Source organism: Macaca thibetana, chromosome 8 (assembly GCF_024542745.1).
Source record: "Macaca thibetana thibetana isolate TM-01 chromosome 8, ASM2454274v1, whole genome shotgun sequence".
NCBI lineage: Eukaryota > Metazoa > Chordata > Mammalia > Primates > Cercopithecidae > Macaca > Macaca thibetana.
The window spans coordinates 63,562,876-63,634,964 of record NC_065585.1 but is presented as its reverse complement, the minus strand read 5'-3'; the positions used below and the strand labels follow the sequence as shown (position 1 = coordinate 63,634,964).

Here is a 72,089-nt window from a genome sequence, read left to right as displayed (position 1 = left end):
CCCAGCATTTGGCTATTTATAAAAGGAAGGGGAGGCCGGGCGCGGTGGCTCACACCTGTAATCCCAGCATTTTGGGAGGCGAGGCAGGCAGATCACGAGGTAAGGGGTTCGAGACCATCCTGGCCAACACGGTGAAACCCCATCTCTACTAAAAATACAAAAAATTAGCTGGGTGTGGTGGCGGGTGCCTGTAATCCCAGCTACTCGGGAGGCTGAAGCAGGAGGATCGCTTGAACCTGGGAGGCAGAAGTTGCAGTGAGCCAAGATCACTGCACTCCAGCCTTGGTGACAGAGTGAGACTTCGTCTCAAAAAAAAAAAAAAAAAAAAAAGAAGGGGGGAGCAGTAGTATAATAGGCAATCCAAATTAATAAATGACTTTTGAGTAATTGCAAATAAATTTAATTGTGGAAACTAATACCTAGGTTAACATATTAATGGGAACATCCATCTTGGGCAAGGCATATATGCCGGAATGTTCAGGGCCTTGCTTTCTGTCGATGAAAAGACTCAAACTCTGTAAAATACTTGAAGGGATTTATTCTGAGCCAAATATGAGTGACCAGGACCTGTGGCACAGCCTTCAGGAGACCCTGAGAACATGTGCCCCAGGTGGTCAGTGTGTAGCTTGATTCTGTACATTTTAGGGAGATACAAGACATCACGCAAATACATTTAAGATATATATTGGTTCAGTCCAGAAAGGCAGGGCAACTCAAAGTGGGGTAGAGGGCTTCCAGGGTCACAGGTAGATTGAAAATTTTTCTGACTGGAAATTGGTTGAAAGAGTCATTATCAATAGAAAGGAATGTTCCAGTTAGGATAAGAGGTTGTGGAATCCAAAGTTTTATCATGCAGATAAGCCTCCGTATAGCAGGCTTCAGAGAAAATAGATTGTAAATATTTCTTAACAGACTTAAGATCTGTGTTGATGTCAAATGCTGATCGGCTTTTTCTGAATTTCAAAAGAAAGAAGGGCATGATAAGGCATTTCCAACCCCCCTTTTCCCATCATGGCCAGAACCAGTCTTTCAGGTGCCCTGGACAAGGAGGGAGTTCATTCAGATGGCTGGTGGGGGCCTTTGAATTTTGTTTTTGTTTTACATTTCAAAGAGAGGTGACTTACATAGTTCCACCTACCACCATCTCTACAGAGTAGAAGAGAAATGCTGATAAGAGTTGCAGAAGTTCTGGAGCATACTTCAGATAGGAATAGTCTAAGCAATAATGGAATATTCAGTACTGGAGGGAAGTACATGGTAGAGCTGATAGACCTGCAATGAAAATATTTCTAGAATGAACCTCATTGAGAAATGCCAAACAGTTCAGGAACCTAAAGGAATGAGCACTTGTAATCAGTTCTAAGAGTATTATTAACAGGACTCTTTCCGTTCACGTGGCCTCATTACCACTCCTCTCCATTATTTTTGTTATTTTATTTTATTTTATTTTATTTTATTTTTGAGACAGAGTCTCGCTCTATCGCCCAGGCTGGAGTGCAGTGGCCGGATCTCAGCTCACTGCAAGCTCCGCCTCCCGGGTTTACGCCATTCTACTGCCTCAGCCTCCCAAGTAGCTGGGACTACAGGCACCCGCCACCTGGCCTGGCTAGTTTTTTTTGTATTTTTAGTAGAGACGGGGTTTCACCGTGTTAGCCAGGATGGTCTCAATCTCCTGACCTCGTGATCCGCCCGTCTCGGCCTCCCAAAGTGCTGGGATTACAGGCTTGAGCCACCGCGCCCGGCCTCCTCTCCATTATTTTTACACACACACACACACACACACACATATGCACAATTTATTTTCAACTCCATTTGATCTATATGTATCTTCTTTCTTCATTTTAGTAGCTTTCTAATTCTCACTGTTTTCTAAGAGATACGGTAATTTACTATTTTTATTTAAAAAGTTCTACATCTCTTCTCTTTGGAAATTCTGCAAATTTGTCTGATTATGAAAAATTAGGCATTTACTTTTAAAATGAATCCCAACACGCCAAATACAGTTTCAGTGTCTTCCTAGTTGTTCTAACATCACTGCAAAAAGCATTCTCAGTCTTTACTGAAGATTTTTTTTAAGATTATGTTAGTATATGGGAAATAAAAAGATATTGCTACAACAGGTCCTCTTGCTTCAGCTGTCTTGAGGACCAGTGTGGATCCATGCAGACTTGGATTGAGCTGTAGTAGATTACAGAAGTTCTTGAATGATTGTTTTCCTTCCTTCTGGATGGGAAAAATATACATGGATGAAGTTCTTCTTTCGTGTAGATCAGGAGTCCCCAACCCCTAGGCAGTGGACCAGTACCCGGGAGTGGCCTGGTTGGAACCTGGCCACATAGCAGGAGGTGAGCAGCAGGCAACTGAGCATTACTGCCTGAGTGCCATCTCACATCAGATCATTCGCTGCATTAGAGTCTCATAGGAACAGGAGCCCTATTGTGAACTGTGCATGCAAGGGATGTAGGTTGCCTACTCCTAAGAATCTAATGCTCTAATGCCTGATGATCTGAGGTGGAACAGTTTCATCCCCAAACCAACCCCCCTCCCCAACCCACTTCTCCATTCGTGGAAAGCTTGAGGATGGCTGCTGTAAATGGCATATTTCCAGATTCTTTAGAGTCTGGCTTTTAAAGGATCGTTTTAACCCCTATATATTGTGTTTTCTTCTAACCGTTTCTTCTTAAATAAGGGATCACAGAATTAGACACCTCTATGGATAAGTTTTGTGCTGGAAAAAAAAAGCAGTTCTTCCTTATCTACAATCTTTTCTCCTTCAGGCCATTGCCACTTCCTCTTCCTTGATTATCCCATTTCCCAGTTTTTCACCACTAGATGTCATAAGTATTCACACAAATGCCTGAAAGGTATAAAAATAAGCTTTCTTTTAAGATATGCCCCTGAATATCTTGACTTTCCACATCCAAATCTTGTATTGCTTGGGCTCATGTTACTAGCTCACATTGACATCCGATTCCAACTCAGAATAGAGAGTGTAGAAAAAGTCATAAAATCAAGGAAAAACAAAATGAAAATGTTTGTGGTAAATCTGTGTAGCTTTGAACTCTGCAGATTTTGTTCCTGTGAGATCATCTTCCCCACTCTGCCCCAAAAGTGTCTTTAGCCTCACTCTATGAGATTAATGGGCATTTAGTGATGGGCTGCACAAGAGTGCGTTGAAAAATCCCTTAGGAATCGTTGTATTACTTTGTAATGGGGAAACAAGTGAGACATCAGAACCCAGTCTTATTCTACTTATTTGTATTTCAGCTGAAAGGGCTGACACATTAAAAACATTATTTTCAAATGATGGATTTTTAGAGCTAGAGCTAGAAGGATCCTTAAAGTGAAGTCTAATCTTTTCGTTTTATGTGAAGGAAGTAATACCTGGAGTGGTTTGCTCCAGGCAAAACTAGACCTTGGACACACATCTCCCTACTTATAAGCATCTTGCATCCTCTCTGTACGTGTTACCATTGGGATAGATTCATGCATCTACTCTGGAATAGATTCATGTATCTATTCCAGAATTGTAAGGAAAATATAAACCATAATATTCCTTAGACTATTTTTAATATTATAAGAAAAACTTTAGCTCAGTAAGCCTCCTCAGTGGAGAGTTAATGTTAAAAAAGATTAGGCCGGGCGCGGTGGCTCAAGCCTGTAATCCCAGCACTTTGGGAGGCCGAGATGGGCGGATCACGAGGTCAGAAGATCGAGACCATCCTGGCTAACAGGGTGAAACCCCGTCTCTACTAAAAAGAACTACAAAAAACTAGCTGGGCGAGGTGGCCGGCGCCAGTAGGTAGTCCCAGCTACTCGGGAGGCTGAGGCAGGAGAATGGCGTAAACTCGGGAGGCGGAGCTTGCAGTGAGCTGAGATCCGGCCACTGCACTCCAGGCTGGGCGACAGAGCGAGACTCTGTCTCAAAAAAATAAAATAAAATAAAATAATTAAAAAAAATAAAAATAAATTAGGCTATTAGTTATTGGCACAATAATAAGAAACAATTTTAACAGATTTTGCAGATTGCGTTTTAATTCAGAATGATGGGATAACTTCCTTTTTGCTTTTCTTTGTATTGAAAAACAGTCAGATCCATACACATTTTTCACTGAAGTCTTTTTTTAAAAAGGAGATGGCCATATTTAATGAAAAGATATAGTCGATCCATTGGTATTCTAAGTAAAAAAGAATATTATTGTTCTTACCAAGATGTAAAGGAAATTACCTTACTCAGATGTAAAAGCAGTGCAAAGATTGTATTTTTAAAGTAGCTATATCATAAAATAATTAATTTTGTTCGTGTATACCCTTTATTTGTTGGGAGGAGCAGCTGTCAAAAGGCCTGGGGAGTCCCTGTCCTCTGGTGCTCATCCAATTCCCCAAAGGAAGGATAGGATCATGCAGATCTTGTAAGATCCAAATAAGCCTCTTTTCTTCATGCTGACTGAACTTTCCTTGATAAATCAAGGTGCAGAGAATGTCTTGTGTGTAAGAATTTTACCTAATTATAATACTGAATAATTCCTTTGGCAAAATTTTATTTCCCTTTTGTTTTTTAAAGATAATGAAAAACATTTTAATTGTATTTTTTCCTAGTTTTATTGAGTCATAATTGACAAACAAAGGCTAAATTTTCCTATAAAATTTTGAAACACTGAAAAACTAACTCTTTGGTCATAACTACAGTGTATGGAAATTACATAAACTGGTGATTCTGAATGGTGTTTGAGATGTTACACCAGAAAAAGGCAAGGTTAAATAACTTAGGGAGATAAGGTTGTATACTTAACACCTTTTCTTAGACATTCATAATACTGCTTAGCATATCAAATACTGAAAAATCCTGAAATTAAGAAACTTAATCAACTGTGTTTAAAGTGGCATGTTGAGTATAGTTGATCAGAAACTTCTGTTGTAAAATACCCAGTAACATCTTGTGAAAAACAGGTTGAGGCCGGGCGCGGTGGCTCAAGCCTGTAATCCCAGCACTTTGGGAGGCCGAGACGGGTGGATCACGAGGTCAGGAGATCGAGACCATCCTGGCTAACACGGTGAAACCCCGTCTCTACTAAAAAATACAAAAAATTAGCCGGGCGAGATGGCGGGCGCCTGTAGTCCCAGCTACTGGGGAGGATGAGGCAGGAGAATGGCGTAAACCCCGGAGGCGGAGCTTGCAGTGAGCTGAGATCCGGCCACTGCACTCCAGCCCGGGCGACACAGCGAGACTCCGTCTCAAAAAAAAAAAAAAAAAAAAAAAAAAAAAAAGAAAAACAGGTTGAGAAATCTTGATTGCCCAAATGACATAAGACACTTGCTTGATAAATCAACTGCTGCATATCTTGCAATATGCAACTCTTATATTTGATTTTTATCCTACTTATTGGCAATATCTGAACAGTATTCCTTTTGCCTCTATGACTACTTTTTGGTCTGCAGGAAGATTCATGGTTGCAACATCAAAGACCCAAGCCCTGCCAAGTTTATCCAGAGAATGTCACAATTATCAATGTCCTGTCAACGGATGAACTATTTAAAAATATTACCTTCAAGTGTGTTATAAAACAGTCTTTTTCGGTTGATTTCCTCTAACTCATTTGTTTTCTTTTACTTAATATAAAATTGTTCAGTGTCACAGAGTCCCAGGCTATTTACTAAGCACCAAATACGCTTGGATTAAAAATACAATGGTCATAGTCCCTGGGAGTTGATAGTATGGTTGTTACCTGGTGATAGGCTTAGCTAGTATATTTAAGATACAATACTGACCCTTCAGTATGTCATAAGAGGTTGAGTGTGTTTGTTTCTAATGTTGCATGAAAGTAGTACATCCAGATTACCACTGGTAATGGAAGTTTATCAGAAAAATCAAGATATAACAAGGTAACCTGGGCTACTGTATTGTTGCAAATTTGCGTTAGGTCTGATACTTCAATAATTGGGTATTCCATATATCTTATGGAGAATTGTAATAATATTTTTATACTATTTTGCATCTAGCTACTGCTTCAGTGATTTGTTTCCCTGTGAGTACTTTCTATTTATACATCCCAAGAGAGATGATTCCTTTTGACTACTTTGTCACTATCCCATTCAAAGAACTCTTCCTAGGCAGAGTTTTATACCAAGTGACTACAAAGGCCATTGATTACCTTCCAGTTCAGGTTAATTTGGAAGCTAGTGACTTTGAACCAACCCAATCCCTAACACCATCAATTAGGTCAAGGAGATACATATGTCATAAATACTAGCTAATATTCCAGAAAAATTAGTTGCACTTTCTGTCCTAAAAGATGGTATAATGAACGTGGTGATGGGAACCCAGATTTTCATATAAATTTTTTGGTCCAAGGCCTGTCAAGATCTGATTGCCACCTGCTCCTTCAACTGATTTCTGATTACCCTTCTCCTTCATTAGTTAAAATAAAGTAATAAAAACAAATTGCTATTCTCTAAATGTTTCATGCTTTTTTTTCCTCACATAATTTGTGCTTGCTCTTCTTTCCTACTAGAATGCCATCCTCTTCCTTTATCACCAAATTAAATTCTTCTCATATTTCTGGGTTTGATTCAGGAAGTACCTTTCCTAGGTACTTTCATGTCCATTCCTAGGCTCAAAGAAAATTTTAATACTGTGAAAAAAATTAAGGATGGACAGTTTAAGATGGCAGATAGGAGGCAGGACTAGCTTGCAGCTGTTGCTCAGATGGACAGAGCAGCGTGTGGAGACTCACATTGTGAACTTTTGCTCCAAGAACTACTGCAGGAACATACCAGGAAAGCTGAGAGAATCCATAGACTCTTTGAAGGAACTGGATCACTATTGCAGGCTCCCTGAGATGCTGAAAAACTGTGAGTCTGCTTGCTTTCTCAACAGGGAGGCTTGTGGTCTGGGGCAAGTTGTCAGCCCTGCTCACTGGCTGCCTGGAAATAGACTTGGTGCTGTTGTGGGGCCACAGTGTGAGTGAGACCGGCCTTTAGGACAGTGGGCTGTGTTGGAACGCGGTGAGGTTTGTGACTACCGACTTTCTCCCACTTCCCTAGTGACCTGTATGACTCAGCAGAGGCAGCCATAATCCCTCTGGGACTATAACTCCATTGACCTGGGAACCACACCCCCATGCCCCACAGCAGCTGCCGCAAAACCTGCCCAAGGAGAGGCTGATTTCAGACACGCCTATCTCTGTCCACACCTGGTAGTCTTTCTTTACCCTCCCTGGTAGCCAAAGACAAAGGTCTTAATTTCTTGAGGGCTCTATGGCCTGCCCACCAACTGAGAAACCTGAGTACTTAACCAGGTGTCCCTAGAGCAAGGTTGCATTCTCTCTATGGGACCACAGCTGATGTATTCTTGAAAGCACCACCTACTGGCTGGAGGCCAACCAACACAAAACCAGCACACTAAACGACACAACCAAGGACCCTCACAGAGTCCATTTCACTCCCCTGCTACCTCCATCAGAACAGGTACTGGTATCCACGGCTGAAAGACTTGAAGATGGATCACATCACAGGACTCTTTGCAGATGCTGTCCAGTTACCAGTCTGGAGTCTGGTAGCTCCACTGGGTGGCTAGACACAGAAAGGCAAAAGCAATCACTACAGTTCAGCTCCCAGGAAGCCCCATTCCCAGGAGAAGGGGGAGAACATCACACCAAGGGAGCACTCCGTTGGACAAAAGAATCTGAACAGCAGCCCTTTGACATAGCCTATCCAAAAGAGAAGGAACCAGAAAAAAATCTTGGAAATATGACAAAACGACATTCTGTAATGCCCCCAAAACGTTAAGCTAATCAAGAAGGCACCACAGAAAGGTGAAGTCCAACTTAAATAAATAAAAAAGCATGATACAGGATATGAAAGGAAAATTCTTCTGTGAAATAGCATAAATAAAGAACAATCACAATATTAGGTAATCATGACACACTCACAAAATGCACTGGAAAGTCTCAATAGAACTGAACAAGAAAGAACTTCAGAGCTCAAAGGCAAGGCTTTTGAATTAACCCAATCCATGAAAGACAAAGAAAAAAGATTAAAAAAATAAAGCATCCAAGAAATTTGGGACTATGTTAAAAACCCAAACCTAAGAATCATTGGTGTTCCTGAAGAAGGGAAATCTAAAAGTTTGGAAAACATATTTGAGGGAATAATGGAGGAAAATTTCCCCGGCCTTGCCAGAGATCTAGACAAATATAAGAGCTTAAAGAACACTAGGGAAATTCATCACAAAAAAGATCATTGCCTAGGCACATAGTCATCAAATTATCTGAAATCAAGATGAAGGAAACAATCTTAAGATCTGTGAGGCAAAAGCATCAGATAACCTATAAAGGAAAACCTATCAGATTAACAGCAGATTTCTCAGCAGAAACACTACAAGCTAGAAAGGATTGGGGTCCTATTTCTAACCTCTTTAAACAAAACAATTATCAGATAAGAATTTTATATTCAGCGAAACTAAGCTTCATGACTGAAGGAAAAATACAGTCTCTTTTGCAGATAAAGGAATGCTGAGAGAGTTTGCCACTACCAAGCCAGCACTACAAGATCTGCTTTAAAAAGCTCTAACTCTTGAAACAAATCCTCAAAATACACCAAAATAGAACCTCCTTAAAGCATAAATCTCACGTGAACTATATAACAATAACGCAATGAAAAAATCCCAAAGTATTCAGGCAGCAAATAGCATGATGAATAGAATAGTACCTCATATCTCAATACTACCATCAAGTGTAAATGGCCTAATGCTTCACTTAAAAGGCACGGAATGGTAGAATGGATAAGAATTCACCCACCAAGTTTCTGCTGTCTTCAGGAGACTCACCTAACACGTAAGGACTCACATAAGGTAAAGGGTGGGATAAAAATTTGCATGGTGTCCATGCAAATGAACACCAAAAGTGAGCAGGAGTAGCTATTCTTATATTAGACAAAACAAACTTTAAAGCAACAGCAGTTAAAAAAGACAAAAAGGGACATTATATAATGATAAAAGGACTAGTCCAACAGGAAAATATCACAGTTCTGAATATATATGCACCTAACACTGGAGCTCCTCCCAAATTTATAATACTAGACCTAACAAAAGAGATCGAAAGCAACACAATAATAGTGGGGGACTTTAACATTCCATTGACAGCACTGGACTGGTCATCAAGAGAGGAAGTCAACAAAGAAATGATGGACTTAAGCTATACCCGACAACAAATGGACTTAACAGATATTTACAGAACATTCTACCCAACAACTGCAGAATGCGCATTCTATTCGTCAGCACATTGTCCAATATAGACCATATGATAGGCTACAAAAGAAGTCTCAGTAAATTTAAGAAAATCAAAATTATGTCAAGTACTCTCTGAGACTACAGTGGAATAAAATTGGAAATCAATCCCAAAGGAACTCTCAAAATCATGAAATACATGGAAATTAAATAACCTGCTCCTGAATGATCACTGGGTCAACAATGAAATTATGATGGAAATTTAAAAATTCTTTGAATGGGCCGGGCGCGGTGGCTCAAGCCTGTAATCCCAGCACTTTGGGAGGCCGAGACGGGTGGATCACGAGGTCAGGAGATCGAGACCATCCTGGCTAACACGGTGAAACCCCATCTCTACTAAAAAAATACAAAAAACTAGCCGGGCGAGGTGGCGGGCGCCTGTAGTCCCAGCTACTCAGGAGGCTGAGGCAGGAGAATGGCGTAAACCCGGGAGGTGGAGCTTGCAGTGAGCTGAGATCCGGCCACTGCACCCCAGCCTGGGCGACAGAGCAAGACTCCGTCTCAAAAAAAAAAGAAAAAAAAAAATTCTTTGAATGATAATAGTGACACAACCTATCAAAACCTCTGTGATACAGGAAAAATGGTGCAAAGAGGAAAGTTCATAACATTAAATGCCTACATCAAAAAGTCTGAAATAGCACAAAAAGACAACATAAGATCACATCTCATGGAACTGGAGAAACAAGAACAAACCAAACCCCAAGCCAGCAGAAGAAAAGAAATAACTAACATCATAGCAGAACTAAATGAAATTAACATAAAAAAATACAAAAGATAAATGAAACAAAAGGCTGATTTTTTGAAAAGATAAATAAAATTGATAATCCATTAGTGAGATTAACCAATACATGAAGAGAGAAGATCCAAATAAGCTCAATTAGAAATGAAACGAAAGATACTAAAACCGATACTACAGAAATACAAAATATTATTCAAGGCTACTATGAACACCTTTACACACATAAACCAGAAAACCTAGAGGAGATGAATAAATTCTTAGAATTATACAGCCTTCCTAGATTAAACCAGGAAGAAACAGAAACTCTGAACAGACCAATAACAAGCAGCAAGATTGAAACAGTAATTTAAAAAATTGCTGGCAACAACAAAAAAAGCCCAGGACCAGATGGATTCACAGCTGAATTCTATTAGACATTCAAAGAAGAATTGGTACCAATCTTACTGAAACTATTCTAAAAGATAGAAGAGAGGGAATCCTCCCCTAAATCATTCTTTGAAGCCAGTATCACTCCAATAGCAAAACCAGGAAAGGATATAATAAAAAAAGAAAACTACAGATCAATATCCCTGATGAACATAGATGCAAAAATCCTCAACAAAATACTAGTGAACTGAATCCAACAGCATATCAAAAAGATAATTCACCATGATCAAGTGAGTTTCATACCGGGGATGCAGGGATGGTTTAACAGATGCAAGACAATAAATGTGATGTCTTACATAAACAGAATTAAAAACAAAAATCACATGATCATCCCAATAGATGCAGAAAAAACATTTGACAAAATCTAGCATCCCTTTATGATTAAAACCCTCAGCAAAATCAGCATAGAAGGGACATACCTCAATGTAATAAAAGCCATCTATGACAGACTTACAGTCAACATTATACTGAATGAGGAAAAGTTGAAAGCATTTCTCCTGAGAACTGGAACAAGACAAGGATGCCCACTTTCACCACTTCTATTCAATATAGTACTGGAAGTCCTAGCCAGAGCAATCAGACAAGAGAGAGAAAGGGCATTCAAATTGGTAAACAGGAAGTCAACTTTTCACTGTTTGCTGATGATATGATCATCAACTTAGAAAACCCTAAAGCTTTATTCAAAAAGCTCCTAAAACTGGTAAATGAATTCAGCAAAGTTTCAGGATACAAAATCAATGTACACAAATCAGTACCTCTGCTATCCACCAACAGTGACCAAGCTGAAAATCAAATCAAGAACTCAACCCCCTTCACAATAGCTGCAAAACAATAAAATAAAATAAAATAAAATACTTAGGAATATACCTAACCAAGGAGGTGAAAGACCTCTACACGGAAAACTACAAACAGTGCTGAAAGAAATCATAGATGACACAAACAAATGAAAACACATCCCATGGTCATGGAAGGGTGGAAACAATATTGTGAAAATGACCATACTTCCAAAAGCAATCTACAAATTCAATGCAATTCCCATCAAAATGCCACCACCGTTCTTCACAGAAGTAGAAAAAAAAATCCTAAAATTCATATGAAACCAAAAAGAGCCTGCATAGCCAAAGCAAGACTAAGCAAAAAGAAAAAATCTGGGGACCTCACATTACCTGGCTTCAAACTATACTATAGACATGAAAACAGCATGGTACTGATGTAAAAATGGGCACGTATACCAATGGAACAGAATAGAGAACCCAGAAATGAAGCCAAATACTTACAGCCAATTGATTTTCAACAAAGCAAACAAAAACATGAAGTGGAGAAAGGACACCCTCTTCAACAATTGGAAAGCCATGTGTAGAAAAGTGAAACTGTATCCTCATCTCTCACCTTATATAAAAATCAACTTAACATGGATCAAAGACTTAAATACAAGACCTGAAACTGTGAAGATTCTAGAACATCAGAAAAACCTTTCTGGATATTGGCGTAGGCAAAGACTTCATGACCAAGAACTGAAAAGCAAATCAACAACAACAACAAAAAGATGAGACTTAATGAAACTAAAAAGCTTCTGCACACCAAAAGAGTTAATCAGCAGAATTAACAGACAACCCACTGATTGGGAGAGTATCTTCACAATCTATACATACAACAAAGGACTAATATCCAGAAGCTACAAAGAACTTAAACAAATCAGCAAGAAATAAAAACAAACAATCCCATCAAAAAGTGGGTTAAGGACATGAATAGAAAATTCTCAAAAGAAGATGTGCAAATGGCCAGCAAGCATATGGAAAAATGATCAACATCACTAATTGTCAAGGAAATGCAAACCAAAACCACAATTAGATACCATCTCACTCCCGCAAGAATGGTCACAATTGAAAAAACAAAAAACAAAAAACAGATGTCGGTGTGGATGTGGTGCAAAGGGAACACTTTTACACTGTTGGTGGAAATGTAAACTAGTTCAACCACTATGGAAAACAGTGCGGAGATTCCTTAGAGAACTAAAAGTACATTCTACCGTTTGATCCAGCAATCCTACTACTAGGTATCCACCCAGAGGAAAAGAAGTTATTATATGAAAAAGATACTTGCACACCAATGTTTATAGCAGCACAATTTGCAGCTGCAAAAATATGGAACCAGCCCAAATGCCCATCAATCAATGAGTGGATAAAGAAAATATGGTGTATATGTATATGCCATGGAATACTACTCAGCCATAAAAAGGAATGAAATAATGGCATTCACAGCAACCTTGATGGAATTGGAGAATATTATTCTAAGTGAAATAACTCAGGAATGGAAAAACAAACATCATATGTTCTCACTCATATGTGGGAGCTAAGCTATGAGAATGCAAAGGCATAAGAATGATGCGTTGAACTTTGGGGACATGGCAGAAAGGGTGGGGTGTGGCAAGGGAAAAAAGACTACATATTGGGTACAGTGTACAGTGCTTGGGTGATGCGTGCACCAAAATCTCAGAAATCAACACTAAAGAACTTATTCCTGTAACCAAACACCACCTGTTCTCCCAAAACCTATTGAAATAAAAAAATGAAAAAAAGGTAATAATGATCATATTTACTGAGACAGTAAAAAACACAAAAGGATGAAAAATAAAAGAAAAAATTAAGATTAGAGATTATAATAGTGTATTACTTGGGATAGGAGTAGATGCTCTAACATATAGACTCCTAAATATATAATTGTTCAAATGTGATCAAAGTGTATTTCTCAATCGTGTAAACCCCTAAGGAGAGATTCTTTATTAGTGGGCAAATCTCCTTCAGCTTCTTATTCGGTGTTTTAGGCTCCATCTATCTTGTAGGGTCACCATCCCTAACACTGCTCATCATGTGAAGCTAGTGAAAGAATAAAGGAGAGTAAAGAAGACGCAACCGCTTCTTAACCACCTTGATCTGGTGTCTTGATCCGGATGACATCTATCCATTTCCATTAGTAAGAACAGGTCATATGACCCAACTTGAGTTTGGGAAGTGTGGTTCCCAACTGGGCTACAGTTTCCTGGTAAAAATTTCTACACAGGAAGGAAAAGCACACATTTTGGGGATGACGGCTATCTCAGTCACAGTTAATATTCTTTGTTTGCAAGTAGCATAAACCTAACAAGAAAACGGAAACAACAAAGTTGCTTTAATGAGGTCATTTAGGGGTAGTTATAGATGCTGAGGGAGAACCTCAGGGATCGGACAACCCTGGGGAACTTCAGATATGAGACCTGGAGAGAGAGAGCCACCATGATTATCATTTGTCTCTGTTTTTCCTGCTTGTTAACTTTATCTTCTTCTGTTGCAGAAAAATGGCTTTGGAACATGGTGGGTTTGGGAGGGTGGCCAACTCCAGTCTTAAAGTTTCCAAGTTTAGTGACTCCACAGGAAAGTGAGAATGTGGTTTTTTGTTTGTTTGTTTGTTTCTCCGTTTTGCTATATAAAAATCCCAGAGACAGACTCTGGCCAATTTGACTTATGTGTTCTGCCACTGGACCTATCACTGTGGCTACTCTAAGAAGTCCTCTAATTGCCTAATCCTTTGTTGTACATTCTCCACATCTTAGCTCTGCAGGCACTGATTGGCAGTTCTATACATGATGAGGTTAAGACCCAATGCTCCAAAGAAAGGTAGGAGCTGCTGTTATCAAAAGAATGAACACAGGTTTCCTGGGTCAGAAAAAAGGGTGGCGGAGGGGCAGCAAATATGTGTTGCAAAAATACTGTTTTTACAGATCAAGAATAATAAAGTGAGATCCTGATGTTCTTTAAATCTTTTATTCTAAATATCAATTTCCCTCATGTTTTTCTAATGTCTATAATAGTAACATGACTTTGATAGTCGCATGAAGAAAAACTTTCGTTTTCTCCATATGTGTGTGAGTTGCCAAGAGCCACATTTCATTTTATTTTGTTTCCCTGAAACTCTTCTAAGGAGTCATAATGTATGGATGAGACAGAAAATTCATTCTTCCAGTTGCACATGGGTCAGAATTAGAATAATTGTGTATTCTAGTTTGCTCAGGATAGCCCTGTTTTATACCTGATATCTCAGAATGTGAGAAATTTTACAAAAGTGTGTCAAGAAATACTTTTCATGATTTAATTAAATTATCACTATTTAACATTGTCTTTTGTCAATTGCTTTTCTTAAAATATAAATCCAAGTAGTTTGGAATAGCAAACTTCGGTGAGAGAGTTTCTGTGGTGAGAAAACAACATTTCCTTAGACTCTTAGACCTTATGCAGTGGTATCCACAGAACAGTTCATGAATTCCTACTCCTGGTACCTTTCGAACAAACGCAAGTGAAATGGCCACAGACAAGGTAATGGGAAATCCTAAATTTCTAGAAATTAAAACGATATTCTACATTAAATAACACATATGTATGTGTGTATATTCTTGACTAGATTCTAGTCTTTCATGTAAACTAACTCTATTCCTCCTTTGAGTCATATGAGAGGATGCTCAGATATTCTACCATATTTGAATGAGCATCTATCGTATAGCAAGTGCTATTTTCCAGTACTGGGAATATAGTCGTAAAAAGAATAGACAACATTCATGTCTTCCTGGAGTGAAAATTTAATGTTGGAGACATAAAAAGCAAATAAACAAGTAAACATAGTGCAATATCAAGTAGAGATAATAGTTATAAGGAAAAATAAACCTATGTCTTTATTATGAATTACCTCTTTTTAAAAGTTAATTGTAACAGATTTTTATTACTTGCAATGAAAGGAGACTTAACAGTTACACATTCATCTAAAATACTTATCGTTTACCAATTGCCAATTATGTTTTGTGGCTTTCCACTTTACTAGCTGATCTATTCCAGGAGCTCTTAAAAATTTATAAATCACTGAAGGACAATTTCTGAATAGCAACTAGAAGTGAACAAAATAGCAAGAAACACTATATTCATAAAGTACCTTCCTATCACATTTTTCCCTCATCTTGGAAAAACATTTTTTCTCCCATTGCTAATCTAAGCATCTCTTTATAACCCATGCCATCTACCTTTTTGGACTTATTTTCAGCTGGAAGACAGAAGCAAAGTATATCCATTAGGTTTCTGCAGCTTCTTCATCGTTGGTTTTATTCATATGACTCAATTAATATGTGGTCACTCACTTGGCTCTTAGGAAAGTATGACCTGGTTTAAGGCCACAATTCCTTCAGGAGAGAGATAGGTAGATTCTGATAATTGGAGGCTTGCTGTTGAATACTTTCCAGCCCTGCAAACCAATACTTGTTGTTTATTGAAAATCTGAAATCTGAGATTATGGCAGTACCCCAAGAGACTGTCATTTTTTTTTACTGTTTTGGGGAAATAAGACCTCCAGAACTTCTCTCTCTTCATCAGTTCAGGATCTGGAAAATATACCATTGGAATATATACACGCACACACACATATTTATTTATAAAATTGTAATATATATCATAATATATCATTGGGATATAGATCTATATATAATATGTAGATATCATATGTGATATGTATGATAGAAGTTGTAGGCTCAGTCCACGCTTGACTTGGAACCTTATAATCTTATTTCAGAAAGCCCTAGGGTAAGCGGAAGAACATCATGACACATGTGGATACAACCTTGCGATGTAAACTAGATTAACAGGAGGTGTCAGTGGATTGGAGAAGAATACACAGTGTATAAGGAATACAGAAGCAGGTCAGCTCCTGCTGCTTCAGCTGAAGTCCAGTACCCACGCCACTCACTTGCTGTTTAGCCCTAAGTTCTGAATCCCTGCCACCAACTTGACATTTTGCCCCTGGTAATATAAGCAATCCAAAAACCATGGTTTTGAACTCAGTTGCTGGTAATTTGGCTGGCTAGATTTCCTGAAAGCCTTCCAGGTTTTCACCTTCAATCACCTAAATATGCTGGATAAGAAACAAAATAAATCATTTTAAATCCACAGGTAAGCCAAGAAGAAAGTATGTGTCATCTTCAAAGTGCAAAAATGAAGCAGGGGCACCAATCCAGAGTTGAGCCTTTGCTGATACACACTGCGTGACTAGATTCTAGTTGTTTTTATAAACTAACCATATCCCCTCCTTTAAGTAATGTGAGAGGATGTTCAGATATTCTATAGTTTTTGAATGAGCATCTATTGCATAGCAGGTGCTGTTTTGTGTTATCGTATATGTACCTGTCACAATAACCTTAGGGAACAAAGTCAGGGGCCCAGGCAGGGTGAACAGGTGGATTGTAGATCCCTGAATCAAATTCAGACACCACAAATGGTTGTTCCTCAGTAGAATTGTGGATGGGAATAAAATATGTCCTGAAAATAGACTTTTTTTTTTCTTGGTTTTGGATAGAGAAAAAAAAAAATATCGTGGAACTGAAAGCAAGTCTTGCTGCACATAAACATGTTATTCTTCCTGTTGATGTCTTGAAAAAGAGCCTAATTTTTATTTCACTGAGAAAATAGTTTAACACAGTGGCTGGAGTTTTATCTGATGGATCACAGATTTCCTGGGGGATGGGAGTTCACACCCCAGATACCTTTATCTACCTCACTTCCTCCCCAGCATAATGTAAGTAAGATAATGCCTGGGAAATCCTTCAGGGACTCAGGCTGTCCAAAATATCATAGGTAATTGCAAATTTTGAATCCCTCAATGAAAACTGCTATTTAATTTTAAGTATAAAATATTTGAATGTTTGCATTTAAATCAGAAATAGAAAATCAGATATTGCATTAGACTGCTAGCCCACTAAGTTCCTGAAAAGCCTGGAGGTAGCACACTGTCCACCTATACATTTGGAGCCCTGGCAGTGAGGCAATGTTTCTGGGTCGCACAAGTCCCACTTGGACCCTTGCGCCATCTGCTTCCTGGGCTGCTTCCCAGTACGTGCCTCAACAGAAAGGCTGTCAGTGTGTTACAACCACTATTGGTTCCTGTTCCTCTCTTGACAGGTGTGAGAATGTCTCTATCCCTTCCAGAGCCCCACGGAGTCTTAACTTTTTCTGCTTCTATAACAGAATGCCACAGACTGGGTGATATTTTATAAATAAAATAGATTTGTTTGGTTCATGGTTCTGGAGGTTGGAAAGTCAAAGGCTGAGGGGTCACATATAGTGGAGTGCCTTCTTGCTGTGTTATAATATGGCAGAAAGCATCAAATGGTGATGAGAGAGTGCATGAGAGGGTAAGAGCATGCAAGACAGAGAGAAAATGGGGTTAAACTTATCTTTTCATCAGAAGCCCATTCCCTTGATAACTAACCAACTCCCACAATAATGGCATTAATTTATTTTGGAGGGCACAGCCTTCGCGACCTAATCACCTCTTAAAAATCCCACCTATTAACACCATCACAATAGCAATGAAATTTGAACGTGAGTTTTGGAGGGACATTCAAACCCTAGCACATGGCTTCTGAGACCCATCTAGGACTTTTGAATAAAAGGGAAGTTGTCAGGATTAATTTACAAAGGAAGAAGAACAAATGTAAATGTTGAGTTACATTTTGCTTGGTTCTAAATGAGTCCAGTGGCCTTTTCTGGGACTTTTAGGTCAGTGATTTTTAATACTTTATATTATAATAAAAAGAAGGAATTATCTGGAAGAATAGCAGGGAAAAGACAGAAGAAATAGGGGATGGGGGGAGGGGTCGAGTGGCAAAGCATCTGCTGCAGTACAAGAAATGGACTTGACATATCTGGGACCTAAGAAAGTGTCTTGACTTCCTTGGCACCTCACTAAGGGTTGCTCTTCCAGAACTTCTCTCTCCTCACCAGGTCAGAGTCTGGAAAAAGTTCTCTCACTTCATTTGTCCTTCACATGACTGATTCTCACTTACTTTTCCTTAATCCGAGAAAAAAATGAAAATGCTTCTAAGAATTGGAATAAGGACTCTTCAAGGGAGAACGACACTGACACATAGATTTTTTAAAATTAGAAAACTATGAAGTCAGTGTTTTTCAATCTTCTTTTCATCTCTCCATTTTTTGTCCTCCACAAGACCCATGTTAGACATTTTCTTCCATGTCACTCCTTCCCCATAAGACGTTTTAATACCACAGGTGTTCTGTACATCTGTTTAAGTTCAATGGCCCAAGAAACCATTGTAATATCTACATTTTTGATCACCCCCCTAGATATAATTTATCCCATGAAGGCATATTGCCTCAGCCAGACTGCATGAGTTAAGTGAATATCTCTGCTTTCAATACCTCATTATTAATGTGAAATAGTAAAGAGAACACTCAATTTATAGTCACTCAATTGATAGAACACTCAATTTACAATCCTGTGGAGGATTAGAGTACCAACTCTATTCTGTACTCTGTTATTTTAGAAAAATTAATTTACTTGAATGTCATTTTTTTTCACATATAAAATGCGGTTAACCTTAAGGTAATAAGCAAACAAACAAAAGAGATCTTATCTGCTTCCATCACAGAGTTGTGCTGAGAGTGAGGTGATTGGTTCTGAGATAAGTCACCTTATCAAGTCCAAACTCACTACAAACGCCTCTAAGCTCTTTCTTCAAAAGACTAGAGTCTTTGTATTATTAACATAGAAAGAACCTCAAGTGTTTGCACAGTAGAAAAAAGAATGTGGCAATGAGCTTTGCTATTTCAGGTAAGCAAATGACCAGATAAGTTTCTTTAGTGGAGACTTTGTCTAAGCGTAAAGAACTCACACTTTATGGAGCAAAAGGTCACAAAAGGAAATCTTGGAACATTTTCTTCTTAGAAACTCTAAAAACAATATCAAGCATTGCTTGACTTCAGTGAATTATTTGCAGTCAAGGACTGGATGAGGTGATGGAAAATCATTTCTCTAACATTTAATTCATTGCTTTTCTATAAAGAATCTAATTATTAATAGGTAATCCAAGACTTCAATGTAAATGTTGTCAACCTAAAGTAGGAAACTGAAACAAAATTCATATAGAGAGTTTATTTGGTCCAAGGTTGAGTACTGCAGCCCAGGAAACACTAGGAAGTGCTCTGGAGAGCAAAGGAGAGGCTTGAGTTTTTAAAGAAAAAAAGGACGAATCAGGAGGGGAGCAAATTACAAAAGCTGTTTGCCAGGAATTCCCATCGCTTTACAGAAATAACATTGATTGGTGATTGGCTATACATTGTTGAATGATAAGGTGTCAGTTATGGTTTCCAGCATGGGGCATTGTTAGGTTAATGTACAGCTATGGGTGGCGACACTCTGTTTAGAGTCCATATAGGAGGCAGCTTTGAAATGATTACTTAGCTCCAAAGGGGGTGGGACATGAATCACATTTCAATTCCTCTTTGGGCTTGATAATTTAAAGGAGCCTCATCTTCCTCAGGTAAGTTTCTTTTCTTTCTCAATTTTTATTTCTAATCCTAGCTTGTTAAGTCCAACATCTATATGTTAGTTTTATAATTAAATTAAATGCATTTATTTTTCAATCCTTCACAACTCCTAAAATACACAGTTGGTTGAAAAATAATAATATATCTAACATTGATTAAGCACATGGTATATGCCAGGACATTGGCTAGTGTTACAGTCATGGTTTCCAATCCCTCTGGCAACCTGCAGTGTTAATATTACACACCCTATCAGTTACCCATTGAACAACAATCATTTTATTTCCTTTCAATTCTGTGGGTCAGCAATTTGTTCTGAGCTTAGCTGGGCAGTTCTTCTGCTGATCTGGGTTGGGGTTGCTCATGTGACCTCAGTTCATGATTGGGTTGCCTAGGGGCTAGTTTGATCTAGGAGGCCTTTTTTCTGCTCCACATGGTCTCTCTTTCTCCAGTGCATCAGCCTGGGCTGGTTCTGTCAGCTGCAGCATTTCAAGAGGTCAAGCATAGAAGTGGCATTGTAACCAATGCCTGGCCACTTGTTGCCTGAAAACCAAAATTTCAAGGAGCAAGCTTTGGTGAAAGGAAAGTTAGTTTTATTCGAGAAGCCAGCAACTCAGGGGAGCAGTGAGCTAGCAGCGTTCAAACACCGGCTCTCCAACTTGTGCCTCTCAATCGGGGTTTTTTAAGGAAAATTAGGAGAAATGATGATGAAAATATTCTTGTGAAATGTGCGCAGTCTCAGGTGAGCAATTAATCATTGCGTTCTTGGTCAATTTTTGTGGCCTTCTGAAGGTGCTGTCAGCTTGCTCTGATCTGTCCAGTCAGCCCAGTCCCAGAGTTGTTGGTTGGCATATTTTCTTTGATCTCTGTTGAAGGTTCTATTTTCCTGAGGTAGTTTTTAGTGAATATTCAACAAACTCAAGTAAAACAATACTTACATTCAAGTAAGCAAGCTTTCATCTAACATGAAGTTATTACGGTTATATAGCACAACTTCCTGAGACCTAGACTCAGAAATCATGCATCACTTCCACAGCCTTCTACTGGCCAACACACATGGTGAGGCCAGCCCAGATTCGGGGAGTGTGGAAATAGAGTCCACCTCTTCATAGGAGGAGCTGCCAAGAATTTGTGGCCATTTAAAAACTACTACCTACACTATCACTGATGAGCAACCTGGGACTCAGGGATGATGTAAGATGTTCAAGATCTCATAGTCAGCAAAGCAGTAGCAGGGGTGAGCTGGGAACTGAAGATATTTCTGATTCCAAAGTCCACACTGTTTTAACTACATAACATTGCATTCAATTTTACTTTATACACATCCGAATTTCTCAATGCCCTTGTTAGGGGCTGAATTGTGTCCCAACTGTGCTTCCCCTTCCCCAGCCAAACCCATGTGTTGAAATCCAAACCCTCAGTATCTCAGAATGTGACTACCTCTGGAGATAGGGCCTTCAAAGAGGTGATTAAGTGAAAATGAACCATCCAGGTGGGCTCTAATCCAGTATGACCAGCATCCTTGTAAGAAGAGGAGGTTGGGACACAGACAACATGCAGAGGCATGTGAAGACAAAGGGAGAAGATGGCCATCTACAAGCCAAGGAGACAGGCTTCAGAAGAAACCAACCCTGGAGACACCTTGATCTCAAATTTCTAGGATCTGCAACTGTGAGAAAATAAATTTCAGTTGTTTCAGTCATCAGTGCGTGGTCCTTTGTTTTGGCAGCTCTGGCAAACTAATATGGCCCTACTATTTACCTTGGCTTATTTGATATTCGTAATAACTTTACAAGGCTGGTACCATTAATCTTATAAGGCCACAATAGTACTTAACCTTTATAAGTACAAGTTTTATTTCCTTACCCTACATCTTTATTGTGCTGAGTTGAAGACATTGAATGTAAAAAAAAAAAAATTAATAGGAGATTTCTCAAAATCTTTATAAGGTTAGGTACTATTGTTGTTTTTTAAATATGATTTGACACACTGAAGAATCTATGTACCTTGCTCAGTAGGGTTGGTTAATGGCGGGGCCCCTTTAGAAACAAGGTCTTGTGACTCTTGACATAATGTCTTCTCTACTAAAACAAGACTTATAGCTCACTTTTAACCTCTAAGCCTTCTCTTAAGGATGTACTTGTTATTTCTGTTTTCTGCAAAAAACTGATAATTTGATAATCGGAACACACACCAACCTGTTTTTTTTTTTTTTTTCATTAAAAGTGTCAAGACTGTGCTATTTATTATTATTATTTTTTTACATTCAATATCTTCAACTTAGCACAATCAAAGCATAGGGTAAGGAAATAAAACTAGTACCAATTTTATACACGCAGTAACCCACACAGAAGAAAAAATTCTTACTGCTGAAATTTAAATGAGCTTTTAGTTTTAGAGATAAGTCAGACAATTTTATTTGGGGTGTCAACACTTCTTCCAAGGATGGAACTTCTTCCAAGTGTTGCTTGTATTGAATTATTTTACCATGGAGCAGTAAATAAGGCTAGCTCCAAAGAATAGTGAAACTTTAGGCAGTACTTGGCTCTCTGGTTCTACTCTGAGCTGAGGCTGGGTGGTGGGCCCACTCACGAATGGAAACTGCTGGGGGCGGGGCTGTCACAGAGCCTGCAGCTTTGGTACAGTCATCTCACCTCTTGCAAGCTGTAAAGAGATGCTCTATCTGCAAATTTGAACAGTAGGATGGGGAGTAGTTTCTGAAAAGAGCTTGGTGCTACAGGATTTTTTACTTTGTAGAAGGAGAAGGCAATTGAGCACAGTGAACTTTAGACTTGCACAGACCTGTTATGCTCTCTGTTCTATCACTTCAAAAGTTTTCTACCTTTGAGACTTTGGGCAAATTAATCTCTCTAGTTCTCAGTTGCCTCATCTTCTATAAGGAATACATAATTTATAGAGAATTGTTGTGAGTACTAAATAATTAATTTAACTACCATGTACAGTCCATGGCATTGAGTAGATGCTTATTACACAGTAATTATGAGTAGAAGTAAATTCAGTTGAATTTTACTTTCCATAGGTAGCTTATGTTGCCCTGTGGAGCCAACCGTGATGTTATGTGTTCATTTATTCAACAAATATTCGTGGTTCCACATCTATTTGCTTTCTACTATGCTAGGTGCTGGGAATGAGGGAATACAGCAGACCGGGTATGTGGTTTCGGGAAATGTGAAGTCTATTTCCTAACTACTCAAGATATAGTCTGAGGATCAGCAGCATTGACATCACCAAGAAGCTTGTTAAAAAGTCAGAATCTCAGATTCCGCCCCAGACCTACTGAATTTGATCTGCATTTTAGCAAGTTCCTCCAGGTGATTTGTGAGCATATTGGTGTTTGAGAAGTGTTGCTATACTGAACCTGAAGTCTGTGACATTTTACTTGATTTGGCACCTAAAGGTTTCTTGAAATAGTCTTTCCTTATAGAGGGTTTCAGATCTGAAACATAGAACTGAAAATGTAGAAATAACAAGCTAGAAAGGAAATAGTTTGGTTTTAAGCACCTTAATCTAGCAGAAGGAAATCAAGGAAGACCTATAGGCCAAAGTATTAAAGAGAAAAATTTTAAAAGGGCATACATATTCTAGGGACCATAGTCTCTCTTGTCCCTTGTTTGCTCACTTGTGGAGGATATGGTGCAAGCTTTGACATTACCAACCCCATTTTATCCCCACCATTGCCAGACTTAATGTATTTGTGCGATTTTTGCTGAATGAATGATATAGTTAGAATACTTTTCATGCTGGACATAGGAGGATTGTTTGCTTATTGAATGTGCCCATGCTTAGGTCCTTTTACAAGATTATTTTCAATATGTGAATTAAGTCATAGGAAGAAGGCTCTCATATTTACCAAGAACACAAATCTGAGAGGGTGTGGCAGAGACAACTAGTTGTCCCTTAGTACCTATTTTTGACCTCTTAATTAAAAATGGAATTATTCTTTTTAACAGGACACATAGCTGCCTAGAAGTGAGATTACAATTTCCAGCTTCCTTTGTTTCTGGGTGTGGCCATGTGGCTAAGCTCTAACTCACAGTCTTGAGAAAGGTCACCTTAAATGGACTGCAGATGGCCTTGTTGGCTTTTTCTGGCTTCCTGTTGGCTAGAAAATGAATGTGACAGGTGGAGCTCTGGCCTTCATCTTGGACTATGAGGTGGAAGAGGTGTTTAGGATGATGGAACCTACTCAAAGCAACCAGTGTACCTGATGATAACAGTCGTCACTCTAGTCCTAAAGTACTTTCCTGTGGTCTTCGTCCACATATGATAGAAATACATTTCTATTTTGTTTAAGTCATGGTATTTAAGTGTTGTATCAACCCTAATCCTAGCTAATCCATGCTTGCTTATATATTAAATAATGAAATCAAGATTTAAAATTCTTAGTGGGCTGCAATAATGGTCCAAACTGTTGTGAAATAAAATGGAACAAAATGTGAATATCAACATTTTTGTTTAAAAATATTACCCAATAGATTGGGCACAGTGGCTTATGCCTATAATCCCAGCACTTTGGGAGGCCGAGGTGGGCAGATCACCTGAGGTCAGGAGTTCGAGACCAGCCTGGCCAACATGGAGAAACCCAATCTCTACTGAAAATACAAAAAATTTAGCTGGGCGTGGTGGTGGTTGCCTGTAATCCCAGCTACTCTGGAAGCTGAGGGAGGAGAATCATTTGAACCTGGGCAGTGGACGTAGAAGTGAGTCAAGATCACACCACTGCACTTCAGCCTGGGTGACAGAGCAAGACTCCATCTCAAAAAAAAAAAAAAAAAAAAAAAAGAAAAGAAAAAAGAATAAAAGAAAAACAAATTACCAAATATAGAATTGAGGAAAACTGGCTAAATAGTGCTTTATACATAAAAGACACACCTGTTGTGGTGCGGCGGGTGTAGGGAGGGAAGGGTTGGCCGACAAATGTCATATAGTTAAACAATGTAATGAGGCTGTTTAAAACAAATACTATGTGAGCCTGAGTTGACTTTCCTGAGAGAGGCGAAGACTTTCAGTTCTCTGCATTGGCACAGCACATCTGGAATAGTGTGTTCCTTTCTGAGCTCCAGATTGTTCAGAGGGATAGTGACAAAATAGAGAGTGTCCGAAAAGCAAACAAGATAGCTAAGGGTCTCATATGGTTTGGATATTTGCCCCCCAAATCACTTTTGAAATGTAATCCCCAGTGTTGGAGGTGGGGCCTGCCTGGAGGGGTCTGGGTCATGAGGGCAGATCTCTCATGAATGGCTTGGTGCTGTCCTCACAATAGTGAGTGAGTTCTTGCAGGATCTGGTTGCTTAAAATGTATGGCACCTCCCTTGACCTCAATTCTCACTCTCACTGTATGAGATGCCTGCTTTCCTTTTGCCTTCTGCCAGCAGCTGAGCAGATGCCGGTGTCATGCTTCCTGTACAGCCTGCAGAACTGTGAGCCAATTAAACGTCTTTTCTTTATAACTTACCCAGTGTCAGGTATTCCCTTAGAGCAATGCAAGAATGGCCTACCACAGGGTCTAACAAGCATATCACAGTCAATAGAAGAGACCTTAGAGTATTACCCTGGAAAGGGGATGATACATTGGAGACATAGTAGTTACCTTAAAATATTCAAAGCATTGTCACATGGAAGATGGAGTAATTGCTTTTTTGCCTTTCAGAGGGCATACTTAAGGACCAAAGGTCCTAGAGACAAAATTCTGCTCTATATAAGAAATAATTTTTCAATAGCTAAAGCTGTCTCCAATGAAAATGTGTGGCTTTGATAAGTTCGATCGTCATCAAATCATCACAAGTGCTCACCTGTATTTGGTGCATTCTATGGGGCAACTGCTTTGATGTGTTACCTCATTTCATCCTCAAACCGTGAGGTAGTCTCTATTTTTATCTCTGTTTTACAAATTTGGAAGTTGAGGCTTGGAAGCATCGAATAGCCTTTTCAACACCATCTGGCTGATGAAAGCCAGAGCCAGACTTTGATCCTGCTCTGCTTCCCCATGTTGCCCACCCATGGCCATGGTTTGGCGCAGGCTGGATACAAGGGGTTGGGGGTCAGCTTGTAGGCTATAAAACAGATTCCTGAATTAAGTCACATATAGTAAAGTCTTGATTTTTTTATTTTGAAAGCATTGCCTTAACTGTAGTAACAGTAAGGAGACTGTGTGAAACAACAAGGAAAAAAAAACCCATGAGGCTTGTCTAGGACCTGGAGGTAAGAAGGGAAAAGCATGAAACAAGTGGGGAAATGGGTCAGAACACCCACGTTCGAATCTTGACTCTTTTGCTTCCTAACTGTATAGTTTGGAACAGGACATGTAGTCTGTGTGAACCTCAATTTCTTCATGAATAAAATCAACATAACCATACCCAACTTGCAAGATTATTGTGACAGTAAAAGTAAAGTGACTAGTTCAGGGTCTGTTCCATGAAAGATGCCCAAAACTGGTAGTTAATTATCACTAACAATTTACTAAGGTATGAGCTGAGGCAGGTATTAGTTGCAGTTTTTGGTTAGAAAAATTCAGATACTGGCATTCCTCCAGCATTTAAGAGAGAGATTGAAGCTCATGCAGGCTGCACAATTTTTATAATGCCTTATATCAGTACTTGTCTGGAAATGTAGAACTTCATTCTTTTGGATGAGACATATATTGTAGGGAATGGGAAATGAAAACCTTCACTTCCCAGGCTCACCCCAAATTACACTTCTAGATGTAATTTAGATTTTGCCTATCAGATGCGCTCATGCAAGACTTGAATTAGTGAAAAAAATAAGGGAGGACAGAGATGTAGAGGCAGTGACATGCAAGCGTTGGGAAAATACAATTAAAAACAAAATCTCCTGCCAACCCAGAAAACCTCTCCTCAAAGGTGGAAGAGAAAGAAAATGATTTTCTTACTGAACAAGCATAAACCAGAATGCTATGTGCGTTACAGGAAAACTGCTAAAGAGATTGCAAAGACAGAAAGACATCTCATCCTGTCATATCACCAAACAGATACAACCCATTCTAGACATGTTCTCCAGATAAATAATAACTTGTGCTCAAGTGAGAGGACTTGCCAGCAACATTTATCGCAGAGTTGATCATAAATCCACCTGGCAGTTGGAGTAGCCACCTGTGTTTGCTCATTGCCTTTATCAAAAGGAAAAAATAACTTTTTTACATCTTACGACATCTCAGTTTGCAATTTGGAGACAAGTGTCAGCTGAAGGTAGGCTCCTAACCTCCTACAGACTGACAGATAGAGGCGCTGTCTTCCTTGAGGATGACATTTCAGAGTTGATTTCCAGGTCCTTGAGGATTTGTTATTGGATTATAAAATTCACAAGAGGCTTGTTTAGCTTTGAGGCAAATGCATTTCAAAGAGGCAAAGAAATTTCAAGTTTTGTAAATGCCCTAAGAAGAGAGAAAAGGAGAAGTTACTTCCCTTGTTCTTGCTCCTCAACTTTTCCAGTGTGTTTGTCTTCACTTAATGCATTGTACTAAATCTCTGTCTTCCTAAGTACCTGGAGTGGTTTCTGTGCTCTGCAACTGAACTGTGTCTAATACAAAATCAAATAAAAATGATTCGCCTAATGAACCATGACTTTATTTTGGACAAAATTTCTTTGTTGGTATAAGCAAAACTTGGTCCTCTAAATGATTTTGCTAGTGAAATGAATATTCTAACAGGCATAAATAGGCATAGATACTTTTTAACTTCTTCTTTGTTTGTTTGTTTTTTTTTTTTTTGGGAGAGGGAGTCTTGCTCTGTCACCCAGGCTGGAGTGCAATGGTATGATCTTGGCTCACTTCAACTTCTGCCTCCTGGGTTCAAGTGATTCTCCTGCCTCAGCCTCCCGAGTAGCTGAGATTACAGGCGCCTGCCACCACGACTGCCTAATTTTTGTATTTTAGTAGAGATGGGGTTTCACCATGTTGGCCAGGCTGGTCTCGAACTCCTGACCTCAAAAGATCTGCCCACCTCGACCTCCCAAAGTGCTGGGATTACAGGTGTGAGCCACCATGCCTGGCCCATTTTTAAACTTCTGATTGTTTTATGGATCAAATGAAATAGATGAGACTTAAGTGTATTTTTAATTAGTTGGAGAAACTTAAAAAGCAGATATCCTTGGCAGATATTTCTCTTTTTATTCTGTTTTTTTCTTCTTCATTTAATAAAAGAAATGTAATTTTTAAGTAAGTTAATTCAAAACAAATAAAAATTTAAAAAAGAAGCGATGTGGTTTATCTGGGATGATCCCATCCCCAAGTGTTAAGAAACAATACTGTTTCATAAAGTCATATTCAGTTCCTCTCATCCTTATAGGCAGATGCTGGTCCTCTCATCAAGAGGTGAAGGCCAATTCTCTTCCCCATGGATCTATGCTAGCCTTGTTACTTTCATTAATCAACAGAATGTGGCAGAAGCGACTCTGTGCCAGTTGTGTCCTAGCCTTAGGAGACCTAACAAATCACTGCTTTGTAAGTCAGCCACTGCTAAAAAAAGAAAAGAAAAAAAAAAGTCTATCTTGCTGAAGAGGTAGGCCACTTAGAAAGAGCCCCAGGGATGTGAGACTATGATAGCAGCAGAGAGGTAGACCAGCCATCCACTAGCCATTCTAGCCACCCTGTGAGGTGCAAGATATTGCTAGGTATTTGCAACTGCTGGCCATTCCCTGAAAAACTGTTTACTGTCTCTCTTCCTAGATAACTTTTCCTCATCCTTCAGGCCTCACCTCAAGCATTATTAACGGTAATATTTCTCAGAGAAGATAGGAGATGTGATCATTATTGCCCAAATCATCTAGGGATCCTAACCTGGAATTGGAGTGGAGAGATGGGAGATTAAAACCATTGTCCATATTTACACAGCACTTTTGCCCCCAAGTCCGTTGCATTTGCCATCTGTTTGCTCTGGCTGCAGTCTCTGCCTCTTGTAGGTGACTGTACAATTCCAGTCTCTCAGTGGTCCCTTGACATGTCCATTCTCCACTGCCCATAAACTACGATGCTCCTGAATTCCCTTAGACCATCTAGTTCCACAGAGTTCCCATAGTCAAGCATTTTTCAGATTTGTATAAATTTAAGGGGTATGAGTGCAATTTTGTTACATGGCTAGATTGTACAGGGGAGAAATCTGGGCTTTTAGTGTGTCTGTCACTAGAATAACGTACATTGTACCCATGAAGGAATTTCTTATCACTCACCCTTCTTTCACCCTCCTACCCTTCTGAGGATTCAGTGTTTGTCATTCTACACTCTATGTCCATGTGTACACATTATTTAGCTCCCACTTGTAAGTGAGAACGTGTGGTATTTGACTTTCTGTTTCTGAGTTGTTTCATTTAAAGTAATGACCTCCAGTCCCATCTATGTTGCTGAAAGACATGATTTCATTCTTTTTAATGGCTGAATAGTATTCCATTGTGTACATATAACACATTTTCTTTATGCAATCATCCATTGATAGACATTTAGGTTGATTTCATATCTTTGCTATTGTGAATAGTGCTGTGATAAACATACGAGTGCAGGTATCTTTTTGATACAATAATTTGTTTTCCTTTGGGTAGATACCCAGTAGTGGGATTGCTGAGTCAAATGGTAGTTCCATTTTTAGTTCTTTGACAAATCTCCATACTGTTTTCTCTAGGGGTTGTACTAATTTATATTCCCACTAACAGTATATCAGCACTCCCTGTTCTCCATATCCATGCCAACATCTGTTGTCTTTTGACTTTTTAGTAATAGCCATTCTGACTGGTATAAGATCATATCTCATTGTGGTTTTAATTTGCATTTCTCTGATGATTTGTGATTTGCAACATTTTTTCATATGCGTGGTAGACATTTGTATGTCTTCTTTTGATAAATGTCTGTTCACATCCCTTGCCCACTTTTTTTTTTTTTTTTTTTGAGACAGAGTTTTGCTCTTTGTTGTCCAGGCTGGAATGCAGTGGTGTGATCTTGGCTCACTGCAACCTCCACCTCCCGGGTTCAAGCAATTCTCCTATCTCAGCCTCCCGAGTAGCTGGGATTACAGGGGCCTGACACCACGCCCAGCTACTTTTTTTTTTTTTTTGTATTTTTAGTGGAGACAGGGTTTCACTATGTTGGCCAGGCTGGTCTTGAACTCCTGAGCTCAGGTGATCCGCCTACCTGGGCCTCCCAAAGTGCTGCCTTGCCCACTTTTTAATGGAGTTATTTGTTTTTATTGTTGCTGCTGAGTTATCTGAGTTCCTTGTAAATTCTGGATATTAGTCCCCTGTTGGTTGCATACTTTGCAAATACTTTCTCCCATTCTGTAGGTTGTCTCTTCACTCTTTGATTATTTCTTTTACTGTTCAGAGGAGTTTTAGTTTAATTAAGTCCCATTTGTTATTTTTGTTTTTGTTGCTTGTGCTTTTGAAGTTTTAGTCATGAATTATTTTCTAGAACAACATCCAGAAGAAATTTCCCTACATTTTCTTTTAGTATTTTTATAGTTCCAGGTTTTACATTCAAGTCTTTCATCCATCTTGAGTTGATTTTTGTATATGATGAGAGACAGGAGTCCAGTTTTATTCTTTGGCATATGGCATATCAAATTTTCCCAGCACCATTTATTGAAAAATATGTCCTTTCTCTATTGTATGTTTTTTGTCAACTTTGTCAAAGATCAGTTGGCTGTAGATATATGAGAGCCAAGCTTTTAATAGAGTTCTTTTCATTTACCATAATCACATTCTTCTAAGGGAGCACAGTCATTCAGTGGGAGAATATGAAAACCAAGCAAAACAAGGACCTATCTCCCTTACCTTAGGAAACCATGCATTCGCCAAATATTTGCTGAGCACTTATCATGTGCCAGCCGTTGTGTTAAGCACTGAGGTTACAGAAGTGAACAAAACAGATGCTGAACAATTAGAACAGTGTTGAGTGTTACAACAGAAGAAATACAGAGTTGAATAAACAATGGCTCAACTTTAGCAAATACATTTTATGGAAAGATGAACTAACACAAAGAAAACACAGAGAACATATGATTTGCAACTTAATGCTTGGTTTAGTAAATATTAATACTAATCAGTCTACATTAACACAAAGATAAAACAACGGCAAATCTTAAACTTTTAACATATTATCATCCCTAAATAGGCATAAAATCCCGTTAGTGGCAACCAAAGATAGGACAGTGAGAGTGATCTATTCTGGGTACAGTCAACCAAAGGTGGTTTTTTTTTTTTTTTTTTTCCTGTAGAGAATTTAAAAACGATAATAAAATAGGCTAGGTGGTCTGCTTTTGATTATTACCACATGCAGGCAATTTAAACCATGTTAGTGATAAAATATCCTTCCCTGTGAAAAAGATCTTTTGTTGGTCTGGATTCTAAACAATTGTTGTTGTGGTTATTATTGAATTTTAAGTATATATGTAAGCTTCAAATTAGCATATTTTATATTTTTTATAATTTATCCTTTCACAAACAACATTAAATTCTATATAGGAGCTATTTGAAGAACTCCTCAGTTACACACTTAGTCTCCTATGCACATGAAGAGTCAAATGTATGTTTTCATTTTGAGTGGAATGTTGAAATGTTTTGAGCTTCTTTTGGTGCAGTTCATCTCTTTATAGATTCTTGAGTCTAAATAATGAACGATGGTATGATTTTTATTTTTGTGTGTGTGACTAGAATCAAGGGAATGCAAATTGCACCTATAAAGAGACAACACTAAATCCCATCAGAATACCAAGAATTTAAAATAACTGATAATGCCAAGTGTTGACAAGGATGCAGACCACTATTTGTGATTCACAGTCTCTTTGGGAAAACTGTTCTGCATCTATAAAATTTGAACAAGTTCATACTCTATGACCCAGCAATTACATTCCTAAGCAAATATCCAACATAAATTTATATGTATGCTGAAAGACATTCAAGAATGTTCAGGGCAATATCATTTGTAACAGCTTCTAACTGGAAACATTTTAAACTGTAAAGAATTGAGTGAATAAACAAATTGTAGTGTATTTATACAATGGAATAACACACAACAATGAGGACGACACCTCTATACTCAACAATCAGGATGAACATAATGTTGAGCCATATAACTCACATACAGAATATTACATGGTTTATAATTTCATTTATATAGAATTCAAAAACCAAAAAAATTATTCTGTGGTGTTAAAATTCAGGGCAGTTAATATTTTTTGAGGATGGAGAGGATATGGCTTGGGAGAGACATGATGTTGTTTTCTGGTGTTTCCTAGTTTGGGGGTATTTTGTTTATTGTTTTTTGCTTTGAGACAGGGTCTCACTCTTTCTCCAAGGTTGCATTGCCGTGGCAAAATCACAGATCACTGCAGCCTTGACTGTCCAGGCCCAGAGGATTGTCCCACTTCAGCCTCCTGAATAGCTGGAACTACAGGTGTGTGCCACCACGCCCAGCTAATTTTTGTAGAGATGGGGTTTTGCCATGTTGCTCAGGCTGGTCTTGAACTCCTGGGCTCAAGCAATCTGACTACTTCTGCCTTCTAACGTGCTAGGATTACAGGCATGAGCCACCACACCCAGTCTGGTGTTTTCTAGCGATGTTTAATTTCTTAACTTAGTTGATATTTATATGGATGTGTTCCCTTTGTGATAATCCAGTGAAATGTACTTTTATGATTTGTATACTTTTCTGAGTGTATAATTCAATAAACATGTTTATTGGAAAAAATAGCTAAAAACAGTAAGGTATGAACAAAAGATATTACAGACATTGTATTTTGGGGGTATTATTGTATAATCTGGTATGGGTGGGCTCACAAGTTTAGTTGTAACACATACAGATAGAATTTTCTTTAAGAAAACCGAAAATGAAGAAATCCACATTTACAAAACAAGTAAACCAAGAGGAGTGTTATTTATGTAATACTGAATACGTCTTTTAAGGAGTTCTTCTCTTTCTTCATGCGCTAACATATATTTTTCAATTATTTTATTCCAATACTCGGGAGGAAATAAATTATGTAATTTTTTTCTTTTTTTTGAGACAGGGTGTCACTCCCATTGCCTAGGCTGGAGTGCAGTAGTGCAATCATGACTGACTGCAGCCTTGACTTCCTGGATTCAGGTGATTCTCCCACCTCAGCATCCTGGGTAGCTGGGATTACAGGCACATGCTGGCTGGCTAATTTTTTTCAGTAGATGTAAGGTTTCACTATGTTGTCCAGGCTGGTCTCAAACTAAGCTGGGATTACAGGCACATGCTGGCTGGCTAATTCTTTGGGTTTTTTTTTTTTTTTTTTTTTTTTTTTTTTTATTAGAGGCAGGCAGGGTTTCACCGTGTTGTCCAGGCTGGTCTCAAACTCCTGGGGTCAAGAGATCTGCCCTCCTCCATCTCCCAAAGTGTTAGGATTACAGATGTGAGCCACCACACCCAACTTCTATTGTGTAATTTTAAAAAGCGAATTAAGTATTGCACCTTCCATTTCACCTCTGTATCTTTTCCCTGAATGTTATTCTTATGAGACTCAAATGGCACTATCATCACTGTCTTTAGTACCATCATTATTCCATTTACTGGTTGTACAAGTCTCAGAGGTAAAGAAGGCAGTTATCAGTCTCACATTCTGCATAAGCAAACAAACTCAAAGTGGCCAAGAGATTTTCCTAATACTCCATTGCTCATAGGAGGTGAAGCTGTGCCCTAGTCCAGCATTGTCTCTTCAGTAGCCCTTGAATATGTCAGATTACTTGGTTGCAAGCTACAGAGACCAACTTGGGTCATCCTAAGACAAGTAAAGAAAGAGAGAGAGAGAGAAAGAAAGAGAGAGGGACAGAAATCAAGAAAGAAACAAGGAAAGAAAAAGAAAAGAGGCCAAGCGCGGTGACTCACGCCTGTAATCCCAGCACTTTGGGAGGCCGAGGCGGGCGGATCACAAGGTCAGGAGATCGAGACCACGGTGAAACCCCGTCTCTACTAAAAATACAAAAAATTAGCCGGGCACGGTGGCGGGTGCCTGTAGTCCCAGCTACTCAGGAGGCTGAAGCGGAGAACGGAGTGAACCCGGGAGGCGGAACTTGCAGTGAGCCGGGATCGCGCAACTGCACTCCAGCCTGGGGACAGAGTGAGACTCCGTCTGAAAAAAAAAAAAAAAAAAAAAAAAAGAAAAAGAAATGAAAGAAAGGAAAAGAAAGAAGAGAAACAGAGAAAAAGAGGGAGGATAGGAGAGAGGAAGGGAGGAAGCAGGGGGGGAAGTGGGAGTATGTTGGAAGCATACCAGGGGCTAAAGTATTAACAAGATGCTGAAGCGCATGTCTTGGAATAGTGGCAGTTACCAGGCAGCTGCAGAGGCTTGGCATCAGAAATGATGATGCAGAAGCCATCTGGTCTTTGTGTAGCTGCTGGGATGAGTCTGAAATCCAAAAACTATGTTTTCCTTGTTCAGGATTCAAATTTCCAGGAAGGAGGTCTGACAGGCTGACTCCCTGGCTATACTAAAAGGCCAGGTAGGATTTAGGTCCCTTCATTCCTGGGAGGAGGCAGTCAGGATTAGAGAACATCTCAAATGGAATTTTATAGTGAAAGACTTCCCTCAAAGGAAAATTAGGGTGCTCGTTGTAGTCAGTTGTTGGATGCCAGAGAGCTGAAAAACATGGCAAACCTCTTCTATGATACTCGTCCATGCACTGGAGAAAAAGCCAAACAGGTGACCATGTTAGCAGCTGGAATCATGATCAATGTGAAAGTCTGAGATTCTGAAGACATTCAGGGTTGAGCCAATCTGTTAGTTCCTGCTGCCTTTGCAGCCCTTGTGGTAGAATGGAGTCGTGTTACTTTAAACCAGGCCCAACACTTGGTTTCCAGACTGAGTTGATTCTCAACCTTAACTAGTAAGACTCAAAATAAGACATGCCAATTATTCTAAAGACTCAACAGGGTGAAAAAACGAACAACAACAGAAAAGCTAAAGGGCATCTAAGAGGATATGCAATAGCAATCACCAACACAATAGCAAGCAGAGAAGTGAAGGCTGCGGCCCAGTGTAGCAGCTGGAATAGTTAGAAAAACAGGTAGAATTTTAAGGGAGTGCATTAGTTACTAGGGCTGCCATAACAAAGGGCCATACACTGATTGGCTTACAAAGATCTTTATTGTCTTGCAATTCTGGAGGCTGAATTCGAAGATCAAGGTGTCAGCAGGGCTGGGCCCTGCTGAGGGCTCTGAGGGAGGGTCTGCTCCATGCCTCTCTCCTGGCTTTTGGTGGTTTGCTGGCAATCTTTGGTGTTCCTTGGCCTGTAGGTGCATCACCCCAATCTCTGCCTTCATGCTCACATGATGTCCTCCCTGCCCGTGTCTCTGGGTTCAGGTTTCCCTTTTGTATAAGTATACCAGTCATACTGGATTAAGGCCAAATCCTAACGACCTCATTTTAATTTAATTACCTTTAAAGACCCTATTAGCAGGTAAGGTCACATTCTAAGGTACTGTTAGGCTTTAAACATATCCATTTGGAGGACACAATTCGAACTACAAAAGGGAGGATGCTTCTTATTGGTCAAGAGTCATACCTTTTAGTTTCCCTTTGTCTGGGGACCAATAGGCACGTTCAACACTGCAACATATGTAGGAGCAATTCAGTTTGTGAGAAGGTCAGTGAGTTTACGATGCCCAAATGACAATGCCAAGACTGTAGATACAATGTCCTGAAGTCTGACCTTTATTAACTCTGCTAAGGTCCTAGTTTTCATGTTTACTACAAAGTATAAAGTCTTTTTCTAGGAAAGTGTTGACTGTGACATGTTGTTCCACACACTTACTTTATTTAGAGGTTTAATTTCTTTCATTTCAATCTTAATTTTCCAAAACTTACTGAGAATTTTGCTTTTATTAATAATTTCTATACCTTTTAAGTATGATATCACTGGTAAAGAGGTATTATTAGAATTATAGAATAGGTATTATGATTTAATAAAACTCTTAATATTTATTAAACAATTGTGTGCCAGGAACATAAAAAGCTCTTCATATAGATTATCCCATTTAATTCTTGAATGATTCTTATTTTACTCATGAGAAAGCTGAGGCTATGGAAGGTTCCGTGAATTTCTCAAGGTGTCTTACAATGAGGGGAAAATTTGGACTCAGGCTGATTCTAGAGTCTGGGTGTCATCACTATACAGTACAGTTTTGAAATAGTTTCCATAATTTGAGATGATCCAAAAATTTGCCTTTTGACTCCTCACAAACCAGGATCTTTTTTATTCCTAACTAAAAACTATCTGAAATATTTGCTGTGTGGTAACAGCAATATTGTGATCAACTGTTCTGCAGTTCTGGAGCCGTCTGTGGGAGGAAGAGTGGAGGAGGAGGCAGGGGAAGAAGGAAGGAGGAAGGGCTGTACTAGGTCACCGGTGAACGTTCTCAGCGCACACAGAACTGCAGGGCTGCCCTCCTTTCCAGCTCCTCCCAGAAACAGACAGGTGGGACAGAAGAAATCCTCAGTGTTGGAAGCTGACCACTAAAACCTGGCTAGAGAGAGCCAGGGTACTCAGGACTTGGGGAAGAGTTGAAGTATAATGTTGGAGAAAGACCTTATGGGGAGCCTCACTTGACTAGAAGAAGAATTAATTTTTCCTTGGACCCAGGTAAGCACTCTTTTGGGTTATGTGACGCAAGACATTCATGCTAAGAGATGAATTTGTCTCCACCTGGCATGCACTGCATGGCATTAGATTTCCATTGATTTAAAGGGGAAGACACAGCTGCCTCAAATAACAAACATTCATATTCTGCAGCTGGTAGTGGATGAAAAAAACCTGGATTTTTTTCTTTTCAATGTCTGGAGAGAGTCAGGGGAGGGAAGGCGGGATATATTATCCTTTGGTGAGCTTTATCTTCTGAGTGCCTCAGGCCTTACCCTGGAAATACTCCACAAGGCACAGGGGTGCAGAAGAATTAATGTTGCCATCAGTAACACTTTGTTTTTGGAAACTCTCTATGTCAAAAAGCGTCAGCTTCCAAGAGTTTTGGCTACTTTCTTAATTATCTTTGCATCTGAGCAAATGTTTTCCCTCCTCTTCTAAAGGGAAGGTAATTTGCTCTTTTTCTCTCTTTTTCCCTGAATGTTTGCAAATACTAAGGCCTTTAGCAGGTTTTGGATAGACTTGAGAGCTATAAAACCAAATCCATTGCAATCTTATAATCTTATTTGTTTCTTCCAGGAATCTGCTGAGGTGTTCACAGCCGCCTGCGCCTGCCATGTCAGATAGTAAAAGTGGTGTGATGATGACCAAGTTGGACGGTGAGTGGAAGATTCTCGACACCAGGTACTGCCCAGCCAGCAAGACATAGGCTTCTCTCACGGCAGCAGAAAGTTGTTCTGTAGGCCAATAGCGAGGCTGAGAAATGGCCTGATGCAAAAGAAGCCAGTCTTGACTGCACTCCAGCTCTGCCTACCAAGTCAGGGCCAGGAGGCCCACGAACACTCCCTCACTGCTGACACCACAGAGCTGAGCTTCACAAAGCACTCCCTGTTGGCTCTGCTTTTAGACCTCCCACAACTACAGATAAAACAGAGGGAGATTAACATGCCTTAGAAACTAAGCAAATAACTTAAGGGATAATATTTAAACATGCTCATATATCTAGATCTTGATCTTCCTTTATTCAATTTCATGGTAATGCAAATATAACAGCTTGAGATATTTTTAGTCCTGTGCAGTGTATGCTAAAATAGTGTCTGGCTTTTCTAGATTTCAAGGTCTGAATCTTATTTAGCTATCAATTCAATTAGCTATCAATTCAATTAGCAGAATCTTATTTAGCTATCAATTCAATTGCCAAATAACTTACATGTGGAGAGGGTGTGGGGGGGGGAACGCCACAGCTACACTGATTTGGGAGGGCATTATATGGTTAAGTGTTCATAAACTAAAACCACATTTTCTTCCTCCACTCAAGGGTTCCTTGGTGATCTTATGTAAGTCCAAAGAGGGGAGTTTCATCATACTGAAAACAAGAGATAGTGTGAGACTTCATGAGTATCTCTTGCGAATCGTCAACCTTACATTTTAAATTGGAAATGCCTCTGTATTCTATTAGGCTAACAGAAAAGTGTCAAACATTTATGTTATGATATTCAAAAGGAAGCACTTTCAAGTTATTAGATAGGAGGTGTTAGGTACTTAGAGTATCACCAATTTTCCAATAGATTCTTTTATTATCTTTACACGATGACATTATTTCAGAAAAAAAGAAAAAAGGGAAAAAACAAGACTCCAGATATTTGAATTACTTTTATGCTGACCTCTGAACTGAAACTATTGAAGTGATTTCCATTCTGGAAACCAGTTAAATGGAAATAATTTCAAAATATTATACGTTCAGACCAGGTGGCGGTGGCTCATGCCTGTAATCCCAGCACTTTGGGAGGCCAGTGTGGGTGGATCACCTGATGAGTGATGAATTTGAGACCAACCTGGCCAACATGGCGAAACTCTGTCTCTACTAAAAATACAAAATTACCTGGGTGTGGTGGCGCACCCCTGTAATCCCAGCTACTTGGGAGACTGAGGCAAGAGAATTGCTTGAACCTGGGAGGTGGAGTTTGCAGTGAGCCGAGATCACGCCATTGCACTCCAGCCTGGGAGACAGCATGAGACTCTGTCTCAAAAAAAAAAAAAAAAAAAAAAAAAAAAAAAAAAGATTATACATTCAGAAAATGCCATTCCTAAACGCTGGAAAATGAGAGCGCTTTGAACAGCTACAAGGGTGGGTCTTTTCCTGCTCCTTTTTCTCCCTACTTGGTTTATGTTCAAGTTGAGGAACCACATGACTCCACAAAGGGTGATACAGAAATGAAAAAACAAAACACCACACACAAAGAAATATTGGGACAGAGAAATGCTCAATAGTGAACTATGAGGGGGTACACGTTGGTAACGTGCTATTTGTTCTCTCTGCCCTGTCTCCTAACCCTCCCCTAACTCCTGCTCACTGGTAGAAGGCACTCTCTTTCTCTGCTTTCTAAATGTTTCCTTCTGCTGCATGAAAAGGCTTCTCTCTTAACAGTTTACATGTCATCTCAAAAACAACCATTTCTAAGTTCCCAGCATTTTGATCCTTTCATTCCCTAAGCAAAAGTTCCCAATAATGTTACTAGTTTTGAGACCCACTGCATGGAGGTATTAACTATTGGGAAATTCCCTGTAGAGTGCATATAAATTCTTAAAGAGAAATCTCACAGCCACAGCCTTTGGTACACATTACTTAATACCCTTTGCCTTGGGCATGTTAGGGACAGGGATATTGATGGCAGATTGGGAAATACTGCACAGATGCAATAAGGACCAATGTGCTTTCTCTGGGAGTCCCTATTTCTAGACTAGAGAGGGTAATTCAGTGCCTAATTAAAAGGCTGAAAAGACACAAAGGAAACAGACTTCAGAGACTTTTCAGAGAACAATTCCTTAGAAGCTCCTAGAAGACTAGCTACCAAATTTATAATGGTGTCATCAAAACATTTGATCTCTGGCACTGTATCTTTCAGAAATGCAGCTGCCTTAACAGAGAGCTGGCTGGGCACTTGGCAGCTATTTTTTTATGTGCTGCCAAAGGTAAGAGTTTGCCATTGCTAGTAATTATAAATTATAAACCGGCAGCCAAATGGGAGCAATTATGAAAAGTGACCTATGAGCCAGTTTTTATAAAGTCATCAAAATAAGTAAGGAAAATTATTTTTCGAATAAATAAAACAAGTTTAATCTTATATGTGTGTCATTAAGAAAGTCAGTGATGGAATATATGAAGAACAAAGGAGTCAGGCAGCAAACCATAAGCACTCAATCACATACAGTATGACTCAACTCCAATGTTTCACTTCCTGGTTTAGGGAGATCGGGTTTCTTGAAGGAAGTGTAAAGGCCAGATATATCGAAGGTAAGATGCAGTCATTTAGGGGGACAATTTCTATAGGAAGGGAGGTTGATATCATGATTATTTAGCATCTGCTGTTCATCAAGCACTAGATATTTCTAGCATTTTCCATCTCTGATCTCAGGTACTGGTCTCAGTAACTCTATGAAGGTGGTGTAATTATCCTCATATTTCAGATGCTCATTGGGCAGGTAAAGTAAATGTTACAATGTCTCGCAGACTGTAAGTTGACTTCAGAGAGTCCCTTCTGAAGTTTGATCCCAGTTCCAAAGCCCACGCGTCTCTCTGTTGCTTCTCATCTAGGTGACCTTCAAGGTCACCCAATAAAGAGGAAATGACATCCAATAGGGCTGCCCACCCAAACTGTAAATGAATGGAAGGAAAAATCCGACTGCCGGCTATGAGAAGGAGTATATTAATTCCACCCTCCTACCTTTAACTCAACCAAATCCCCTGCAACAATCTCCTGACCGTTCTGAGTGTTTGCTCACCCAATCTGTGGAATTCAACTGACAAATCCAGTTTCATCCTCTTCTCTGACCTTATTTAGTGACCTTATTAGACTGACCTTATTAGACTCGGAGTCACTGCCTAATGCCTCCTCACCTTCCTAGCTCCTTCTGGCCACACCTCTCTAGTTTCTCCTCTGTGTGCTGCCTTTGACAGGATTCTGCGATTCTGATTCTTGTGTTTTAGCTTTTGTCTTCTACTTGTACCTGTGGAACCTGTGGGCCAAGCCCGCTCACCACAGAGACCTCTCATGGGAAGGACACTACATTAAGCTCAGAGAAGTACGTTTAATCATTAGTAACTATATTGGGACATTTTTCTTAACATTGTTAAGTCATTGCTTTTAAGGCTGTTAAAACCATTTTAATGTTTTTGGGTTTTTTGGTAAATCAGTAAATTTCATTCTTGGCCATTTCGATCACTTGGTGAATTACTTGTTTTCCTCATTTCCTAACTGGAAACTAGGAGTAATTACTGGACAAGGCTCAACTCAGCAGTTGGCTTTCTTTTCTGGAACTTTGTTCTACTTCCTAGAAATAGAGGTGGAAGTCCTGAGAGTCAGACCCTAGAGGGGTCTCATGGCTTTCATGAGGCATGAAAGTCATTCTGTTTTGGTGGCTGGTGAGATGTGGGTAGAACTTCCTATAATCAAGCAGCATCTGGACAGTTTTGGTTGGAACGAGGTCCTCCTGTTATTTTAGCCTGGAATGGTGCTTGCAGTTCATCTCTCTCCAACTGGTGCAGGAAGAACAAAGGAGAGGCATTTTAAATCATGGATTTTCCTTCCCTTACAAAGGTCTTGGATTAATCTGATAAGAATGAACAGTTTTAAAAAGATGGCTTAACAAGTTTTAGAAAAATGTCTATAATAGTTATGATGATTAAACATATTCTTCTGAACATAGTTTTCTGAACAATAGTTAGCATGTCAAATGAAAAATTTTCAGTTTATACTGATTTTTGTTTCAAAATAATAAACATAATTTTCAGTTTGTTAACACTTAGGGTCTAAATTTTAGTACTTTTCAGACTTCTAACTAGCTTTTTAATATTTCCTTTACAATTTTACATTGATTCTGAGTATATATCAAATTATTTTGATGTACAAGACATTTCATCCATTAAACTATTCCCTTCTAAACATCCTTGCTTCCTTTCCACTGATTTGAGCAGGGTTATATTTTTAAGTTGAAATTTTCTGCACACTGCTACCCATCTTTCTGTTTATGAATTTGTTAGAAACCAAAATGCCGGGATTTTATCTTTGATTAGGACCCCTGGTTAATTGTGATTTATATCGTATGCTCTTTAAATTTAAATTTTTAATTTAATAAACATTCAATTTAATTTTAATTGAAATTTGAATCATCTGTATATTAACATTTAAATTAGTTAAATTAGAAATCTCTTGCTAAAAATGTAAATTAAGGCTGCTATGCCATTTGAAGAATTGGTGAAATAATACTAAATGTGCTCTTGCTCTCATGACCCCTACAGCGGGATGCCTTGAACTAGACTTCAGCGTATGCTGAATGTTTACGTTTTGGAAAAAATAATTTCATTATAACACCACGAAACACCGTCTCTACTAAAAATACAAAAAATTAGCCGAGTATGGTGGCTCGTGCCTGTAGTCCCAGCTATTCAGGAGACTGAGGCAAGAGAATCGCTTGAACCTGGGAAGCAGAGGTTGCAGTGAGCAGAGATCATGCCACTGCACTCCAGCCTGGGTGACAGAGTGAGACTTTGTCTCATAAATAAATAAATGAATAAATAAAGCATTTGAAAAAATCAGTAGTCACATAATGAATGCCAAAATTTTGGATGGAAAAAGTGGTTCAGAGTGACATTTTCAGTAAATATAGGATTTCTCACCATTTTAACATTCTATTAGGAATATTTTATCAAGGTAGCCAATTAAGTTTAGTTTAGCTAATATACAAAATTATGTATTTGATTACATGTTATCAAAACTAAAATATGTTTATAGAAACTGCTGAAAATGGCAGTTTGTAAATTTTGGTTATTCTGTAAGTTGATTATTTCAAGAATTGATTTTTAGTGAATTGGCCTTCCTCCCTCTAGGAAACTTTGCAGCTAAAAATAAACAAGGCCAGGCATGGTGGCTCATGCCTATAATCCCAGCACTTTGAGAGGCCGAGGCAGGCAGATCACCTGAGGTCAGGAGTTTGAGACCAGCCTGGCCAACATGGTGAAACCTCATCTCTACTAGAAATACAAAAAATCAGCCAGGAGTGGTGGCGCGAACCTGTAGTTCCAGCTACTTGGGAGGCTGAGGCAGGAGAATTGCTTGAGTCCAGGAAGTGGAGGTTGCAGTGAGCCAGGATGGAGCCACTGCACTCCAGCCTGGGCAATAGAGTGAATGAGACTGTGTCTCTAAATAAATAAATAAGAACATCAATAATAATGGCGACACTCATTCTAAGTAGATGATGAGCTAGCACATGCGTTAGATACTCTGTAGTAGTTGTCTTCATTTAATCCACACAACAACTTTTTGAATTAGATATTATCATTTTACAGAGGAGATATCTGAGGTTCAAAGAAGTTAATAATATAAGTTGCCCAAGGGAAGCAGAGTCAAGACTGCTTGTCTCAAAGGCCAGGCTGTCTGGTAAAGTTTCCAAGCTGTGAAATATAAGATGGAAATTACTTTCTTTGTCGTAGATCAATAAAAATTAAGATCAGCATTTTTTGCTACCTAAATGGAAAGAGCTCAGCATGTCCATATATGGCAGCATCTGTGACAAAAGCACGTGGGCTGGAACCATTTCCAGTCTACAGCTCAGAGCGTAGGAGTGGCTATAGAGACTATGCAGGTGGTGGGTCAGGTTCAGGCATCCTGCCTGCAGGAGGGTGAGACACTGATAACTACCGGTTGTGGTTCCAGCTCTGCATTCAGCACAGTTAGCTGCCTGCTCGTCCCTGGCTGCTCAGCACTGTTCTCCACTTTTTCCCTGCAAGACCCATAGGTCTATTAGATACAAAGAAAAACAGCCTAGAACTAGTTACTCTATGGCATAATGTCAATCAGGCCTTAATAGCTGAGAGGAGAGTGAGAGGGTCTCTTGTAACCTCAAAATATAGAACTCAAGAGCGTATGCTGGCCGGGTGCTGTGACTCAAGCCTGTAATCCCAGCATTTTGGGAGGCCGAGGCAGGTGGATCACCTGAGGTCAGGAGTTTAAGACTAGCCTGGCCAACATGGCAAAACCCTGTCTCTACTAAAAAATACAAAAAATTAACCAGGCATGGTGGTGGGCACCTGTAATCCCAGTGATTTGGGGGGCCGAGGCAGGAGAATCACTTGAACCCAGCAGGCAGAGGTTGCAGTGAGCCAAGATTGTGCCACTGCACTCCAGCCTGGGTGACAGAGAGAGAGACTCCATCTCAAAACACAAAGAATGTATGATGAAGTCTAGTTCAAGGCATCCCGCTGTAGGGGTCATGAGAGCAAGAGCATATGGAGTGGTTTTGTCTGACTTCTGGCAAAATTTTGTTTGGGTAGACTGGGATGAAATGTCTATGGGACGATATGTTGTATGAGCCTTAGATCTTTATTAATACCAGGTAGCAAATACCTCCCCTCTTCCCTTTCCTCTTGCTTTCTATAACTGTCATGACCAGCCTGGAGTGACAGATCTGGGTGTAATATACTGTTATTAGATACAGTTTGCTATATACTTGATCACACTTGCCTCTCATATACTGCTTTCCATTTCCCACTGCAGCCTCAGAAAGAATAGGGCTTCAGAAGGAAGGGAAAGGCAACTGGGAAGATTTCTTTTTCCTTTTGCTTCAGATGACATGGTACCATATCTATCAGATTATTTTTCTCTTTCAATCCCATATCTCACACCCATCTTAGATTGAATGTCTCTAACTAGTGAGATGGCAATTTTTTTTTTTCTTTAGAGACAGGGTCTTGCTCTGTTGCCCAGGCTGCGGGGGCAGTGGTACAATCATAGCTCACACAGCCTAGAATTCCTGGGTCGAAGTGGCAATCCTACTGAGTGGCTGGGACTATAGGTGCATGCCACCATGCCTGGCTAATTTTTTAATTTTTTATAGAGATGGAGTCTTACTTTGTTACAGCTCAGGCTGGCCTTGAACTCCTGGGCTCATGTGATCTTCTCGCCTTAGCCATGCAAAGTTCTGGGATTACAGGCATGAGCCATTACACTCAGCCACAGGTTTTTAAATATATATATTTTTAATTTAAAGTTTACAGCTCAGGGTTTTCAATATATTCACAAAATTGTACAACCATCACCACTATCTGATAATAGAACACTATCACAATCCTGAAAAGAAACCCTGTTCCCATTAGCAGTCATCTCCTTTTCCCTCTTCCCAGGTTTCTGGCAACCTACTTTCAGTCTCTACTTGTGTCTTTAGATATCTACTTTTTGTCTTGAATGTGCTTTCTGTCTCTATAGGTTTGCCTATTCTGGACATTTCATAAAAATTAAATCACAAAATGTGTTTGTGTCTGGCTCTTTTTTACTTAGCATAATGTTTTTAATGTTCACCCATGTTGTTTCCAGTATCAGTACTTGGTTCTTTTGTATAGCTGAATAATACTCCATTATATGAATATACCATGTTTGTTTATCCATTCATCATTTGATGGACATTTCTACTTTTTTGGTTATTCTAAATAATGCTGCTATACACATTCATGTGTGGGTTTATATGGACATATATTTTCATGTCTCTTGGATAATACTTAGAAGTGAATTGTTGGGTCATATGGTAACTCTATGTTTAACTCCCTGAGAAACTGCAAAATTGTTTTCCGAAGTGACTGCCCTATTTTACATTCCCCTAGCTCTGTTTGAGGGTTCCAATGACTCACATCCTTTCTAATACTTGTTATTGTCCCTATTTTTTACTTTTGCCACCCTAGTTGATATGAAGTCATTTGTACTTGATTTCCCTAATAACAAATGATGTTGAGCATCTTTTCATATGCCCACTAGCCATTTGTATATCTTCCTTGGGGAAATACCTATTAAAATCTTTGCCCATGTTTAAATTGTGTTATTTTTCTTTTTATTGTTGATTTGCAGGAGTCCTTAAATATTTTAGATACATACGCCTGTTGAAATCAAAATAAAAATACAGAGAAGAAGTTCTAAATTTGGCATTTTATTTGGGATACAAGAATTGCAATGAGGGACATACATACAGATAGGATGGTCTTCAGTGTATCTGAAGAACAAAGAGAAGATTGGGAGTTTATAAAAAAGATAAATGTTATGTATTGTTTTCCAGAAAGTTCTTTGGCATTAGTCAAGTTTTGGGGAGCTGGCAAGCTCTCATTGGTGAGTGATGGCAGTAAAACCAGTCTTAGAGTTGCAGCAGGTTGTTTCAGCAGTCATGAGATAAAACTGGTTTCAGGTTACAGCAGGCGATTTCAGCATCCAGGCTTGCAGAGAATTACATTCTCAGAGTGCTGTTGCATTCCCTGAGTGCTTCTCCCGGTGGCTTCTTGACTCTGTTTTAGTTGGGTGTAACAAGAATGACCTAATTCACATCACTTATTGGATATATGATTTGCAAATATCTTTTCCTATTGTGTAGGCTGTCTTTTCACTTTAACGAAGGGAACTCTTCATGTAGAAGGTGACATGTGGGGTAGCTCCTGAAATGAATGGCAAAAATAGAATAAAGCTAAAAACTACTAAAATAAGAATATACATTATAATATGTATGATAAACAGATTGTGTAATTAGGACTGTGGCTCTACTGTCTGTGCTGTGTATTTTTGTTTGTAGATCTATGATAGCTTTCTGTGTTTCAAGTGTCACTACTTAAGCTACTCCAAATCAAAGAAGAACAAATTAAAGAGGCAAATTAAAAAAGAACAGCAACCTCTTTCTTGCTTCCTATATTGATCAGTTCCCCTGATGAATGGTTTGCCAATTATCCATAAATACATTGGTAGGTATTTAAGGATAAGCAGAATAGAAACTGCATTTTCTAGGGCTTATTGGGCATAACATTCAGATAAGTCAATGTAATGTGGAAAATTTACAAAACTTGCTTTCCTCTGTAAAACTTGGAATGCATATGCATAGAATGCACTTATCTGTCTTAAAAGTGAAAAAGAAGACCATAAAGTTCTTTACAGAAACATGAACACACCCAGACACATTGACTAACACAGCAAAGGCATACTGGAATTCCTAGTGATTTCACTGTGATTCCTAATGATTGTGTATGGCACACAGTGAACTGAGATCATAAATTAATGCCAAGTTAGGCAAGTAAGTTTTTGACACTGGAAATGGACAATGTCATTACTGTATAAGATAAAAATGAAAAAAAAATACTATAATTAGGGACTGCCAGGCAATAAATGAGATGCAGTTACCCGAAAGGGGAAATAAGAAAACATCTTGCTTCACTGTATGCCAGTGAACAAAGTGTGATTTATACAGACAACACTAAGTTAGGAAGGTGCCTTCCACGTGCACGACGGAAAAACTAGGGGAATAAAGGATATCCTAAAATATTCATGTAGGCTTCTTTTCTCTGTCAACCTGAGAGAGAATGATAGGAGGTTATGAGGAAGAGAGCTTTTCAATTATTGTGGACTGTTTTTATTTTTCTCAAAATCCCTTAGGTGAACAAAGGAAATCAATATAAACAGTGGAAATCTCTGAGACATTTAGGAAATGGAAAACAATGACCAACAGTAAGACTTGGACAGATCCAAATTGATACAGAAGTGGTGGAAAATTCCATCACCTTTGAATATTTACCCCCTTTGAAAATACAGCAGAACATCTGCTAACATTGGCAGTAAGACATTGAATTGGAATGATTTAATCGATGAAATATATCAGTCAAATTTTTACTCCCCATATCCAGGAGAAGCAGTTTCTCACAGGTGTTTTATTGATATGTAGGATCACCAGGAAAAGAGACATTATCCGAGGTAATCATGGAAAAGTCTTGATTAGAATCACTTATGGATATTTTGGTAGTTCTGGGTTATTAGGCTTAGCTACTAGGCTGCTCTGTGTAAAATCCTCAGAAGCTAATATGAAGTAAAATAGAAAGTCAAACCTATAATGATCTGGAACAGGATTATATCCCCAATTAAGAACACAGGATTGGTTTGTGGATGACAGAGTTGAGCTGCTGGCTCTCAACCCTGCAGTTTAGGAACATACTAGAATTCTTTCTAGCCATTTTCAGAGCTCGTTTTTGGATGTGTCACACATGACTTTACATATACTTTTTACAGAATTTCATTTATATTTTGACTTGCCAGTGATATTTGTTGAGACTGGGTTTTACTACATATCACAGAGTTCTAGAATATCAATGACTTAAATAAGATGGAATTTTATTGCTTTCTTGTAAAGTCTAGAGGTGGGCAAGGCAGAGTGGAGATGGCAGGACTGATCCATGGTGGGCCCAGGGACTCAGCCTTGTCTCACATTGGCAGGCTACCTTAACACATGTGTACCCTTATCCACATGGTATAGCCATCACATCTGTGTTCCAGGCAGAAAGAAGGAGGAAGAGACACAGAGTGGCCACAGGCTGCCAGAGGAAATTTCCATGCACATCTCATTGGCCAGAACATAATCACATGATCACACCAAGCAGCAAGGAAGACGGGGAAATGGAGATCTGATTTACAAAACTAAAAAAAAAAAGAGATTCAATTACTTTGAAATAAAGGGAGAACAAATATTGGGAGACAGACTATGGTATTCACAATACCACAACTTGGAAGCAAAGTATTAGACTGAATTTTGTAACACAATTCTGCCTTTTAGTTACTCTACATTTACCTGTTTTGAACTTCATCACTGCCTTGTATTTCTAATGTAACTGGCTTGATATTGATCAAGAAGTAACTAAAAGATGCTTGAGATCTCTGACTGTGGAAATGAGAACTACGTGGGGGTACACTTAATGGGGTTTAATGAGGTGGTTTCCTTTTAATGTTACACTCTTATTACAGAATAGTTGTGTTCACTCCTTTTGTACTCATCCTGTGATTAGCTACTTTAGTTATTTTACTTTTAACAAATTATCAAATGTAACCACTCAGCAAACATTCTTTTCAAGTTGACTCTTAGACTTTTTTGTCTGTGTTTACATGACAGTGTCTCCATATGGCTGTGAACACTGTGGATGCCCTCCGCTGCACCTTCTGAAGCGTGAATGTTTCTTCTTTGGCAAATGTAGAATTGAGTAAATAAACCTTGCCTCAATGGAGAGAGACATTTTAGGTAATGAAAACTAATCGATGGTTTGACCTAACTATGGATCATCAACAGGATATATGTTTCATGCCAAAGAGATGGAAATGGATAATGTCATTGAAAATGTGGGAATATAATTATAGGAAGAAGAGATTATGAAACATTATAAATGTTGAAGAGAAATCTTGCTTCAGATGCCACTTAAAGGAGGCCAGTAGGTTAAGGAAGAATGTAAATAAACACATATGGTCTATTTAAACCATATAAACATTAGAAAGATATTTTAGTAGCAAAATTAATCTTGAAAATTATCCATCCAAATATTTTTATTTTATAGAAGAGTTTACTGAAATACAGGAAAGTGAGCAGGAACTGTTATAAAATTAGTCATAAACCTCTTGGGAAAATAATTTCTATTGTTGCCATTATTGAATAATAGTCAACTAGATACAAAAGATTTTTGTAAGATTCTTACATAAGAGCTGCAACTGTTAATAATTTTTCTCATAATCAATTATTTACACTATTTTTAAGTTAAATCTTGGGACAAATCCTTAAACTCCTAAAATGAGGGGAAAGAATCATCTCCTCATAAAAATGATGTGATGTGGACAGTAAAATTGACATTTGAATACCATGTCTTACTCCTGCAAGCAAAAGCCAGTTGATACTTTAATATATGTGTCTAACTGCTTAAATATAAACATAAAAAATCCAAAACAACTCAAGCTTGGAAACACAGAAGTAGCTATGAAAACTCTGCTACCCATTGTTCATCTGCTGCTGCTTGTTTACCAAGAGCAAAGGTGAGTGGTCGTATGTTAGATATGAGAACTAACATCAAACCAGTTGAAAAAGTTATTTACTTCCTATACTCTCAGCTTTTCACAGCTTGGTGGGCAAGAATTAAAATTATTTCAGTGAAGTCTAAAGAGGAAAGCCATTAATCTGGCAATCAGGGCGACGGCAGGGGATTTATAAGCTACCAATTTACATGTTGTATTTAGTCCTGCATGTTTCTCCATTAGCTTCTTCTTTTCAATATATTCTTCCAAAAAAGGGTTTTGGGAATATTTCATCTGTCTCTGTTGATTAAGGAGCATTTGTTTTTCATGCTTTAATTGGATAATGAAGAAAACAAGCACTATAATCTACTTAACAAGAAAGACCGTGGAAAACTTAACCACAAAGCTAACAGAATTGCTGAGCTTTTGTCATTTCTGCATCTCCCACAGAATGACCTTCTGTCTGAAAAGTTCATCCAGAGAGTCATCACTTTGTACTCCTGATCAGCGTGCTAAGCAAAGAGCAGCTGTGACTCAGCCTGGTGCACTGAAGAGATGGTTCCTGGTTCTTTTAAAGGGCACTTGTGTCCATTTTGCTGCTGTGGACATCCATCTTTCCTTAACATTCCTAAATTAAAATTGAAGGCTTTAGGAAGAGTCGTTATTATTATGAAGTTATATTAAGAAATAATAGCCTTTAAAATATATTAACACATTCTTAGCAAATGTTATTGGGACAGGAAAATAAAGCAAACAAAAAGATACGAACAGAAGGGATTCTGTAGGATTTGTAGTTGATTCATTCATTCTCTTTCTTTCAGACCATTTCTTTCTGCTCTTTTTCTTCATCTCTTCCTTCCCTATCCTTCTCTCCCCTCCCTTCCCCTCCCATTTCCTTTTCTCTTCTCTCCAACACTGGTTACTGAAAATGCTTTATTTAATGATTTTGTAATGTCAGGACATGCTCTGGCAACCTCTCAAATACTTGGAAGGATTAATATGAAGGAACAGGCTGGCAGCTTGCTGAATTCATTTAAACAACAAATGCTATGGAATGAACAATTTTAAAAATGAGTGCCAGCTGGTTTTTTAAAGTAACTTTTCTTACTTAACTGAAGACTGATATCAATTGAACTAATTCAATGCAGAAGGGCCATCTTCATGCTGTTATGTCCAAAGAAATGTTGAGTTATTGGTTTTTGCAATAGTGGTGTACACAGCCTATTTCACTCTATCTTGATATCCGTTTTCATAAAACCATCACAAGAACCCAGATATAATTCAAATTCAGTCTGTCCATTACATACAGATTAAAATCTCAGACATAAAACCAAATGTCTGTTTTTTAAAAATGAAAAACAATTTTAATTGACAAGTAAAAATGATCTTTACTGATCACATACAACACATCCTTTTGGAATATGTATACATTGTAAAATGGCTAAATTGAGCTAATTAACTTACTTATTTTTTAGGGAGTGAGAATACTTAACATTTCTTAGCAATTTTCAAGACTATAATATATTGGTATTAACTATAGCCACCATGTTTTACGATAGATCTATTGAACTTATTCCTCCTATCTAACTTAAACTTTGTGTCCTTTGACCAACATCTCAACTCCCTCCTCGACTACAGTTCCCTGGTAACTACCATTTTACTCCTTACTTGTATGAGTTCAAAGTTTTTAGATTCCAAGTATAGGTGAGAACATGCAGTATTTTTCTGTACCTGGTTTATTTCACTTAATATCTCCTAGATTTATCTATGTTGTCACAAGTGACAACATTTTTGGTTTTTTTCAGGGTTAAGTAGTACTCCATTGTGCATATATACCATATTTTCTTTATCCATTCCTATGCTGATGGATACTTAGTTTGAGTCCATATCTTGGCTATTGTGAATAATGCTGTAATGAACAGGGGAGTGTAGCTATTTCTTTGACACACTGATTTCATTTCCTTTGTACATGTACCCAGAAGTAGGATTGCTGGATCATATGGTGGTTCTATTTTTACTTTTTTGAGGAACCTTTTTACTATTTCCCAGAATTACAGCACTAATTGACATTCACACTAACAATGTACAAGAATTCCCTTTTTTCCACATCCTCACCAAAATTTATCTTTTGTCTTTTTGATAATAGTTATTCTAACAGGTGTGAGGTGATATCTCATTGTGGTTTTAATTTGCTTTCTCTGATGATTAGTGACATTGGGCATTTTTCATATGCCTGTTGGCCATTTGTGTGACTTCTTTTGAGAAATGTTTGTTCAGATGTGTTTCCTATTTTTAAATTGGGTTATTTGTTTTCTAACTATTGAGTTGTTTGCGTTCCTTAGAGATTTTGAACCCTCATCAGATGTATGGTTTGCAAATGTTTTCTCCCATCCCATAGGTCGTCTCTCTACTGTGTTGATTGTTTCCTTGACTGTGTCCATTACAGACAAATTAAAATCACAGTAATGAAACCACATCTCTGTTATTAGCTGGATTTCGTGGGGGCATGTTTCATTGTAAGCATTTCAGATTCAGAGCTTTTCTGGTTACTTTGGGTAAAGGCCCCTAAGCTGCAGGATACTTCTCCAGGATTCCTTGGTTTCTGATCTCTGAACTAGCTATGCTCTTCAGCTGCTTTTCAAACAAAAATGAAGAACTTGCTGACTCACTGACTTTACACACAAAAATATAAGAAACAACATTCTCGGCAGATGGGTTCATTTAATGTTCTCTAAACTTGTACTTGTTCTCCTTTGTGACCCTGTTCTAACAGCTGTTTTTTATCTTTATGATTTATTAATAGGGTTACGGCGCACCGTAGATTTTTGAACCTCTCTCTCTCTCTGGAGCTTAAATTATTACCTGATAGGAAAATTATCAAAGCATATTGATTGCTTCAGGTCTGGGAGACAACGTTTCTCCTGAGCTCACTTTCTTCCTCTTCCATTTGTCTCTTACCCAAGAGAGAAAACACAACCCAGAGTGTCTTTTTTATTTTTATTTTTATTTTTGAGGCAGAGTCTTGCTCTGTCGCCCAGGCTGGAGTGCAGTGGCGCGATCTCAGCTCACTGCCACCTCCGCCTTCCGGGTTCCCGCCCTTCTCCTGCCTCAGCCTCCCGAGTAGCTGGGACTATAGACGCCCGCCACCACGCCCGGTTCTTTTTTTTGTATTTTTAGTAGAGATGGGGTTTCACCATGTTAGCCAAGATGGTCTCCATCTCCTGACCTCGTGATCCCCCCGTCTCGGCCTCCCAAAGTGCTAGGATTACAGGCGTGAGCCACTGCGCCCGGTCCCTAGAGTGTCTTAGAGGTGAATTGCTTCATGGAGTTTGCTGGCATTGATCAACACGGGATTCTGACCTTTTTCCTTTGTGGCAATTTCCTGCTCAGATAAATTTTTCATTGTTGTGGTTTTAACGACTTATTTTTATATTTTGTCTCTTTACAAAGTAATAAATACACATGGAAGTACTTCAAGTATTACAAAGTGTATACAGTAAGTCTCCTGCCACTCACTGAGAGCCAGTCCTCCAGCTCCTCTCCCAAGAGGAGCATTCCTAAAACTTCCAATTACCGAGAGATACATTTCATTTCTTCATCCTATAACTCAGAGCTCTCCATGATCTTTTTTCAACTTCTTTCCCTCTTTTTTTTCCCCCTACTCCAGGCACATACCCGCTACTGCCACCAGACCTGCTATCCTGCTCCTGGTTGAGTCCTGGGTTTGCTCCTGGGTTTTCTCTGGGAAACTCAGGTCTTTGTTCTGCTGGTCCCGTCTGGCGGGGTGTCCTCCATTCTCCTCCCAAAGACTGACTAGCTTCAAAACTCTGCTCAGATCTAACCTGTCTTGCAAGGTCTTCAGAATTTCCCAGTCTGAAAGTGATCATGTTCTCCTTTTTCATCTTGTCATGAAGGATGATGGCAGATTCTCTTGCATTCATCTGATGTATTTGTCTCCACTATTGAGCTGTAAGATCTGAGGGGGAAGGAATTAAGAAACTTCAACTCCAGGTTCAGTTCAGCCGTTAATAACCATGTGCCCCAGAGAAAGCCACTGTGCTTCTCTGAGCCCAGTTTTCTCATCAGTCACAACATTTTTGAAAACAAATAGCTAAGCCTTACAAGACTCAAGAAGAAAGCAATAGTTTGTGCTGCCTCTATGTTCTTGAAGTAGGGAAACGTATTCTTTCTTTCCTATGTAAATGAAAATAAACATTTCAAGTAAATGAATTAGGTTATTACTGTCTCTAAGAAATACAAGCCTCATGGAAATACAAAGAATGTGTTTACTGAAGTATATGAGGTAAACACAGAATTATAAATCTGAGTGATTAATACAGAATCCCAAGTTCCATGGAATGTTTAATTATGTACCAATACTCTCCATTCAAGTAAATAACTTGCAGGTTGATTGAATTCATGGACTTTCATTGGTGGTCTCTGAAATTAAATAAAAACCTTTAAGCTTTCTTAAGGTGTTGTTTATAGCAGGTGTTATGTCTTATGCACCTGCAGGGAGGGATGGTCAGGGGCTTGTGTCCTTATTTGAACAGTTAAAATACTCAGTACATAATCACCAAAATGTCCTTCTAGGGAAGAATTTCATATAAATCTGGTTAAAGTAGACTTTAATATTCATAAGAGGACAGAATTTTTGCCTAAATAAATCTATCGTGCAGAGTTTTGTGGCAATAATTAAATAAAGCCCAAGAGCTTAACATTACAATGGAAATTTTTCTTTCTAAAATGGGAAATAAAAACAAACAGTTTAACATTGCAGCTCATGCAAATGAGCTTATAAAATTCTCAGACTACAGATATTAAGGTACATTCATGCAAAAAGAAAGGAAATAAAAAGAATCATAAGAGTTTTTTTTTTTTTTTTGGTTTAACTTTACAAAAATAATTGAAAATAATTGTGAAAACCTGGATGAAAGAAATAATGTTCTAGAAAAATATGATGTATTCATCCAGATGATAGAAAATCTAGGTAGATGTTCTAAAAAGGAAATCAAATAAGTCAAAAAGTTGCTTTTGTTTCTTCAAATGGTTTCCCTGGAGGATTCTACAAAACATTTAGAGACCACAAAATTCCAATGCTACTTAAATTGTTTCAGATCATTAAAAAAAAAAAGAAAAGTCTTTAGGTACATTTTATGAAGGAAGTATAACATTGATAACAAGGAAATTACAAAGATCACACCAAAAGGAGAATATGGAGACTAATCTCATTTATCAATAAAGTACAAAAATCTGAAAATACTAGCAAATAAAGCTCAGTAGTTCTTAAAAGAATAAGTCATTACAAGGTGGGGTTTATTTTAGAAATGTAAGATAATACTATGAACTGTAATTCATTACTTGATGGATCCAAAGAGAAAAAGCAACTGATCAGCATTAACAATGCTGAAAAGAGCACTGAGCCAGCATCATATTTTATGGAATAACTTAAGCATTCTTAATTTTTTTAATAGGGTGATGAAATGAAGTGGAGGTAATAGTCAAGTTCATTTTGAAAAATAAAAATACCTTATGCATACATCAACATAAATTACTCTTAATGAGTTAATATTTTAAATGTAGAAAAATCAAACAGCAAAAACATGAGTAAATTCTCATAGAGGAGGAAGATCTTTCTAATTATAGACTCAAAGCCATAAACCATTTTAGAAAAGATTGTAAAATTCAAGTACATTAAAACAAGTCAAAACAAAAACTTCTGCATGGAGGTAAACATATGATAAGCCAATTCAAAGGACAGACCAATGAAAAACTGGGAAGCATTATTTGTACTCATATGACAAAGAAAAGGCTCACCTCCCTCTTACATGAGCATCTTCTTCAAGTAAATATTAGGTTGATGCAAAAGTAATTGTGCTTTTTGCCACACTAGTAATGGCAAAAACCGCAATTACATTTTTTTTCCACCAACCTAATATTTAAGTTTACTTTTGCACCAACTTAAAAAAGGCTCATGCCCGTAATCCCAGAACTTTGGGAGGTCAAGGAGGTGGACTGAATGTTTGAGCCCAGGAGTTCAAGACCAGCCTGGGCAACATGGTGAAACCCTATCTCTACAGAAAATACAAAAATGAGCCAGGCACGGTGGTGCGCACCTGTAATCCCAGCTGCTCAGGAGGCTGAGGTGGCAGGATCGCTTGAACCCGGGAGGTGGAGCTTGCAGTGAGCCAAGATTGTGCCACTGCACTCCAGCCTGGGCGACAGAGCCAGACTTTGTCAAATAACTAACTAACTAACTAAATAATGATGTCTATTAAATACATAGAAAAAAATAGGCAAAGAATATGAACAGACAGTACAGCACAGGCAATACTGTCTTTGGCCTTTAGATTTATAAGAGGATACTCATCTGCACTCATGAAAAGAGAAATGCTGAATCAAATAATACCATGTTTGTGGTTTCAAAACACGGCCCCAGAATTATTTGACACTCTTTCCATTAGGAGGTGAAGTCTGTGTCTCTTTCCCTTAAATCTGAGTTCTGTAGCTTTGCAACCAAAAGCATACAGCAGGGGTATTACTGGGCCAATTTCTGAGCCAAGGCTTTAGGAAACACAGTTTCCACTTCCTCTGTCTCTTTCTCTTAAAACCCAGCCACGATGCAGTGAGGAAGCACAAGCCTCTCAGTTGGGAGGCCCCCATGTGGACAGGAAGCAACAGTCAGTACTGACTTGCCAGCCATGTAAGTATCCCTCCTGGAGGAATGTCCTCCAGCCTCAGTTGAGTTGCCCAGTTGGCCCTGGATGGAGCTGTCCTCATCAAGCTTGGGGAAACTGAAGATTTGAAACAAGTTAAGTAATTGTTATGTTTTAAGCCACTGTGAACTGATTTAAAGTGCCTTTTTAAAGTATAGTGATAGATAACCAGAGCAACCATTTTTACTATTTTCTACTTCTTTTAGAATGTCAAAGATCCAGAGATTTGACAACTAAATTGTCAAGGCTTTGTGGAAGCAGTTGCTCTTACACATTGCTAGGAGATAGGGAGATGAGATGGATCGAGGTAGCCATAGAAGCAATCATTTTCTATATATATATTTTTTTACTCTTTTGAATTTGGAACTATATGAGTAAAATACCTCTTTCACACAGTCTACCTTGAAAATAAAAAAAGTTAAAGTATATACCAATTAGTTATTTAGGAAATTTATATTTAACATGTATATTGAATTACACGGTTTATAAGGCAATTTTACAAATATTGCCTCATTTTATTAATCATAACAACTCTCTGAAGAATAAGTAGGGCAATTATTATAATCCCCAATTACAATTGCAGAAACCAAAACCCTGGTTGTCACCCATCAAGTAAATAGTAAGGCCAGAATTTAAACTGAGCTCTTCTGATACCAAATCCAATTCTTTTGCGTGAGACAGCTTCATATAATGGAAAGCAAACCACCATAGAAATGAGGAGATCCAGGTCCTATTTCCAACTTTTTCTTTATCTCTTGAATATTACTGGATAAGATACTCAACTTCTCTTGCACTCAATTTCATCACCCAAAAACTAGACATGAAAATACATATTGTTCTCACTTCTGGAGAGCATTATAGGGATAAAATAAAATAACAAATGTCAAGATGTTTTGAAAAAGGAATTGCAGGAGGCCAGGCACAGTGGCTCACACCTGTAACCCCAGCACTTTGGGAGGCCGAGGCGGGCGAATCACGAGGTCAGGAGATCAAGTCTATCTCCTGAGATCAAGGCTAACACAGTGAAAACCTGTCTCTACTAAAAATACAAAAAATTAGCTGGGTGTGGTGGCAGGTGCCTGGAGTCTCAGCTACTCGGGAGGCTGAGGCAGGAGAATGGCGTGAATCAGGGAGGCGGAGCTGGCAGTGAGCTGAGATTGCGCCACTGTACTCCAGCCTGGGTGACAGAGCGAGACTCTGTCTCAAAAAATAAATAAATAAATAAACAAATAATAAGAAAAAGGAATTGCAAAGCATTAAAATTATGAATTGTAAATGTAAAAGAGAGCATGGCTCTGCTTAAAGATAGCAGACTGAGGACACGAATTTACAGTTAAAAAGACAGAGTTAAGAATACTCACCAATGTGAGACATAAAGAAATTTTAAAGAAATAGGAAGTAGATGGAATATGAAAACTGATGAAGTGGGAGAGAAGCAGGACTGTGTAACATGCACTAAGAAGAAACAGTCGAAGAGGTTGCTGATCAGCCCCACAGATCTCTGGACTGTCTCGGGATTTGGACATACCATGTGCATTACTACCACTCCAGCCCAAAAGTAAAGATATCAGTGCCCCCCAGATAAAGCCAATTCCATTCAGACATTTAGGCATCTCCAGTGAAATGACTGACTTGCAACGTCGTCTCAGAAGTAAATCTGGTAATTGACAAATTCCGTCCTCATATCCAGGTATCTCAATCAGCTTTCCGTTGCCTCAGTCTTAAAAGTGACCATTAAAAACAAATGATACAGGGAATAGAAAAACATTTTAAAAACCTCTCACTGGGGCTGGGTGCGGTGGCTCACGCCTGTAATCCCAGCACTTTGGAAGGCCGAGACGGGCGGATCACGAGGTCAGGAGATTGAGACCATCCTGGCTAACACGGTGAAACCCCATCTCTACTAAAAATACAAAGATTAGCCAGGGGTGGTGGCGGTTGCCTGTAGTCCCAGCTACTCGGGAGGCTGAGGCAGGAGAATGGTGTGAACCCAGGAGGTGGAGCTTGCAGTGAGCCGAGATTGCGCCACTGCACTCCAGCCTGGGCAACAGAGTGAGACTCTGTCTCAAAACAAACAAACAAATAAACAAAAACCTCTGGTATCCTTATACAGTTTCATTAAAAATTTCCATCCAGTAAAAGAAGATAGTATACTAAGTAATAATCAGGAAATAAGAAAGGCTTCTCTGAAAATTTTTTTCACACACAAAAATAAACAAATAAGTTAGACTTCAAATTAAAGAAATGTCCTTGAAAATATTACAAAGGATGAAGAGTTGTAGAATACAGGAGTAAAATTCAGAGATAGGAAATTATCAATATGTGAGACCCAACATATAACTAATGGGATTCCATAAAAAGAGAATAGTAAAATTGGAAAGGAGGAATTATCAAAGAACTGGAACAGCAGTTCTCAAGGTACGATCCGAGGACCTCTGAGGGCCTCCCTTTTCTTTATCGTAACCAAAAGACATATCTCAATAGATTGAATGCAGAAGCAAATACAAGAATCAGTTGTCTTCTTGTAAGATATTATAGAGATTGTCAAACGCAATGCTATTTTTAACCTTAATCCTTTTGTTTTGGAAAGTATATTTTCATAAAAATGTGTATTATCAATGTTAACTTGCAATTTTTTTATTAAAATAGTTTGAAATAATACATTTTTTTACATTTTTGAATTTAAATTTCTAGTATATTAAATATTGATAGATGCAGTAAACAAAATATCTTTAGTGTCTCCAATGTTTTTTAAGAGTGTAAAGAAGATCTAGGATAAAAAAGTTTGAAGGTTGATATTTTAGAGAATACCTCAAACTGAAGGACAGTAGCCTACAAATGAAACAAACAAACACAAACTCAAAACCAAAAAAATAAAAAACCTAGTAAGCTCCCAGCACAATGAAAACTAGACATAACTATGAAATTTTTGAACACAAGGGATACATGAAATATTCTAAAAAGTTTCTAGTGAAAGAAAGTAGGCTATTAAGGAAACAGAATCAGACTAAAAAACACTAGAATAAAGCCTTTAAAATTTGAAGGGGAAAATAATTTCCATCTAGAATTGTTTATACAGTCAAATTAGCAATCAACTACAAGGGTATGATAAAGTTATTTTTAGAAGTGCAAACACTTGAAACTTTTTTTTTTTTTTGACAGAGTCTTGCTCTGTCGCCTAGGCTGGAGTGCAGTGGTGCGATCTTGGCTCACTGCAAGCTCTGCCTCCTGGGTTCATGCCATTCTCCTGCCTCAGCCTCCCAAGTAGCAGGGACTGCAGGCGCCTGCCACCACACCCGGCTAATTTTTTGTATTTTTAGTAGAGACGGGGTTTCACCATGTTAGTTAGGATGGTCTCCATCTCCTGACCTCGTGATCTACCCGCCTCAGTCTCCCAAAGTATTGGGATTACAGGCGTGAGCCACTGCGCCTGGCCAACACTTGGAACTTTTATCCTTTCCTGAGAAGTTACTTGAGTATGTGCTCCAGCAAAAAGAATGAGGGGATGAAGAGAGAGGAAGATATAGCCTATGGCAGAGTAAAATGTAATTTAGAAAGTTAGTAAAGGAAAGTACAATGATGATGGCTCTACAGTTGATCTAGAGAACCTGTCTACAGGTCAGAATGAAGCCAGAGTTAAGAGGATCTGGGATGGAGATCACAAGGAAATCAAAGGGACCTGAGATATTTGATATTATTCTTAAAATGACTTAAGGAGATGACATAAACAAATAATGCATAGAAATAAGAAAGCATTTTCGAACTAAAAAAACCACAGGAAATAAATGTAATCATGATATTCAACTGGGTAGTAAACAATATTTACATAATTATAAAGATGTAAATAAACACTTTATTGATTTTTAACTTTTAGAATCATGCCATGTGAAAGCATCAAATAGCATGTTTATAGGATGGCATATAAATGGTATTACCTTTGAAATATTATAGTACAAGTACACATGTCAGAGGCTAGAAGGTGGAAAGGAGTAGTAAAGGGGCTAACATCCTTATAAAGTGGAGAGAACAACAATGAAGGCGAGCTACATTATCTAAAATTAAAAAGGTAATCAACAGAGAAGTACAAATATTGACATAGCTACACTGGGGAGAAGTGAAAGTTGTCGTTAATGTGTTAAATAATTTCTTACTAGAGCAGAACATCTATAAATAATAAGAAAACTGGGAAATCTAGAACTAGCTGCCTAAGATTATTATCTAGCAGTAACAGCCATTTAAAGAAGTAACTACCAGAAGAAACAAATACCTAAAGGGATTGTCTGTGGAGATGGGAATGGGCACAGAAGAAATTCATCAAGACCCTTTACTTTCTTTAAAGTGCAATTATTTTGATATCTAACCGGATGTCTCAGTTAACAGAAAAGTCACGTCTAGGAAGGATGTTTGAAATGTTACATTAGGAGGCTGACAGCTGTTCCTTCCTGAGGTTTGGAGGTGAGAATTATTGACATAACCCCAGTATCATGGAGCACTCCTCTCTGCAAGCGTAAAGTGCTGTGTGTTGTTTGAAGAACACTGCATGTGCTACCTTCCTCAGTACTAATCTGGTAAGTAACTTAAATCATCACTAAATATTCTAGCTCTTCTATCTTCCTTTCCTCATTATCCTTCTCTTCAGTTTCTTATTCCATTGTCTCCTTTATAGCTCCCATTTATAAACTGGTTGAAGTTTTTGTTAAAGAATTTTAAGTTCTTGTGGAAACACTGGAGTAATTTATATTAAATCATACTTTTGGAATCTCTTGTCCTCGTTTGGACAGGAATATGTGGGGAAATCCAGGGGCTTCTTCAGAACAGCAAAGCTCTTTCGGGTAAATCCTCTCCTCTGAAAGGGCCTTTCTGTCATTAAGTGATAGACACTGTGGAATGATGAAAGTAGAATAGAGACACTGGAGACCCGTATGCCCCCATATGCCCATGTGGCTCCATTTTTGCTGGAACAATGGATGTCAGCCAGCACCTTCTATCTAAGTCAGTTTGGACTGCCATAATAAAAATGCCATACACTGTGAGACTTAACCAGCAGAAATTTATTCCTCACAGTCCTGGAGGTCAGGAAGTCCAAGATCAAGGTGCCGGCACATCCAGTGTCTGGTGAGGGCACACTTCCTGCTTTGCAGATGAATGCCTTTTGTATCTTCATATGATGGAGCAGAGGGAGAGAGGAAGCTCTCTCCTTCTTCTTATAAGTGCACTAATTCCTTTTGTGAGGGCCCCATATTCATAAGCTGCCACAGGCCCCAACTCCAAATACCATCATATTGGGCATTAGTCTTCAACATATGAATCTTAGGGGAGACACCAACATTTAGTTCATAGCAGCTTGATGCATTCTGAATGCCATTAAGTTTAGAAAAAAGGAGACCTAAGTTTATTTTGCAGATCGGTATGATGATTGTAATAGGACCAACCATCCTAGTATTGAAAGCCCTGTGTCCTGAGGAATCCCCCAGTCCCAGAAAAACCAGAACACTTGGTCACCATATGGTTAGGATGACTGGTATGAAGCCAACTGCTCTGAATAAGATCCCAGATCCACCACTTACTAGCTATGTGAATTTGTCAAAATAATTTCATCTCACTTTTTCTCATAAAAATGAGAATAGTGTAAGTACTTTTTTTTTTTTTTGAGACGGAGTCTCGCTCTGCCTCCCAGGCTGGAGTGCAGTGGCCGAATCTCAGCTCACTGCAAGCTCCGCCTCCCGGGTTTACGCCATTCTCCTGCCTCAGCCTCCCGAGTACCTGGGACAACAGGCGACCGCCACCTCTCCCGGCTAGTTTTTTGTATTTTTTAGTGGAGAACGGGGTTTCACCGTGTTAGCCAGGATGGTCTCGATCTCCTGACCTCGTGATCCGCCCATCTCAGCCTCCCAAAGTGCTGGGATTATAGGCTTGAGCCACCGCGCCCGGCCTAGTGTAAGTACTTCACTAGTAAGGTTATAATAATAAATGACATAAGACATGTAAAGAACTCAAAATGGTGCCTAGCACATGTCAAGCACTAAATAAATATTACCTAATAACAAAAATAATAATGTTACTATTTTTAAGTGGATGTGTAAATGATACAATTTTGTTTTGGAGGTTGATTATGTGAAATGGGACCCATGGGTGCTTTAAGATGTCAGCTGAGTGAAAATCAAATATTTAAATGGTTAATTCTATAAACTCTGCAGAAAGAGCTGTCAGGGAAAGCTACACCCCATATTTATCAGTGTTGTAGACAAAGCTTGCATAAATAGGTGCTGTTAACACAATCCAGTAAACAAAGCTATTTTCGTATCTGATTTTAAAATATGAGGTCATGTTCACATAGATGAAATTGAAATGAATGTCAGGTATTTACCATTGACAAAATAGGTCATAAAATGTGGAATGTGGAGAAGTAGAGACAGGGGTTACTGAGTTTGAATTGTTCCAGTACTTATTATTTTTATGATATTAGGAAATACCTAGTCTTCCTGAAATTGAGGATTGTAAAAACATACAGTGGATATCTGCTTCTTTTTGTTTGTTTCTTTGCTATACAACTTCTGAACATCCTTCCTGCCTTTTAGTAATCTCCTAGCAAGTGGGCATTGGTCCCACTATGGAACTGAAGTGGCCAAATACTGCTTCCTCCAGCCTCGCTGTGGTTACAACAGTAGTCACGAAACCTTAGCATAAATCAAAATCACACGGAAAACTTTTTAAAACATAGATTGCTGAGCCCTATCCCCAGGGGGTTTGAGAATTTGTGTTTCTAACAAATTCCCAGGTGATCTTGATGCTGCCGGTTGGGGACTATACCATAAGAACTACTGAGCTAGAATGTGGGGACATGATTTAAGTCAATCAAAGAGATGAAGCTATCTGGGATTTGAGATAAGGATGCAAACATAAGGTTAGCTGAGACATTATGTGTGGATAGAATAAGTATGACAGTAATCCAACTCCAGCAATGCCAAGTGTTCAACGACTAGTATCAAAGCAGGTAGCTTTTAGATTGTTGCCGTGAATGACCTTGGCTGTCTAGGCTTCCTTGCTTTTTGACAGTTTCCTGGAGACTAACTCCATCACCTTCTGTCAGTCTATGAGCCACGCTATGTCCTTTCAGTAAATTACCTGTCTGGGTAATTTCACCACTGTCAGTTTCTGTTGCGTGCATCTAGGAACTCTGACTAAAGGAGCAGTGTTATCAATGAGTAAGCTGGGACTTGAACAGTTGTCAGCCAGGGGTGTCAATAACTCAGTTTTGACAATAACTGAGTGATAGAGGAATGCTCTCAGCACTATATGAGCACAGAGGAGAGGGTTTAATCCAAGTGATCGGCGATTGAAGGATAGGAAATGGGGGAAGAGTATGTTTGAAGAGGGTGTTAAAGGCACATAATAGCAGGATAAAATGAGAGCTGTAACTAGGAACAAATTTAGGGAGAACCTTGTGTGCCTGGCAAGGGAATTTAGATGATCATCTATCTTCAGATCCACATTTCCTAGGCTCCTCTGATCAGAGGAATCACTCTGGAGATTCTAAGGTAGGACCCCATAATCTAAATTTTTAAATAATCTTATGATCAAGCACACTTGAAAATACTGTCACAGGTATCAAGAAACATTCAGGGATCTTACGTTTGGGAGGGCATGTCTTCCTAGAATACTCTCTGACAGTTTGACGAGGACAGAGTTGAGGGGTGAAAGATGAGAAGCAGGCAGGCCAACTAGGATGTTGCTGTAATTATTGGGGCAAGAAATGGTATATGCCTCAATAAATGCAGTCACTGGAAGGAAAATGATTCAAAATATATTATAAATAACAGATTCCCAGGTGATCTTGATGCTGCTGGTTGGGGACTATACCAAAAGAACTACTATTGATCAACTAGTAATCAAGAGATGATGGGATTTAGGGTGAGGAAGAGGGGGAGGAATCTACAAGGACATCTCCCAGAACTTGGAACTTGGGTGATGGATGGACACATGTTCCTTTTCAAAAAGTCTGGAGGGAAAACTAAGGTGAAGACAGAGCAGAGGATAGAAGCAGGGTCCAGGAAAGTGGTACAATTTTTTTCTGATAATAGTGGTATAGAGAAGCTTGAAATGGCTTATAGAAGGGGAGAATGCTGAGATCCTCAGCACACTCTAAATATTGTTGCATAGACTTCTGCCAGAGAAGAAGAATTTGAATTATTATTTATTATTGTTCTATTCACATGATATCTCCTTCTCAGGCTGGGATGCTGGTCTCACACATAAAAGGAATGCTATAGCAAGAGAGTACCACATTGTGTTTGCGTGTGTGTGTGTGTGTGTGTGTGTGTGTGTGTGTGTGTGTGGTGGTGTATGTGTGTGTGTTGTGTATGTTTCATGTGTGTGATGTGGGATACATTTTCTAATGTTACTTCACAGCACTATCTAAAGTTTCTATATGTATCCATTAACACAGTCTCAGACGAGGGCATAAAGGGGCTCAGAGAGTCTGTCTTTTGTTATAGCAATGCAGTCAGCAGAGGGAAGTGACAGATGAGGTAGCCAAGAAAAACTCAGATAGGGGAAGGAGATGCTGTTGTACGAAGCAACACAGAACAGTGGGGCTTATGTTGCTGAGAGCCCCTTAAAGTCACTGGCCCGAACATGTGATCCCACTGCAAACCGAGTTCTCCCTATGTGACTCACTGCACGACACAGTGTGAGCTATTAGACTTCCGGTTTCCTGCCCCATTTAACAGGAACAAAAAAGCAGATAGAGGTTTTATTGTAGCAAATAACAAATTAACATAAAAGATGTTGCATGCATAATAAAATATTCTTGTTAAAAGGTGAAATGACTGACAAATTTAACATTAAAAATAGTATCCTGTTGCATCAGTGTTTATACAGGAATTTCAGACCTCATTTCTAAACACTGTTTTCATTCATATAGTTTCATTCACTGATTTGGTGCTGTGGCATGTTAATTATTTTTTCTCAGAAGTCTTTCTAGTTTGAGAGATTCACAGTTCTTTCTAAAATTCAAACCAGAAAAGTAAATAATTAATGCTAGTATACTTAATCCTCCTATGTCTTTAAAAGTGAAGAAACACAAGCATATCTTTATGGGATCATGTCGCCTTTGATCTTCACAGTCTTTCATAGCAGATTGTTTCCTTTAAACACAGAATAATTGATAACAATATAGCTAAATGTGTTAAACACTAAAATATAAACACTGACAGTATGTAGTGTTTATATTTAAACAAAATAACAAGCAAATGCTTGTTTAATGCTCATAAATTCCCTCTGAAGTTAGTACTATGATTATTCCAATATCACAAATGAGAACACTGTGACTTGGTGAATTTAAGCAATGGGGCCAAAGCCAAACAGCTAAGTCTTTTTTTATTCCATTATTCTATTTATTTATTTATTTATTTATTTATCTTTCCAACTTTTATTTAAGTTCAGGGGGGTACATGTGCGAGCTATTTCATGGGTATGTTGTATATTGCAAGAGTTTGGCATACAGATTATTTCAATATCACAACGAGAATACTGTGACTTGATGAATTCAAGCAACTGGGCCAAGGCCAAACAGTGACTAAGTCTTTTTTTTTTATTCCATTATTATCATTATTTATTTATTTATCTTTCCAACTTTTATTTAATTTTAGGGTGGTACATATGCAAGCTATTTCATGGGTAAATTGTGTGTTGCAAGAGTTTGGCATACAGATTATTTCATCACCCAGGTAATAACCATAGTATCCAATAGGTAGTTTTTCAATCCTCACTCCCCTCCCACCCTCCACCCTCTTGCAAGCACCAGTGTCTGCTGTTTCCTTCTTTGTGTTCATGTGTACCCAGTGTTTAGCTCCCACTTATAAGTGAGGACATTCAGTATTTGGTTTTCTGTTCATGCGTTAATTCGTTTAGGATAATGGCCTCCAGCTGCATCCATGTTGCTGCATAGGACACGACCTCATTCTATTTTATGGATGCATAGTACCGCATAGTGTATATGTACTACATTTCCTTTATCCAGTCCACCATTGATGGACGTTTAGATTGATACCATATCTTTGCTCTTGTGAATAGTGCTGCTATGAACATATGCATGCATGTGTCTTTATGGTAGAATGCTTTACATTCCTTTGGGTATATACCCAGTAATAGAATTGCTAGGTTGAATGGTAGTTCTCTTTTGAGTTCTTTGAGAAATCCCCAAACTGCTTTCCACAGTTACATTTCCACCTAATGTAAATTAGGTTGAACTAATTTACATTTCTTCCAGCGGCAGAGTATAAGTACTCACTTTTCTCTGCAATGGCACCAGCATCTGTTATTTTTTGAAGTAATAGCCATTCTGACTGGTATGAGACGATAGCTCACTGTGGTCTTTATTTGCTTTTCTCTAATGATTAGTGATATTGAGCATTTTTTCATGTACTTGTTGGTTGTGTGTATGCCCTTCTTTTGAGAAGTGTCTGTTCATGTCTTTTGAGTATTTTTTAATGGAGTTGGTTTTGCTTGTTTATCTAAGTTCCTCATAAATTCTGAATATGAGACCTTTGTCACATACATAATTTGCAAATATTTTCTCTCATTCTTTAGGTTGTCTGTTTACTCTGTTGATAGTTTCTTTTGCTGTGCAGAAACTCTTTAGTTTAATGAGGTCCCATTTGTCAATTTTTGCTTTTGCTGCAATTGCTTTTGGGGTCTTCGTCATGAAATCTTTGCCAGGGGCCTATGTACAGAATGGTATTTCCTAGGTTTTCTTCTAGAGTTTTTGTAGTTTCAGGTTTTACATAAATCTTTAATTCATCTTGAGTTGATTTTTGTATATGGCCTAAGGAAGGGGTCCAGTTTCGATGTTCTGCATATGGCTAGCCAATTATTCCAGCAACATTTATTGAATAGGGAGTCCTTTCCCCATTGCTTGTTTTTGTCACCTTTGCAGTGACTAAGTCTTGTAACTTGCTTTCAAATTTCTGTCTGATCCTTTCTCAGAGACAGAAGGAAAAACAGTAATCTGAGAAGCTTTGCTTTTGTTTCCTTTACCAGTTTTTCCTTGCTTAGCTCACACCAGCTGCCTGTGTTCAGAGACACTTTATAACCCAGCTGTTACATCAATGCATTTAAAGAAAATTTACTCCTTTCCATCCATTCACATATTTCTACCAGTGGTTTTTTACCCTCAAAATGAGAATTTGGTCATATTATGCTTGTCTTTGAAAATATCCAGCAGCAATTATTGCTTAAAGGATAGTTTAAATTCTGTAACATGGCATGATACTGATAAACATATTAAATGAGAAACATTTACAATAATTGTTCCATATCTTAGTTTTTATTAAAACACTCCTATGAGAAAGGTAGGTGTCAAATATTCTCCCCAAATTGTAAACTGATGAAACACAGCTGAATTACTTTCCAAAGATATCCAGGAATTAGACAATGGAGCCAAGAACAAATTATATTTCAGAGTCTCCTAGTTTACTCTATAACAATTTTAAAGAATCTTTTATCTTTATATCAGCTTTGACACATATAATAGGCACTCTGACATGTACCACACATTCCCACATGCATACTAATAACTTATCCTATTGCTGATTCTTTACAAAGTATCTCTTTTCTATACCACTCATGACATCATATTAGACTATGCTTGTGACTGAGGGGTAATGTAGTATCAAGGATATGAATGCTTGCAATAGCCCAGCTGTGGAATCAACCTGTGTCCATCAACAGATGAATGGGTAAAGAAATGCGGTATATATTCAAAATGGAATACCATTCCTCCTTAAAAAAGTAGAAAATTCTGTCCTTTGTAACAGACAACATGAATGAACCTAGAAGACATTATGTTAAATGAAATAAGACAGGCACAAAAAGATGAATACCACATGTTCTCACCTATATGTGGAATCCAAAGCGATGGAACTCAGAAGCAGAGACTAGAACGGTGTAGGAGGAGGTTGGTCAGACGGTACAAAGTTGCAGTTGGGAGAAATAAATAATAGTTATTTAAGGTGATGGATATGCTAATTAGCTTGCTTTAATCATTCCACACTGTATATATGTATCATAACATCACTGTGTACCCTATAATTATATACAATTAGAATTTGTCAAAAAAAAAAAGGATAAGAGTGCATGTTTTAAATATATATAGATAGGAATTTGGGTCTACGTTCTGATACCTATATGGCTGTAAGACTCTGGGACAAATTGCATAACCCTTCATCACCACTTTTTTGTTTTGTTTTGTTTTGTTTTCTTTTTTGAGATAAGGTCTTACTCTGTTTCCCAGGCTGGAGCGCAGTGGTGCAATCATGGTTCACTGAAGCCTGTGCCTTCCAGGCTCAAGTGATCCTCGTACTTCAGTCTCATGCGTAGCTGGGACTAGTGGATGCACCAACATACCTGGCTAATTAAAAAAAAAATTGTATAGACAGAATCTCACTATGTTACCCAGGCTGGTCTCAAACTCTCCTGGGCTCAACTTGTTGTCCCATGTTGGCCTTCCAAAGTGCTGGCTTTACTAGCAGGAGCCACCGTGCTTGGCCTTTGAACCTCTTTAAGTCCCAATTTTCTTATCTGTAAAAAGGCAAGAATAAAATATAATAAAATATAGATCTTAGAGATTTTATGAGAATGGAATAAGATATTTGTAAAACGCTTAGCACTTTTGACATATAAAAATTGTCCAAAATATGCTTGTTTTAAAATTGTTCTGCTCTAATTTGTTTAGAAATTTATTGTTTAGGGGTTTGAACTCTATTAACGTATTCCTTGCAACACAATCTCCTAATGGATCACGACACAGCAGTGTGTGACGATACCACATTCCAGACAATGCATCTTTAAAGTGGTTAACTAGTTGGGGGCATTGTCAGAAATCTCCCATGCAGTCTGACCTCCTCCAGATTTGGGCAAGCCTGAAAAGCAGGTACAGAGCACAGAGAGCAAGTGACATAGTCTCTCTATCACAGCATCCCCACACTGTTAGCAAGTGGAACTGCAGAACAGAATTTGAGGGCAGATTGCTGCAGTCAGTGGTTTATCTTCTATAAGGCTTTTGAAAAGAACATTCTCTTGTATTAGGACACCTTTTGGAGCTAATAAATATTATACAAGCATTAAAAACATTTTTGCAATTGCTTATATACTAATTGAAATATTGCCAATTCTAGGATTAATAAGAGCAGTACTCAAAGCTGCTAAAAGCCAAATCTTTGCCATCATCTGGAGCCCATTCAAGTCACTGCTCCTTCTCTTACCAGCTTTATGTTCTTGAGTAACTTACTTGGCATCCCTGAGTCTCTTTACACAGCTGTACAATGGGAATAATAATGGGACCTACTTCATAGATAAGTTGGTTGAAGATTAAATGAAGCAATAGATATAAATCCTTACTACAGTACCTGGCTCATCCTAAGGACTCAAACAATATTAACACTCGTTTTTCTCATATGAAATATTTAACTGGTTTCTTATTTTATTTAATTTGAAATATTCTTATTTTTATATCTAAGTTTATCCTCCCTTCCCTCTCCATACCACACACAGTTTTTCTCATCTCTGGGATTCTAAGAAATTGTGTCTACAGCAAAGAAACCTCACCTGGGATGAAATGGAGCTGGATGACAGAGGACCTAGTGTTTGAGTTTCTCGGAAGAGCCTTAACTGGGACGTTGGTCAGGAAATGTTACCAATGCTATTTGTCATGCTAAAAGGAGATGTGACCAAATAGAAAGGACTATGGGGACCATGAAAGGAGAGTAAATAGGTTCTGGCTGGTTCTGAATTCTGGGATCTCATTAACAGTCATCAGGAGCAGACAAGCTGGTCGTGTTCTGGGGCCTTCCAATTGGTGCCAGAGAAAGGTTCTCAGAGAAAAGTGCCACTTAAGCCTTCCTGTCATGCCTGGGAGTGTCAGAAAGTTGTTTGGTATGACTCAAAGCCTGATTATAGTTTGGCTTGTATAACCACCATCTGCCTGCATGATTTATCTCAGCCTTTTTAACAGTATGGTTTTAGTTATAACATTGGGATGTTTTTAGGTGTGATAAATGGTAAGAGTAAATTACCCCTTTAGATTAAGAAACATATGTTATGAAGATTAGCATTATCAAGGAGTTTATAATGTATTTTGTTCTTAAGGGAAAATTTTATGGAAATTTTAATCATCAATTACAATTAATTTGAAGTACCACCAAGAGTTGCTTCACTCCCCCATCTTTCTAAATTAATTAGTGCTGTCCTCATTTTCAATAGAACTGAGTGGCTGCCTTTTGTTCAGCTTGCCTAACAATGCAATTGCAGACCAAACTAGTGCCTGGAAGAATTCACATAGCTGCTTGAAAGTTCAGTAACGTTGCAGGACATTGGACAGAAAACCCATGATGTCTGGGACCTTCAGGAAAGTTGTCAAAAAATGTAACAGAAAATTACGGCCTAAACAGCAGCCTGTTTTTCTTAGCATGGTGCCTCTTCAACATCTCCTAATATATTCATCTTTTCCTTTCACTTATACCTCTCCAACTGCCTCAGAGAAACACACTTATGTATATATACAGGTGCTTTAATATTCATACATCTAACATATTCATCCCTTCTTAAGTCTTCCTCTTTTATATAAAAAAAGAGGAACAAACTTTAGGCATCAGATGACTATAATGTTAAGTTTTTCTAATGATTTTAAACCCATTACTTGACAATTATGCATTCATTAGTAGTTAAGAAAACTAGCAATTTCACATATAAGAAGTTAATTTCTTAGTATCCCGGCCCGCGGGATAGTCAGAGCAGGCCCTGGAGGAGGGGGTGGGAATTTGGGGAACAAGAGACACCAGAAATGGAGACCAGACAGTGCTCTGATCAAGTCTCGTTTAATGGCGGTAATGCACTGCCTTATATACACTTGGAAGGGAAGGGGTTGGGCTAAGGCGGAAATGATCTCATTGCCGAGGGCGTGGCCAGGTTAGTTTCGGTTTCTCCGGTCAGACGTCATGTTGCGCTTGCGCTATTAAGTAACAATTTTCCCGGGCGCGGGAAAAGTGAGTGAAGAAGAAGCAGGAAGAGCGCCATCTTTAATGAGGTATTAGTACAGGGGAAAAAAGGCAAAGATAGGGAGAAGGTGTGGGGTGGAAATGAATATAGCTCAGGCGTTTAATCCTTAATTATTATTCGCTATGGCCGGGGCGTGCAGCTCCGGACATCTTAGGTTAACAAAGATTATACAAGGCACAGGGAATGCAAAGAAGCTAAATAAACATTTGTTTCTTTATTGTTGTTGTTGGTTATAATTCAGTCTAAGCTATAAGCCCTATGAAGATGGGAATTGTGTCTGTTTTTTCCACCATTATATTGTCAACACTTAGAACAATGTCCAGTGTATAGAAAGTGTGTGAAGTGATGATCTCATTGAACACTTACTATATGTTATGTGCTCAGTTCAGTTCGGAAAAGATGAAGCTTCAGTACTGAATGTGTTTGCAGTCTACAAAATGCTGTGGGAATACAGATGAGGAGCAGTGAACTCTCCTGATGAGGCGATACTGGAAGACACAGGAAATCACATGAAGAGGAACTGAATTTCAAGCTGGGCTTGGACCAGTAAGTAGGAGTTCAGCAGATAAAATAGGAGAGAGGGGAGAATATTCTGAACAAAGAGAATAGGATTTAAAAAAGGGATGGAGGTTTGATGGTCCATTTGAGAACCATAAATGAAAAATGTGGCTAGAGTTTAGGTTGTGTGTGAAGGTGTGAGGCAAACAGGGCTTGAAAGGTGGCCAGAGAGTTTGAATTTCATCCAGTAGAGGGAGTCATTTAGGATTACAGTATTGTTATATACTGCCATAGAACAATAACTGAACTCAAAGTGCATAAATGCATGAGAGGTGGGAACCTGAAGCAAGGGCATCCTGTTTGGTAGGTATTGTAAAGGTGCATGAGGGAGAATAGGGGATATGAATTGAGAGACAGCAGACAGGATAGGATGGAGGGGATAGTGGTGGGATAGTTGGGTAGAGCTAATAGGATTTAGCTGCTGAACTAATTGAATGATAAAGGATAGGAGGGAGTTAATTCCATTACTCTCTGGAGTGATGGTTTCTCTCTGGAGTG

At 38.6% G+C, this 72,089-nt stretch overlaps 1 long non-coding RNA gene across 1 annotated transcript; it reads left to right on the top strand.

Moving 5' to 3' along the window:
* Positions 1 to 36,126: 36,126 nt before the first annotated feature.
* Positions 36,127 to 50,383, top strand: LOC126961600 (uncharacterized). The gene is made up of 4 exons (XR_007728345.1): positions 36,127 to 36,427; positions 37,004 to 37,083; positions 48,380 to 48,505; positions 49,714 to 50,383. It is a non-coding gene; the product is annotated as an uncharacterized LOC126961600 (long non-coding RNA).
* The last annotated feature ends 21,706 nt before the right edge of the window (positions 50,384 to 72,089 follow it).